The sequence below is a fragment of the Rhinopithecus roxellana genome, chromosome 6, assembly GCF_007565055.1.
Source record: "Rhinopithecus roxellana isolate Shanxi Qingling chromosome 6, ASM756505v1, whole genome shotgun sequence".
NCBI lineage: Eukaryota > Metazoa > Chordata > Mammalia > Primates > Cercopithecidae > Rhinopithecus > Rhinopithecus roxellana.
Genome location: NC_044554.1, coordinates 46,241,668 through 46,313,756, shown reverse-complemented (window position 1 = coordinate 46,313,756; position 72,089 = coordinate 46,241,668). Strand labels below are relative to the sequence as shown.

The 72,089-nt window shown below is 41.7% G+C and overlaps 1 protein-coding gene and 1 pseudogene across 1 annotated transcript; one reads left to right on the top strand and one right to left on the bottom strand.

Annotated features, from left to right (window-relative positions):
* Positions 1-20,660: 20,660 nt before the first annotated feature.
* LOC104673585 (cytochrome P450 3A8) lies at positions 20,661-50,283 on the bottom strand. Its single transcript, XM_010377670.2, is given in 14 exon segments — positions 20,661-20,904; positions 23,118-23,280; positions 24,331-24,557; positions 26,636-26,796; positions 29,417-29,483; positions 30,167-30,294; positions 31,397-31,545; positions 32,815-32,903; positions 33,168-33,281; positions 35,654-35,753; positions 43,774-43,826; positions 45,740-45,817; positions 45,819-45,834; positions 50,116-50,283. Coding segments are annotated over 14 exon segments (1,512 nt in total). The 5' UTR covers positions 50,187-50,283; the 3' UTR covers positions 20,661-20,808.
* Positions 50,284-66,037: 15,754 nt separating this feature from the next.
* LOC104673638 lies at positions 66,038-66,994 on the top strand (annotated as a pseudogene).
* The last annotated feature ends 5,095 nt before the right edge of the window (positions 66,995-72,089 follow it).

Genomic DNA, 72,089 nt, shown 5'->3' with positions numbered 1-72,089 from the left:
GATTGTAAACTAGTTCAACCATTATGGAAAACAGTATGGCGATTCCTCAAGGATCTAGAACTAGATGTACCATATGACCCAGCCATCCCACTACTGGGTATATTCCCAAAGGATTATAAATCATGCTGCTATAAAGACACATGCACACGTATGTTTATTGCGGCACTATTCACAATAGCAAAGACTTGGAATCAACCCAAATGTCCATCTGTGACAGACTGGATTAAGAAAATGTGGCACATATACACCATGGAATATTATGCAGCCATAAAAAAGGATGAGTTTGCATCCTTTGTAGGGACATGGATGCAGCTGGAAACCATCATTCTTAGCAAACTATCACAAGAACAGAAAACCAAACACCGCATGTTCTCACTCATAGGTGGGAACTGAACAATGAGATCACTTGGACTTGGGAAGGGGAACATCACACATCGGGGCCTATCATGGTGGGGGAGGGGGGAGGGATTGCATTGGGAGTTATACCTGATATAAATGACGAATTGATGGGTGCTGACGAGTTGATGGGTGCAGCACACCAACAGGGCACAAGTATACATATGTAACAAACCTGCACGTTATGCACATGTACCCTAGAACTTAAAGTATAATAAAAAATAAATAAAAGAAAAAAAAAAAAAAAGAAAAACATCCCATGCTCATGGATTGGAAGAATCAATATTGTCAAAATGGCCATACAGGCCAAAGCAATCAATAGATTCAGTGCTCTTTCTCTCAAAATACCAATGTCATTTTTCACATAATTAGAAAAAATAACTACTCTAAAATTCGTATAGAATCAAAAAAAGAGCTGAAATAGTAAAAGCAATTTTAGGCAAAATAACAAAGCCAGAGACATCACATTACCTGACTTCAAACCATAATACCAAGCTAAAGTAACCAAAACAGCATAGTAGTTGTACAAAAGCAGACACATAGACTAATGGAACAGAACAGAGAACCCAGAAATAAAGCTGCATGCCTGCAGACATCTGATCTTTCACAAAGTCAACAAAAATAAGCAATGGGGAGAGGACACCCTGTTCAATAAATGGTGCTGGGACACTGGCTACCCATAGGCAGAAGAATGCAACTGGACCCCTACCTTTTACCACATACAAAAATTAACCAAAACAGATGAAATATTTAAAGATAAGATCTCAAACAATAAGACTCTTAGAGGAAAACTGAAGAAACACCATTCTGGACACCAGACTTGGGAAATAACTTATGACCAGGAAAAATAAAAATTGACAAGTGAGGCCAAATTAAACTAAAGAGCTTTTAAAGGTAAGTGGGAGTTGTTTCTGGCTCCCCTAACCCTGAAACCACTGCCAGTATCCAAACGATGGGAAACCATCATTTGCAAATGCAACTCTGATATGAGCAGTGAGTATGGAATTTCTTGAGGTCATTACACCAGACTGTCAGCTTGGGCTGAGTCACTTGCTCTCCCTTCAGACCTGAGCTATGGCAGCAAGCATCATACTAGTAGTACACCTCTGTTAAGCTTCAGCGTCCTGCCCGAGAAACTTCACCTCTTGTGTCTCCACATCACCATAGACCCTGCAGACATTCCTTGACACCTGCTTAGTTTGCTGCCACACACAAAATCCCCTGAAATTTATCTGCTAGACCCAGGGGATTTTGCAGTGATCCCAGTAGTCTAGCCTTCAGTAAGTGCTGCTTGTAAGGGAAAGGAGAGTGCAGCACCCCAAGGGCTATCCCATTCAGATAAAGGAGACCAGAGCATGTGCTTTTCTGTGTTCAAGAACTCCCCACTTGTGGGCTGAGAGTGACTTCCAGTACATAAGGGGTCACTGTGCTTTGCTCTGCAAGAGAGCAAAATGGCCCCACTCCAGTGGCCAGGTGGCCTTTGAAGGGGGCCAGCCCCTCCACAACCTGTGGGTGTTTCTCATCAGGTGGGACGAGAGACTGAGAAAAGAAATAAGACACAGAGACAAAGTATAGAGAAAGAAAAGTGGGCCCAGGGGACCGGTGCTCAGCATACAGAGGACCTGCGCTGGCGCTGGTCTCTGAGTTCCCTCAGTATTTATTGATTACTATTTCTACCATCTCGGAGATGGGAATGTGGCAGGACAATAGTGTAGTAGTGGGGAGAGGGTCAGTAGGAAAACGTGAGCAAAGATCTCTGTGTCATAAATAAGTTTAAGGAAAGGTGCTGTGCCTGGATGTGCACATACACAAACATCTCAGTGCATTAAAGAGCAGTATTGCCACCAGCAAGTCTCACCTCCAGCCATAAGGCGGTTTTCTCCTATCTCAGTAAATAGAACGTATGATTGTATGATCAGGTTTTACACAGAGACATTCCATTCCCAGGGATGAGCAGGAGACAGATGCCTTCCTCTTATCTCAACTGCAAAGAGGCCTTCCTCTTTCACTAATCCTCCTCAGTGCAGATCCTTTATGGGTGTCAGGCTGGGGGATGGTCAGGTCTTTCCCTTCCCACAAGGTCATATCTCAGGCTATATCATATGGGGAGAAACCTTGGACATTACCTGACTTTCCTAGGCAGAGGTCCCTGCGGCCTTTCGCAGTGTATTCTGTACCTGGGTACTTGAGATTACAGAATGGTAATGACTTTTACCAATCATACTGCCTTCGAGCACTTTTTTAACAAAGCACATCCTCCACAGGCCTAAATCCATTAAACCTTGAATCAACACAGCACATGTCTCTGCAAGCACAGGGTTGGGGCTAAGGTTACAGATTAACAGCATCGCAAGGCAGAAGAATTTCTCTTAGTACAGAACAAAATGGAGTCTCTTACGTCTACTTCTTTCTACATAGACACAGTAACAGTCTGATCTCTCTTTCTTTTTCCCACAGCCTTGGTGCTTGGGCATGGACGTGGAGATTAGGACTTCTCTTTCCTCTCAGCTACTGTATCAGGCACAGCCACGGTGGCTCACAAAGATGCACAGTCACACACAGGATAGCCATTTTAGGGCTGTTAAGGGTAGCTGCATATCCCACTGGCAGTGCATCCCCACTGGCATCTGCATCCCCACTTGCAGTGATACCTCAGGGCCCAGGCTTACATGAAAGGCATGGCCCCTCTTCCTCCACATGGGGCAGCAGCATTTCTGCAACACACAGCAGGAGAACCAAAAAGCTGTGTCATTTGTGCTGAAGGAGAATGTCTTGCATAGAAGACATCTTGATGCTGACCTGCAGGACAGGCACCTGTCCCAGTGCTTGACTACATGCAGCCTGGAAATAGACAACGATGTCCAACTGATCTGAGTGTTGCAAGCACCAGGACAGAGGAATGACAGGAAGGTGAATCCTATTCCCGCATGCCCAGGCTGTGGAGCTGGGGAAGCCCCCTCCCCTCCTTTGAAGACTTCGGGGCATTTCACTAGGAGCTCCTCCCACAACCCCATCAGGGCCGGTATTTGTATCTGCCATTGGGATATCAAAGGGCAGACTTTACAGTTTAGCTCTACCCTGCCTTGTCCTCACCTCAGGGGCTGAGCAAGGAGTTGTCACTGTGTATTTTACAGCCCAGCTCAAGTCTGAAGCAATAGGAAGCTACTCCCAATAACCCAAGATAGAGTCTATCCATCTGTTTTTGCCACAGCAGGCTCTTTCCCATAAGTGCCACCTTCTGTCTTGCAGGTTGATCTGCACAACCCGATACAAAACCTGCTGACACAAGTGCGCTGCCCGGGAAACAAGATAATCTTCCTGAGTCCTTCACCATGCCAGCCCCGCAGGAGGCAGTGAGACTGCTCACACACACAGCACATCATTGCTATAAATAACATTTAAGAAAGCCTCTTCAAAAAGGGTAGCTATACCCAAGGAACTCATACATAGTCTTTGCCACTGAAAGAACCCAGACCCAAAACCAAATGAACCCACACAATATACATTATAGTTACATCATCACAGGGGAAAATCCCATCCACATGAAAGTAAATTCAGGCCCGGTGTGATGGCTAACACCTGTAATCCCAGCACTTTGGGAGGCCGGGGGGCGGGGAGTGGATCACGAGGTCAGGAGAGCGAGACCATCCTGGCCAACATAGTGAAACCCCATCTCTAGTAAAATGCAAAACATTAGCCTGGGCATGGTGGCATGCACCTGTAGTCCCAGCTACTCAGGAGGCTAAGGCAGGGGAATCGCTTGAACCTGGGAGGCAGAGGTTGCAGTGAGCTGAGATCGCACCACTGCACTCCAGCCTGGCAGCAGAGCAAGACTCCATCTCAAAATAAAATGAAATAAATAAATAAATAAATAAACTAAGTAAATTCAAAAATATTATGAAGAAATATTTTATGCAGATGAGACGGATCCAGAGAAACAGCTCTGGAGGTCTGAAAAAAAAGAGTATTGCAACACCCCTAGAAGAGCATGCTGACTTTCCAGCAGTGGAGCCTAACCAAAATGAAATATATGAAATATCAGATAAACAATACAAAATTTTGATTTTAAAGAAACTCAGAGAGATCCAAGAAAAAGCAGAAAGCCAACAAAGATGAATGAATATATGAATGAAAAATTTATTAAAGAGATAGATATTTTAAAAAAGACAAACAAGGAGTTGCGGGCAAGATGGCCAAATAGGAACAGCTCTAGTCTGCAGCTCCCAGCAAGATCAACTCAGAAGGTGGGTGATTTCTGCATTTCCAACTGAGGTACCCAGTTCATCTCATTGGGACTGGTTAGATGGGTGCAGCCCATGGAGGGTGATCCAAAGCAAGGAGGGTGCATCACCTCACCCAGGAAGTGCAAGGAGTCAGGGAACTCCCTCCCCTAGCCAGGGGAAGTCGTGAGGGACTATGCCATGAGGAATGGTGCATTCTGGCCCAGATACTCTACTTTTCCCATGGCCTTTGCAACCCACAGACCAGGAGATTCCCTTGGGTGCCTACACCACCAGGTCCCTGGGTTTCAAGTACAAAGCTAGGTGACTGTTTGGGCACACATTGAGCTAAGCTGCAGGAGTTTTTTTCATACCCCAGTGATGCCTGGAATGCCAGCGAGACAGAATCATTCAGTCCCCTGGAATGGGGGCTAACGCCAGGGAGCCGAGTGGTCTAGCTCAGCAGATCCCACCCCCACAGAGCCCAGCAAGCTAAGATCCACTGGCTTGAAATGCTCACTGCCAGCACAGTAGTCTGAAGTTGACTTGGGATGCTGGAGCTTGGTGGGGGGAGGGGCATCCGCCATTACTGAGGCTTGAATAGGCTGCTTGCCCCTGTAAACAAAGCTGCCAGGAAGTTCGAACTGAGCAGAGCCCACCACATCTCAGCAAAGCCACTGTAGCCAGACTGCCTCTCTAGATTCCTCCTCCCTGGGAAGGGCATCTCTGAAAGAAAGGCAGCAGCCCCAGTCAGGGGCTTATAGATAAAGCTCCCGTCTCCCTGAAACAGAGCACCTGGGGGAAGGGGTGACTGTGGGCGCAGCTTCAGCAAACTTAAACGTTCCTGCCTGCTGGCTCTAAGAGAGCAGCAGATCTCCCAGCACAGTGCTTGAGCTCTGCTATGGGACAGACTGTCTCCTCAAGTGGGTACCTGACCTCCATGTATCCTGACTGGGAGACACCTCCTAGTAGGGGCCAACAGACACCTCATACAGGAGAGCTCTGCCTGACATCTGGTGGGTGCCTCTCTGGGATGAAGCTTCCAGAGGAAGGAACAGGTAGCAATCTTTGCTGTTTTGCAGCCTCCACTGGTGATACCCAAGCAAACAGTGTCTGGAGTGGACCTCCAGCACACTCCAACAGACCTGCAGCAGAGGGGCCTGACAGTTAGAAGGGAAACTAATGAACAGAAAGGAATAGCATCAACATCAACAAAAAGAACGTCCACACAGAAACCCCTCCGAAGGTCGCTAACATCAAAGAGCAAAGGTAAATAAATCCATGAAGATGAGGAAAAACTCATGTGAAAAGGCTGAAAATTCCAAACACCAGAATGCCTCTTCTCCTGCAAGGGATCACAACTTCTCACCAGCAAGGGAGAAAAACTGGACAGAGAATGAGTAGGATGAATTGACAGAAGTAGGCTTCAGAAGCTAAAGGAGCATGTTCTAACCCAATGCAAGGAAGCAAAAAACCTTGAAAAAAGGTTAAATGAATTGCTAACTAGAATAACCAGTTTAGAGAAGAATATAAATGACCCGATGGAGCTGAAAACAACAGCACAAGAACTTCGTGAAGCATACACAAGTATCAATAGCTAAATCAATCAAATGGAAGAAAGGATATCAGACACTGAGGATTAACTAAATGAAATAAAGCGAGAAGACACGATTAGAGAAAGAAGAGTCAAAAGGAATGAATAAGGGCTCCAAGAAATATGGGACTATGTAAAAATCCAAACCTATGTTTGATTGGTGTACCTGAAAATGATGGGGAGAATGGAACCAAGTTGGAAAACACTCTGCAGGATATTATCCAGGAGAACTTCCCTAACCTAGCAAGCCAGGCCAACATTCCAATTCAGGAAATATGGAGAACACAACAAAGATATTCCTCAAGAAGAGCAACCCCAAGACACATAATGATCAGATTCACCAAGGTTGAAATGAAGGAAAAAATGTTAAGGGCAGCCAGAGAGAAAGGTCGGGTTACCTACAAAGGGAAGCCCATCAGACTAACAGCAGAACTCTCTGCAGAAACCCTACAAGCCAGAAGAGAGTGGGAGCCAATATTCAACGTTCTTAAAGAAAAGAATTTTCGGCCGGGTGCGGTGGCTCAAGCCTGTAATCCCAGCACTTTGGGAGGCCGAGACGGGCGGATCACGAGGTCAGGAGATCAAGACCATCCTGGCTAACATGGTGAAACCCCGTCTCTACTAAAAATACAAAAAAGTAGCCGGGCGACCTGGCGGGCGCCTGTAGTCCCAGCTACTCGGGAGGCTGAGGCAGGAGAATGGCGTGCCCGGGAGGCGGAGCTTGCAGTGAGCTGAGATCCGGCCACTGCACTCCAGCCTGGGCGACAGAGCGAGACTCCGTCTCAAAAAAAAAAAAAAAAAAAAAAAAAAAAAAAAAAAAAAAATGGCCGGGCATGGTGGCTCAAGCCTGTAATCCCAGCACTTTGGGAGGCCGAGATGGGCGGATCACGAGGTCAGGAGATCGAGACCATCCTGGCTAACACGGTGAAACCCCGTCTCTACTAAAAATGCAAAAACTAGCCGGGCGAGGTGGCGGGCGCCTGTAGTCCCAGCTACTCGGGAGGCTGAGGCAGGAGAATGGCGTAAACCCGGGAGGCGGAGCTTGCAGTGAGCTGAGATCTGGCCACTGCACTCCAGTCCGGGCGACAGAGCGAGAATCCGCCTCAAAAAAAAAAAAAAAAAAGAATTTTCAACCCAGAATTTCATATCCAGCCAAACTAACCTTCATTAGTGTAAAACCCTTTACAGACAAGCAAATGTTGAGAGATTTTGTGACTACCAGGCCAGCCTTACAAGGGCTCCTGAAGAAAGAACTAAATATGGAAAGGAACAACCAGTACTAAACACTTCAAAAACACACCAAATTTTAAAGACCATTGGCACTATGAAGAAACTGCATCATCTAATGGGGAAAATAACCTGCTAACATCATGATGACAGAATCAAATTCACAAATAACAATATTAACCTTAAATGTAAAGGGGCTAAATGTCCCAGTTAGAAGACACAGACTGGGCCAGGCCTGGTGGCTCATGCTTGTAATCCCAGCACTTTGGGAGGCCGAGGAGGGCAGATCACTTGGTCAAGAGATTAAGACCATGCTGGCCAACATGGTGAAACCCTGTCTCTTCTGAAAATACAAAAATTAGCTGGGAGTGGTAGTGCATGCCTGTAATTCCAGCTACTCGAGAGGCTGAGGCAGTAGAATCCCTAGAACCAGGGAGTTGGAGATTGCAGTAAGTCAAGATTGTGCCACTGCACTCCAGCCTGGTGACAGACTAAGACTCCCTCCAAAAAAAAAAAAAAAAAAAAAAAAAAAAAGCAAAAAAAAAACCCCACACAAACATACACACACACACTTGCAAATTAGATAAAGACTCAAGACCCATCGGTGTGCTGTATTCAGGAGACCCATCACACATGCAAAGACACACATAGGCTCTAAATAAAGGAATGTAGGAATATTTACCCAGCAAATGGAAAGAAAGAAAAAAAAAAAAAAAAAAAAAAGCAGAGGTTGCTATATCCTAGTCTCTGATAAAACAGACTTTAAACAAAGATTTTAAAAAAAGACAAATACAGGCATTACATAAAGGTAAAGGTATCAATGCAACAAGAAGAGCTAACTATACTAAATACATATGCACCCAATACAGGAGCACCCAGATTCATAAAGCAAGTTCTTAGAGACCTACAAAGAGACTTAGAGTCCCACCCCCACCCAATAATAGTGGTCGTCTGTAGCACCCCACTGTCAATATTATACAGATCAACAAGAGAGAAAATTAACAAGGTTATTCAGGACTTGAATTCAGCTCTGGACCAAGCAGACGTAATAGACATCTACAGAGCTCTCCACCCAAAGTCAACAGAATATACATTCTTCTCAGCACCACATCACACTTATTCTAAAATTGACCACGTAATTGGAAGTAAAACACTCATCAACAAATGCAAAAGAATGCAAATTATAACAAACAGTCTCTCAGACCACAGGGCAATCAAATAAGAACTCAGGATTAAGAAACTCACTCAAAACCACACAACTACATGGAAACTGAACAACTTGCTCCTGCATGATTACTGGGTAAATAACGAAATGAAGGCAGAAATAAAGATTTTCTTTGAAACCAATGAGAACAAAGACACAACATACCAGATTCTCTGGGACACAGCTAAAGCAGTGTTTAGAGGGAAATTTATAGCACTAAATGCCCATAGGAGAAAATGGGAAAGATCTGAAATTGACACCCTAACATCACAATTAAAAGAACTAGGGAAGCAAGAGCAAACAAATTTGAAAGCTAGCAGAAGACAAAAAATAACTAAAATCAGAACAGAAGTGAATGAGATAGAGAGACAAAAAAAATCCTTCAAAAAATCAGTGAATCCAGGAGCTGGTTTTTTGAAAAGATTAACAAAATAGATAGACCACTAGCCAGACTAATAAGGAAGAAAAAAGCAAAGAATCAAATAGACACAATAAAAAAAAGATAAAGGAGAGATCACCACTGATTCCACAGAAATGCAAACTACCATCAAGAATACTATAAACAACTCTATGCAAATAAGCTAGAAACCCTAGAAGAAATGGATAAATTCCTGGACACATACACCCTCCCAAGACTAAACAAGAAAGAAGTTGAATCCCTGAATAGACCAATAACAAGTTCTGAAACTGAAGAAGTAATTAATAGCCTACCAACAACAAAAAAAGCCCAGGACCAGATGGATTCACAGCAAATTCTACCAGAGGTACAAAGAGGAGCTGGTACCATTCTTTCTGAAACGATTCCAAACAATAGAAAATGAGGGACTCCTCACTAACTCATTTTATGAGGCCAGTATCATCCTGATACCAAAACCTGGCAGAGACACAACAAAAAAAGAAAATTTCAGGCGAATATCCTGGATGAACGCTGATGCAAAAATCCTCAATAAAATACTGGCAAACCAAATCCAGCACCACATAAAAAGCTTCTCCACCATGATCAAGTTGGTTTCATACCTAGGATGCAAGGCTGGTTCAACACACATAAATCAATAAATGTAATCCATCACATAAACAGAACCAGTGACAAAAAGCACATGATTAACTCAATAGAGGCAGAAAAGGCCTTTGATAAAGTTCAATGCTCCTTCATGCCAAAAACTCTCAATAGACTTGGTATTGATGAAATGTATCTCAAAATAATAAGAGATATTTATGACAAACCCAGAGCTGATACAATACTGAATGGGCAAAAGCTGGAAGTGTTCTCTTTGAAAACTAGCAAAAGACAAGAATGGCCTTTCTCACCACTCCTATTCAACATCGTATTGGAAGTTGTGGTCAGGACAATCAGGCAAGTGAAAGAAATAAAGCGTATTCAAGTAGGAAGAGGAAGTCAAATTGTCTCTGTATGCAGATGACATAATTGTATATTCAGAAAATCTCATCATCTCAGCCCCAAATCTCCTTAAGCTGATAAGCTACTTCAGCAAAGTCTCAGGATGCAAAATCAATGTGCAAAAATCAAAAGCATTCCTATACACCAACAATAGACAAACAGAGAGCCAAATCATGAGCAAACTCCCATTCACAATTGCTACTAAGAGAATGAAATATCTAGGAATCCAACTTACAAGGGATGTGAAGGACCTCTTCAAGAAGAACTACAAACCACTGCTCAAGGAAGTAAGAGAGGACACAAACAAATGGAAACACATTCCATGCTCATGGATAGGAAGGATCAATATTGTGAAAATGGCCATACTGTCCAAAGTAATTTATAAACTCTATGCTATCCCATCAAACTACCATAGACTTTCTTTACAAAATTACAAAAAACTACCTTAAATTTCATATGCAACTAAAAAAGAGCTCGTATAGCCAAGATAATCCTAAGCAAAAAGAACAAAGCTGGAGGCATCATGCTACCTGACTTCAAACTATACTACAAGGCTACAGTAACCAAAACAACATGGTACTGGTACCAAAACAGATGTATAGACCAATGGAACAGAAGCTGTTCCTATTCAGCCAACCTGGAAGTGCTCCGCTTGATTATTATTTTAAATGTACTTAACTCTGCCTCTAATTGGGACTGAAAACAGTTGAATACAAAGAAATCAGACTTGCTGGCAGTTAGAGGAAGCTTGTTTAGAGACGTCAAAAGGGAAAAGTGAGAAAACAGGAGGCATTTGAAATCAGAAATTTGAAATCACTCTTGAATTTTCTCCAAGTGTCGTAGATACTGAATGACTTGTTCTTGTGTATAAATACTAAGTACCTCCTTGTCTCTCTGATGTCCTTTTGCTTTTTCATGTGTTGTCTCTAAAATCTCATAAATCCCTGAATGATCACCTCCAGGAGCATGTGGGGAAACTGAGGCTGAGGGAAAGTTAGTGAGTGTCAGAAGGGAATGCACAGTCTTTTATCTCTTTGTTCATCATCCTTTTCATTTATTTCATGAGCTCACTCTAGAATTCTAGCAAAATTAGAAAGTTACAGACACTGCGAACCTCTTTAGTCTAGCAGATTTAGATAAGTCTGAAGTATATTGTTGAGTGAGAAAATGAGCAAGTGTCAGAATGACAAAATGAACTCACTTTCCAGTTTTCCAGCTTAACATGGAAGTTCTGAGAAAATGTCCCCACTGCATATCAGACACAGCAAATTGTGACACTTGCTCGGGGTTTTCATTGAAACTTAAAAACAAACTTTCCTGTTTCTGCATTTCAGGGGTGACATTTTCACTATGCAAACAAAGGTCCCAGGAATGTTTATCTTGGGGGTACACCTACTAAAGTGTTGACCTGGAAAAGGTAGTGGGGAAATTATTGCTGTTGCAGAGGGAAAAAATATGAAATTCCTAGGTAGTAGTTAGACAACAAAGCCCTCACTTGGGAGAACTAAAATCTGAGAAGCAAGCCTCAGGTATGATGGAAAGATTTTCTAAGCCGGAGAACTGACCACTGCTGCTGGAACTGTGGACATGAGGTCATAATTTTCCATCCAGGGGCCAGGCCCTGGGGAGAGCATCAGACTAGGTTAGACACAAAGGTTTGGCCAAAGTTCACAGTCCACATGGCACGTGTGACATTCTATTCAGCAACATTAAATATTTAATAATTTCATCAAATTATCCCCTTTCTAGTGATTTTGAATGTGATTCCACCTTTGGGGAAAAAAAGACACAAATTCATTTTTTGCTTAAAGATCTGAGTTTGATAAACAACCACTATCTCATGTCAGTTACATCCACTCTCTCCTCAAACTCACTAATAAAGTGCCGCCTTTGAATAAAAAGAAGTAAAGCAGAACCCCTTTGTTGTGTGTCTCAAAACGGCAAAAGATATCATGGGGAGTAAGAGCTAAGGTAGAGCCATGGAAAAACCCTCGGGGAATTTAGCATTTGTAGGAGATGATTGAAGCTGGTGCAAATGACCCAATGGTAAATACTTGATCTCCCTAATAAACTGAGTTTCAAAGCTGTCCAGGAGGAAGGGACAAAAGGCTACTCATGAGCTCTTGCTACAGAGAAGAAAGTTTGACTCTCATGTACACAGATAACAAGCCACAATCAAGGGATCCTGTTCCAACTTTTAATACTAACTAAGTATGACTGTACTTTCCTGGGAACATACACGGAACCAAAAGAAATCTTCTTTATGGTGCTCACAAAGTCTGCATATCGAGTTTTGAACATCAGGTTGCTGATCTACCTTGGGATTTGGGCTGTTCAACTGAGGCAAACCTGAGGTTCCTGAGCGTTAGCAAGAGAGCCCCTGCGTGAACCTTGCCATGCTCTGGGTGATGCCTACACACTGTTTCCAAAAGGGTGAAACCTCAGACCTTCCTCTTGCAGAGAAGCATTTTTACTCATGGAACTAGGCTGCTCTTTGCAATCATAAGAAGCAAAAGAACAAGCTCAAAGACATTCGTCTGATGGTAGCACAAAGCAGTTCCCAAAAAAGGCAGAGGTGTGGGTCCTGGAATTCTAAGCTTTTTTAAAAGTCCATTGAATGGGCTTCATATCTACAAAGTGAAACAGAAATCAGGTCACAGGGATTGTGATTTTATAGATAAAGGGGCTGGCAAGTCACTGACGGAGGAACTAGAATGCTCAAGAGAAGGAGGTAACACTAAGGCAATAAATAATAACAGTAACTCCAATGGCAATGACTATGTTTGTTCATCAGGTCCTTTCCTGCCTGCACCGAGACCCCAAAAGTCACATGATTAGCTAAAAGCAGCTGAAGTCTTCATGGTCCCAATCCTGGAGTGAATACTTGATAAATGTCCTCAAACGTGAGTGCTCCTGAGAGGTTTAGGCAGGAATTCTTCCAGGGCACTTCATTCCTTTATGTCTAGTTAGTAAGTGGACTACACTGATTTGGGGATTCTCATCCTAGGTAGAAAGGGTGACTTTTCTTTTGTCTTCAGCCGTGATGATGAGATTTTGCATCACTGCTTCCACTCGGTCACAGAGGGTCACTGAGAGCCTATGGTGACCCTGTCTTTAGAATTTGCTCAGAGGCTTTTATGCTTTCCCTTCTCTCTAAGCTCTGACCCTGTTTTAGGATCTGGCCCTTCTTAAACCATCATTCACAGAGAGGTCTTGGAGGAGTCACAGAGTCCTTATTTCTACAGATTGACAACTGTGCTCCAGGCTTCTATTGGCCTTGTAGAAATACGAGAAACTTTCAGCTACACCTCAGTCTCTGTGGTCAGATGATCTGGTTGATTTGAGCCACTGGGGAGGATGAGTGACTCATAGTTCCCTGAATGACAGTGTGTGTAGAAAAATCACAACTTAAGGAAACAATTTCCAGGACATTCCTCCTCTTGTGGAATCTAGTCTTCCAACTGGTGATATTCGTCTGATAAGCACAGTGTCAGTGATATGGTCTGAATCTGCCTCTACCCAAATCTCATGCTGAAATGTAATCCCCAGTGCTGGTGGTGGGGCCTGATGGGAGGTGACTGGATCCTAGGAGCAGTTTCTCATGGTTTCACACCATCCCCATTGGGTGCTGTCCTCGTGACAATGTGTTTTTATGAGATCTGGTAGTTTATAAGTGTGTGGCACCCCCTCCCCACTCTCTCTTGCTTCTGTTCCAGCCATGTAAGATCTGTCTGCTTCTCTTTCACCTTCTGGCATGATTGTAAATTTCCTGAGGCCTCCCTAGAGGCAGAAGTTGCTATGCTTCCTGTACAGCCTGCAGAACCATGAGACAATTAAATAAATCTCTTTTCTTTATAAATTATCCAGCCTCAGGTATTTATTTATAGCAATGCAAGAAAGGACTAATATATCCAGACATGCTCATTTTTTTCAAGATGATCAATCACAAATCAGTCAGTTTATTGCCTCTGTACGTCGACTATCTCTGTAGGAAAACCCATTAAGGCTGCTGCTCCCTATGGCAGGCCTACTTGCAACTCATCTTTGATGGGTCATGTATGGACTCCCCCAACTGGGGGTTCTGGATGTCTGAAGACCTTCCCAGTCTGATGTTACTGAGGGGTGGAGGATGGGAGGAAGAAGAAAAGCTGAAGGAAGAGGTCGCCAGCCGCCAGTTCAAGTGTGAATCTGCTAGTCCCACAAGGTTGGCTGTAGAGAGGCAAATTAGGAAAATGCAGCTGAAAATTATGGTGTATATAAATGGATCCATATGCCTCATATGTGCTTTCAGCTGAAAGACAGGGGCCTTCTAATGTCCACGTACCTTCCTGTTGATAGCAAAAGATGCAGTATTTTACATAAGTAACCACAAAGTTTTCCAGAGAGTTGAATTAAGACCTTGTTTTCTCTTCTAGAATGGGTAGCACTTAAGGCAGTATAGGTTCCAAACATTCTGTACAAATCCAGTGACTCTGACAATATGTGGTAAAATACAACTGAGAAATGGCATGGAGGGTCATGTTTGGAGGACCCAGCAGAGGCAGCATATAGTGCATTTGGATCCTTGCCCCAGAACAGTTAGTGGAAGTGTGTGCACCATCTACTGAAACCAGAGTGGCCTTCGGTTTTCCCACTCCAGTTTCTTCTTTTGTTGTTGCAGCCATGGCAAATCAATGACACTAATGTCTGCTTCTAAACTTTCTACAAGTTATATGGTCTCTCAGGCCAGGATAAACTATTGAGTTAATGTGTCAGCAGCACTGGCCCCCGAGGAAAAATCTAGGTGAGTGTCTAGACTCACATGGTTCCATGTCAAGGCAGAGGCTGTGCTGGGTAAGCTGTTTAGTTTCTTTCCAGCTCCTCTCTGTTTGGTAGAGTAATGCTGTTTCGTTTTCAATGAAGAGGCTAACAGAAAAGCCAGTCATCTATTGCATGTAATCGTGTTGGCCTAAAGAGGGCATGGTCTACACTATAGCTTCTGACTCCTGGGCTGCACCAGCATCGTCTAAGGCAAAGGTATTGTCTGCCTGGCTGCCCAAATCTGTAGTAACAGCCCGACAACATGGCAGACCACACACAGAGTGACACAGATGGTGCCCCTGTGTCCAGGCTTGAAGCAGATGAGATGCCAACGGGTTTGCCCTTTGAGTGACCTCCACTGTGGGGCCAGGACCCATGAATATCTCTTTGTAGTTCTACCCTGACAGTTGAGGAATATTTTCTCAGTTCATACTGATCCTACCTGGATGCCTTTGCTATTGTCACTGGCTCACAATCTTGCCTACTTCCTTGCCCTGGGAGTTTAAGACAGCCTGCTAAGCAGGTATATTCAGAAAGGAGGTATTAAAATAAACTGTCAGGCATGTATATTTAAAAAGACACATGCAATCTTGTCTTAGAGATATACATTCGTGCGTTAGACTCGTATTCCTGACATTATTCTAGAAAGGTGGTGTTATTTTATACACATTTATTGTCACAAATACTGAACTAACAGCCCTCTTTTATTATCCAGAAGGAACATGCTGGAAATAGTCTTTCTCCAAAAAATTCTGGTTTACAAATGAATAAATTTAAACCAAATCAATTCATTTTAAAGTGTTAGAAAATGGAAACCATGTTGCCACAACTCACTGAATTCCTAAGCTTTCTGTGAAAGACTTAAAATGAGGTTTATATTTTCTATTTTCATGTCGTTATGGTTCCCTACTCTTAATAAAAATCAAATTGAGGTAGAAGTCAAATGTGACAGGTTGAGCTTCCACTACCCACAGTGGAAAGTAACTCTTCTCTCCACCTGCTCTAGGATGCCAGGAATCCCACCAGTGAGAGGGTTTGTCCTCCTGTACTGTAACATAAAGGAGAAAATATGTGTAAAATCCAAATTGGCTTTCATGGCTCCTGCCTTTTCAGGCTGCTGGCAGATTCCCATTAGGAGAGAAACAAAGCTGTATATTAATCCTAGCCTCCCGGAGACCAGAGGAAAAAGATTAAAGCAAAGAATAAATCTTCAGAACTTCCTCCAAGTCTCCTTTGCTCTAGAGATTATTCCAGAATGCTTGAAATCCATCCCCACTAAGCCACACCTATAGATCTTTACCCATGCAATTCCCTCTGCCTGGAGTGTACCTGTGTCCCTTAGATGACTCCTACACATCCTTCCAAGCCCAGCCAGACAGACCCCTTCTGTTAAAGTCTTTCCTTACCAACCTCCTCACACAGATGTAACCATTTCCTCCTCTGGGTGCCTCCTATCCCCCTCACACAGTCCCATTGTCCTATTTCCTCTCTACCACCATTGTGGGTTTCTGTGCCTGTTTCCCTTAGCAGAGGTGAGCTCCTCAAGGGCACAGTCTGGTATTATTTACTCTCATGACCCTGGTCCCTAGCAGGGTACTGTACACACGGTGGGTGACCAGAAAGGTTGGTGGAGTTGACTTGGGTGAGATTGCTGGGCCCCTGCGTGTCATCCCCTCTGACTCTGTAGAAATAGACTAATTACTCTCGACAATAGGCTAATCGTTGCTTGGGACTCAAATGCAGCCAGCACTGTGTCCCAACTAATGTAATTGGTCTTGTTCCATAAAGGAAAATAATAGAAGGCATGTTCTGCCACCTAATTCCTCAGAAGGTAGCATAACATGAAGAGACTTAACCTGTTGGGAGTTGTACTGAATGTGTCAAGGAAGATACTGTGTATCAGAAGAACACCCAGAGGCACCCTGTGCCTCTCCTCTATTCATTCCTGTATGAAAGCATTCATCATGTATCTTTAAAGCTGTGCTCCCAGTACTTAGGGTGCAAAATTGACTAAGACCCAGACATTAGTTCAGTTGTTTTTATTTGTAGATCCTGCAAATAAGTGAGAACATGCAATGCCTGTATTTCTGTGCCTGGCTTATTTCACTTAACATAATGACCTCCAGTTCCATCCATGTTATTACAGATAACAGGATCTCATGCTTCTTTTCATGGCTGAATTGTACTCCATGGTGTATAATTGGAGTACTTTCTTTATCCATTAATCTGTTGATGGACACTTAGGTTGCTTCCAAATCTTGGCATTTGTGAATAGTGGCTATTGTGTACATGAGAGTGACGATATCTCTTCAGTATATGGATTTCCTTTCTTTCAGGTATATACCCAAGCCCTGCGATTTCTGGATCTTATGGTAGCTCTATTTTAATTTTTTGAGGAACCTCCAAACTGTTCTCTATAGTGGTTGTACTAATTCACACCAACAGTGTACAAGGGTTTCCTTTTCTCCACATTCTCGCTGGCATTTGTTGTTGCCTGTCTTTTGGATAAAAGCCATTTTAGCTGGGGTGAGATGCTATCTCACTGTAGTTTTTTTTTTTTTTTTTTTTTTTTTTTTTTTTGTGAGACAGAGTCTCGCTCTGTCGCCCAGGCTGGAGTGCAGTGGCCAGATCTCAGCTCACTGCAAGCTCCGCCTCCCGGGTTTAAGCCATTCTCCTGCCTCAGCCTCCCGAGTAGCTGGGACTACAGGCGCCCGCCACCTCGCCCGGCTAGTTTTTTGTATTTTTTTAGTAGAGATGGGGTTTCACCATGTTAGCCAGGATGGTCTTGATCTCCTGACCTCGTGATCCACCCGCCTCGGCCTCCCAAAGTGCTGGGATTACAGGCTTGAGCCACCGCGCCCGGCCTCACTGTAGTTTTTGATTTCATTTCTCTAATGATCAATGATGTTGAGTACCTGTTTTTATGTCTATGTGGTATTTGTATGTCTTCTTTTGAGAAATATCTATTCAGGACGGGTGCAGTGGTTCACGCCTGTAATCCCAGCACTTTGGGAGGCCCAGGCGGGTGGATCACAAGGTCAGGAGATCAAGACTATCCTGGCTAACACAGTGAAACCCTGTCTCTACTAAAAATACAAAAAATTAGCTGGGCGTGGAGGCAGGCGCCTGTAGTCCCAGCCACTTGGGAGGCTGAAGCAGGAGATTGGCATGAACCCAGGAGGGGGAGCTTGCAGTGAACCGAGACTGTGCCACTGCACTCCAGCCTGGGCGACAGAGACTCCATCTCAAAATAAATAAATAAATAAATAAATAAATAAATAAATAAATAAATAAATGAGAGAGAGAGAGAGAGAGAGAGAGAGAGAGAGAAACGTCTATTCAAATCTTTTGCCCATTTTTTGATTGGATTATTAGATTATTTACTACAGATTGTTTGAGCTCTTTATATATTCTGGCTATTAATCTGTTGTCAGAGTGTTAGTTTGAAACTATTTTCTCTCATTCTGTGGTTTGTGTCTTCACGTTGTTGATTACTTCTTTTGCAGCACAGAAACTTTTTAACTTGATGTGATTCCATTTGTCCATTTTTGGTTTGGTTGCCTGTGCTTGTGGGGTATTACTTCAGAAATTTTTGCCCAGACCAATGTCCTGAAGAGTTTCCACAATGTTTTCTTGTAACAGTTTCATAGCTTGAGGTCTTAGATTTCAGTCTGTCTCACTCTGTTGTCCAGGCTGGAGTGCATTGGCATGATCTCAGCTCACTGCAGCTTCCACCTCCCAGGTCCAAATGATACTCCCACGTTAGCTTACTGAGTAGCTGGGACTATAGGCATGCACCACCATGCCCAGCTAACTTTTGTATTTTTTGGTAGAGATGGGGTTTCACCATGTTGGCAGGCTGGTCTCTAACTCCTGACCTCAAGTGATCCACCCGCCTTGGCCTCTCAAAGTTCTGCAAAGTACTGAGATTACAGGCATGAGTCACCCCACTCAGCCAGATTTCAGTCTTTAATCCACCTTGATTTGATTTTTGTGTCTGGTGAGATATAGGGGTCTAGTTTCATTCTTCTGCATATGGATATCCAGTTTTCCCAGTACCATTTATTGAAGAGACTGTCTTTTTCCCAGTGTATGTTCTTGGTAGCATTGTCAAAAATGAGTTCACTGTAAGTGTTTGCATTTGTTTCTGGGTTCTCTATTGTATTTCATTGGTCTATGTGTCTGTGTTCATGTAAGAACCATGCTGTTTTGGTTACTATACCTCTGTAGTATAATTTGAAGTCAAGTAATATGATTCCTCCCTTTTTGTTCTTTTTGCTGAAGATAGCTTTGGCTATTCTGGGTCTTTTGTGGTTCCATACAAATTATAGGATTTTTTTTCTATTTATTTGAAGAATGTCATTGGTATTTTAAGGGATTGCATTGAATCTGTACATTGCTTTGGGTAGTGTGGACATTTTTAACAATATTGATTCTTACAATATATAAACATGAAATATCCCTTTTTGTGTCTTCAATTCCTTTCATCAGTGTTTTACAATATTCACTGTAGAGATCTTTCTCTTCTTTGATTAAGTTAATTTCTAGGCATTTAGTTTTATTTGTGACTATTGTAAAAGGGATTACTTTTTAATTTTTGCCAGGTTGTTCACTATGCCATATAGAAATGCTACTAATTTTTGTATGTTGATTTTGTATCCAGCAACATTACTGAATTTGTTTATCAGTTCCAATAGTTCTTTGGGGTCTTTAAGTTTTTCCAAATATCAGTCTCCTGTGTAGCTAAGTTTACAGGCATGTACCACCATGCCTAGCTAATTTTTGTATTTTTAGTAGAGATGGGGTTTCACCATGTTGACCAGGCTGGTCTTGAACTCCTGACCTCAGGCGATCCACCTGGCTCAGCCTCCCAAAGTGCTGGGATTACAGGAATGAGCCACTATGCCTGATCAAAAATGGCATAATTAAACTATGAATATTCTTTCTAAACAATCGGTAAAGTCACAGCGGATTAGCTTTCACCTATGTTAATAATCAAATTCTAGTTTTGACAAAGGCCCCACACCAACAGTGATTACAATGATCAAAAATATTTACTTTTCCATCTCAAAAAAATATATATATATATATATACATATATATATATATATATATATATAAAGGCCGGGCGCGGTGGCTCAAGCCTGTAATCCCAGCACTTTGGGAGGCCGAGGCGGGTGGATCATGAGGTCAGGAGATCGAGACCCTCCTGGCTAACACGGTGAAACCCCGTCTCTACTAAAAATACAAAAAACTAGCCGGGCGAGGTGGCGGGCGCGTGTAGTCCCAGCTACTCGGAGGCTGAGGCGGGAGAATGGCGGGAACCCGGGAGGCGGAGCTTGCAGTGAGCCGAGTTCGCGCCACTGCACTCCAGCCTGGGCGACACAGCGAAACTCTGTCTCCAAAAAAAAAAAAAAAAAAAAAAAAAAATATTTACTTGTTGGTTCTCATTCAGTTCTATAGATTTCTCCTTAATATGCAGGAAAGCATCTGATAATACTTTTGTAAAGTGATCTTTATTGATTTAATATAAAACTTATTATAGAATACTCCAGGTAAAACATGAGATATAAATGTCACTGTTAGGGCCATCAAAATAATTCTTATTTTCATTAAGAATTGTGGATGAAATTATTGAGAAATGTTGATTCTCTTATCAGAGCTCAGGAGGAGTTAATGGTGCTAACTAGGGGTGCTTGAACCAGGCTGGAGATAGTCCTATGAGAAGCAGAGGAGCCAAATCTACCTCCCCTGCACTGATTCGGTCATCTCCTTTATATTCCCAAGTATAACACTATACACAGACAGGGAGAAAGCTCAATGCATGTACAGAATCCCTGGTTATTTATTCAGTACATTGGATGAAGCCCATCTTCATTTCAGAGTTCTATTCACAAAGTAATTTGAGGTCTCTCATGTTCTGGGGCACAGCTTTCTTGAAGAGCAAAGTGGAAGTCCTTAGTAAAATTCAGGCTCCACTTACGGTCCCATCCCTTGACTCAATCTTTAGAACAATGGGTTTTTCTGTTTGAAGAAGTCCTCCTATGCGTAATTTCAGCGGGATCTGCAACAGTTAAAAAAGCATATTGAGTAGCATTAAATAAAGCAAAAGTAGAAAGTATAGCATCAAAGTAAAAAAATGCAGTAATGACAATAATGCTTGTAAACATATAAAAACTACTTTCAGCACTATAAATCTTGGATTCTTTGTACTTATTCTATAAGATGTGTGAAGATTGGATAGTGAGAGCATTCATCATCTATCATTTAACAAAATATTTATGGAGTACTCTTCTGTGCCAGGCCTGAGACAAATTCATGGGAACCTGTGTTCTTTATTGATTTAAATTTTAAGTAAAATGGATGAGTTTTAAAAATTTAAACCAGATTATTAGGCATGATGGCAAACTATTTTTGAAGAGTCATATAAAGTTAATTTTGTATATGTTGAAACTTGCAAGGTAATCCTGAGTAGTTATTGTACATTTTAATTATATGGACAGTCTTCAACTTCCAGAGTCCAGTAATTCCTCCCAGTTGAACCCGTCCAGTGTAAAGATGGGAAGACACCTTCAGGAAGCATCATCGTTTTATTTTTTATCATCTCCTCTTGGCTCCTAAGGGTAGTGCAAGTGGGGAACCTCTCAATTCCTACAGTGTTTTGACTCAACTTTTAGCCCCATTCTTATTGAGACACTGCTTCAGTATTGAGGGGACACAACAGAGTGATATTCTGATCACCATGGAGGAACGGGCATGAAAATGGCCATGGAGATCAAGAAGTGCCGGCTTGGGAGCTTACCAAGGAGTACCTTCCCCATCCCCGGTGTGCCAGAGGACCACTTTTATTCAGGGCTGAGTCCCCTGTCTGAGCACTTATAGGATAGCTACACAGCTGGCCTAAAGCCACCAATAATACAGAATACAAAAATAATATGGAAACTATTTTTATCTTCTTCCTCTCCTATATAGAAAGCCTACTTAAGGGGTGGAGTTGAATAATAAATATGTGAGACTTAGAAATAAGATTTATAGGGTCTTGTTTAATATGAATCAGTGACATCTGTTCTTTAACTTCTTCAGAGAAAATATTTCAAATCTTTCTATAAATATAACACCTTATTATTTAAAAATTTTCAAAACCCATGAATGTTTTCACTGCAGACAGACATGCATGCGCACATGTGCGCGCACACACACACACACATGCATATGCACGAATAGCATTTGTTAAAGGTTCACATTAAGTAGCTTAATATATGTATGCAAGCCATCAACTGCACATCACTCCTTAAACATTGACCAAATGCTTGCGTTAGATACAGTCCCTTGCAAGGCACCACTGGGATATTTTAAAAGGAATAAAATAGAGGATATTGTTAATGGAGGTGGGAAGACATTCTTAGATACAGAGAAAATATAGAGAATAAAACTCAATGATTCAATGGCAAATTGTGAAATTATATAATAGCCTCCAGTATCCAATAACAGAGCAGAGAAGTAAATGGGCCCTGGACTAGGAGGAGAAGACACTTTGGAGGGGCTTGGGAATTGAACTAGGACTTGAAAGATAAGAACAAAATGAGGAGAAAGGGAACAACATTAATAGAGTTATAACTGGGTTGAAATGGAGCCCAACTGAATGGAGCTAGGCACCTGGAAGGTGAGGTCAGTCAGGATGACCTTGGACTGTGGTAGTCCTTCATGTCCACCAGAAATGCCTTAAATTAGTCATTCTCAACCTTGTCTTCAGATGAGAAGCAATGGGGGAGCTTTTAAAGCTACACTCTGGTAAAATTAGTTTAGAATTTCTGTGATATCCCAGGCATCATGAATTTTTAAAGCTCCCTGGTGATTCCAAGGTACAGTAAGTGGTTGGGAGCCACTGTCATAAGAGAGTTTCTACAAGTTCTGGTAGGGGAGAGCAGCATTCGAAAGTCACAACAAGGTAATCATTGCACTTTATGATTGTGCAAAATACTTCCCCATCTTTCCAATCGACTTGAAACTGAACTTAAACTTTGCTCAAGTTCAAGGAGACTGCAGATAATCATGCCATGCTAATCTACATGGACTTCACATGATGTTTTTAATGCTACGGCTTTTGACCTCCAGAACTGGAGCGCCCTCAAAGATCACAGATGGGTCCAAATTGATTCCTGGGCCCATAGAACAAATTAGTAAAAGATTAAACAAGCATATTCTTTTTAAAAAATATAGACCTTTAGGTTAAAAGAATTCTTAATAAAACATTATTTTTATAGAAAATTGACTAACCTGTGTTTCTTTACAAGGTTTGAAGGAGAAGTTCTGAAGGACTCTGATTAGAGCAAGTTTCATGTTCATGAGAGCAAACCTCATGCCAATGCAGTTTCTGGGTCCATTTCCAAATGGTGTGTATATGTAAGGATCTATGTTGTCCTTGTTCTTCTTGCTGAACCTGGTTCCATATTGGTAGATTTTTTAAAAGTTAATGACATAATGCCCCTAAGAGTTACATGTAAGGTTTCTCACTTGGGGCCCACCCCTCCACTAGTAGTACACAGGATACTTTTGTGGGCTGGTCACTGAAATCCTGCTATGCTTATTTTGCTATGAGAATTGTAAGCTACAGATCCTTTCTACTCTCGTTACACTATAGGAGGTTTCAGTCTTGTTGAGATGTGATAAATAGTGTTGCAAAGAATATTTATTTCTAAATACTGAAATTATATTCAGGGTGGTGATGTGTTCACACTATAAAAGGCACGTAAGTGATGAGACTGAGTGATGGAAAAGTAGGTTCCTGCTTCAACTCACGCTTATGTTGATCATGAAGAAGAAGGGGAAATTGTCTTGCACTGTTTCAAAATTGTTATTTTGCACTTTCCTTCTCGTCTCCTCTCTTGTTTTTCTAATTCTCCTCCTTCTCCTCCCTACCTTGTCTTATCTCTCCTTCTCCTCCTTGTTCTCTCCATCTCTCCCTCTTTCTCCCCCACGCCTCCATAGAATAGTTTAAGTCAGATAATGTACACGGGCGTATGATGCTACTGTACCAGTGCAAAGCAGTATCATCACTGCTTTCTTTGTCTGTCTGTTCCACTAAGCTATAAATTCTTTGAAGATTAGACCCATGTTTTTTATTCAAACTTGATTCCTAAATATTTGATTATATTTATGAAAAAATATTCATTTGGGGGACATAATAATAGCATTGTGATCATGTGTTTCTAAAAGAGTCCTTATATTTTAGACACTTATGACCCATAAGGACATAATTGATGACCTTCATCTTAAGTTTTTGGGACTGTGGATGGCTGTAGTTTTCTTTTTTCTAGTCTGTGGTTTGTAAAGTGTGACAATAATCAATTTGATGATTTAAAAAACTTCTAAATATAAAAAGACAAGCAAATAATTACATAAACCCATGACCGTCCTGTAGATTAAGAGAGACAGAATATGCTTGAACCAGGCTGGTTGAGGGAGGGCTCCCTTCCCAGGGGCCTTGTACCTTTCAGGGAGGAACTTCTCAGGCTCTGGCCAGTACTTTGGGTCATGGTGAAGAGCATAGCTTGGAATCATCACCACCACCCCTTTAGGTATGAATATCCCATTGATTTCAACATCTTTTTTGCAGACCCTCTCAAGTCTCATAGCAATTGGGAATAATCTGAGCGTTTCATTCACCACCATGTCGAGATACTCCATCTGTAGCATAGTATCATAGGTGGGTGGTGCCTGAAAAGAAAGAAACAGATTTGGATAAATTGAGATTTTGAATTAACTTTTAACTCACTCCATGCAGTACTACTGAAGTATTAGGAGCTCCAGAGACTAACTCATACTGGTAAAGGGTCGAAGCATTTATAAAGTGTTTTAATAACTGTCGTGCCCGTTGATGTGCTCAGTGGCCCACTGAGATGCGTGGAGGTGTTATGAAGAGGGGGAGACATTTGGGACAGCTCTCACCCCAGGGACTGAAATCCTTAGCATAACCGTGTAGTGGTTTTGGTTTCTCATGGAAACAAATGTGACTAATAGCCTATGACCACTAAGATCAAAAAAATATGAGAAAGTGATTGTCACCTTTCAAAAGTAGATCAAACGTCAGTAATCAAAAAAGTAAAAACAGATAAAAAGAGCAAATTCCTGTGTTGATGTGTGGACACAGGGAGGGGAACATCACACACCGGGGCCTGTTGGAGGTGTGGGGAGGGGGGGCTGGAGGAGGTATAGCATTAGGAGAAATACCTAATGTAGATGACGAGTTGATGGGTGCAGCAAACCACCATGGCACATGTATACCTATGTAACAAACCTGCACTTTCAGCACATGTGCCCCGGAACTTAAAGTAAAATAATAATAATACTAAAAAAGAAAGATTTACAGTCAATTCATGGAATATTTTTAGTGTTTCCCTTGTGTGTGTGTTTATACAAATATGCTCCCTTTGTAAATTTGTTATACAAATATACAAAAAACAAAAACAAAAACAAAAACAAATTATCTGTGCTACACAAGGATTATTGGTTGCAAAGTCCTGCTTATACATATAAAACAAAAGAGTTACAAAGCAGGATTTGTATTTTATATGTACACACTTATAAAAGGAGGACTTTTGTTATATACATAAAGTGTGGAGAGAAACACTATATTATATAAAATCACTATAAAATAATTTGAGGACAAACTAGTCCCTTTCTATCCCAAAAATGACAAAGAAGGTTCTGGTTGGATGTAACCAAAGCACACGATTTCAGTGCTAGTGGAAGTTATAAGGAGGATAGAACCCCATGCAGCCCTGTCATCACTTGCTGAAACAGTCTCCTAGTTGTTGCTTCAGGGATGGACTGTAATCTCTAAAGAACATTCCTTTGTGTTCACCTCACTGCCAGCCCCAAAGCCGTGTCTCTTCATGCCACAAAGAATCCCAGTTTTGGCAGAGGTCTGAAAACAGTGGAGGTGATATGCACCTAATGTTTGGTGTTATATTTGGAAAGCAATATTATTGAGTTTTAAGACTAGCTCAGGAGACAGATACCCTGGTTCCTAGCCTGGCTTCTTCACCAGTTACTACCTGACTGGAACATAAGATAGGTGTGGGAAGAGCTGGGTCAGCCTGCGCAGCACACCCAGGGCCAGGCTCCGTCAGACCCCAGCCAGACCAGAGCAGGTCCTGCCAATATCAGCAGAGCTCACTATCCAACCATGATGTGTGGAAGAGTCATGAAGTGGGGAGATACTCGGGATGGCTCTCACCCCAGGAACTGAAATCCTTAGCATAACCATGTAGTGGTTTGACTAATAGTCTATGACCACTAGCATCAAATAAAATATGAGAAAGTGATTGTCACCTTTCCAAAAAAAAAGGTCACACGTCTGTAATCAAGAAAGTAAAAACAGATAAAAAGAGCAAATTCCTGTGTCCATGTGTGGACACAGGGAGGGGAACATCACATACCACTACGGTGCCTGCTCCAACCACATAATTCACAACCAAAACCAATGTGAAATGAGTGTGAGCAATAAATGCTTATTGTTAGATGCCACTGAGGTTTTTTGAGGTTTTTTCCTTAGCATTATTGTGGTAACAGAAAGCAGATGAACCAGGTACAGCACTGTTTTACAAAGATCTTATGCTTCTGCCAATAGCAACAATTCCCTATGTTTCTTTTCTTTTCAGAGTCTTCCTACAGAGTGTCAGTGAAAGAATCAGTGATTATGCTTTTTATTAAAATTTTCCTGGGGAGTGGTGAGGAGACATTTTTGCTAAGGCTTCACCTCATCTCTCCTTCTCCATGTATCATTCACTCACCTTATTGGGTAAAACTGCATCAATTTCCTCCTGCAGTTTCTGTTGGACATCAGGGTGAGTGGCCAGTTCATACATAATGAAGGAAAGAACACTGCTGGTGGTTTCATAGCCAGCAAAAATGAAGATAATTGATTGGGCCACGAGCTCCAGATCAGACAGAGCTGAAAGGAGAGGAAAGACATTTTAGGTAAATCAGGTCAATGTAGGACATCACAGTTTAGATGAAGAGAAATCTAAGTGAAGCCCTCAAATCCCTAAGGGAAAAAATAGAAAAGCAATTCAGAGGTACACTTGGGGTGGTTTCACTCTGATGTGTGTCTTACAGAACCAGAATAAGGCAAATCATTTTAATCCAGTTTTCCCCAAGGTCTTCGAGAATGTGGGCCATCCACTCCTCCTCACGCCATCCCCGCCACCTGCACAGCTGGGTAATTTCCAGAGAGAGCATTTCTTCATAACATACTCAGTGTTATGGGTGTGCTCCTTGAATGATCCTTAAAATACTTTATTGTAAGTTAATATGAGGTAGTCTTCTCCCCCAAGAAAAATGTAATTTATTTTAGCTACAATATACCTTGACAAACTTTGAGAGAATTTGCAATATTAGTGGTTAAATGTAGGGAAAATTAAAGGACATTTCCCGTAGATATGTTTGAGGGAACTTAAGGGACCAATATTGAACTACAGACCACCTCTTGGTACCCAAAGTGTGGTCCATGGGTCAGAAGCATCTGGGAGCTCATTAGAAATGCAAAATCTCAAACCCCACCCTTGAACTACTGATTCAAAATCTGAACTTTCACAAGATGCGGTGATTTGTGTGCATAGCCCAGCTTGAGAAGCATGGATTATATCTTTGAGAGGCATCAGGTGATAGATCTAGGCTACAGTTCTCAGAATTGACTATCTCAGGATGTACAAGAATGAGAGATGGAGCCGGGCACGGTGGCTCACGTCTATAATCCCAGCACTTTGGGAGGCCGAAGCGGGCCGATCACGAGGTCAGGAGACTGAGACCATCCTGGCTAACATGGTGAAACTCCGTCTCTACTAAAAAATACAAAAAATTATCCAGGCGTGGTGGCGGGGGCCTGTAGTCCCAGCTACTGAGGAGGCTGAGGCAGGAGAATGGCATGAACCCTGGAGGCGGAGCTTGCAGTGAGCCGAGATCATGCCACAGCACTCCAGCCTGGGCGACACAGTGAGACTCCATCTCAGAAAAAAAAAAAAAAACAAGATGAGAGATGGACAAAAAGCTAGATGAGTGGTGTTGATTGCAATCTGATGAATGGCATTAAGATAGCATAAGCTCCTATGATGACAAGTTGGCCCCCCTTCTGGTTTTCTCCTGAGGGAAGGTCAGGGTGGTCCATCACTGGTCTGTTTGATCAGGACTGGATTAGGACTTTTAAAGACCTAGAACACAGAAATAAATATGGTGCCTGCTCCAACAATGTAATTCACAACTAAAACCAATATGAAAGGAGTGTGAGAAAGGTTGACAGAGCTGTGATTTACCAGTGAAGACTTCTGTGATGCAGTTGTGGGTAAATTCAACTACCTAATCATTGCATTCAGATATCATGAACCTGATGATACTGATGTGAAATTGAACTATAATCTCAAAGTTTAGAGCTCTGCTGTCCAATATGGTAGCCACTATCTACTAGTGGCTATTGAAAATCAAATTGTATTCAATTAAACTGAAATACCATTTAAAATTGATCTTCAGTGGCAGTAGCCATATATGCAGTGCTAAAAAGCCATATGTGTCTTTGATTTCTATATGAAACAGTAAAACAGTAGACTATTTCCTTTATCACAGCAAGTTGTATTGGGATAGACAGATGAATAGATAGATGATAGATAGATAATAGATAAGTAGATAGATGATAGACAGATAAATGATAGATGATAGATATATAGATAGATAGATGCATAGATACATAGATAGACATACAGACAAAAGTAGATGTAGACACAGACATATTTAAAGCGATATGCTGCAGTCAGTCCAGTCCTGCTCTCTAGAACCAAGAGTTAAATATTCAGGAATTTTATGAGATGGTTGCCAAGTCTTGGTGGCTTGAAATTGACCATGGTCATCATTTCACCACAGTCATAGTCATAGTGACTTCGGTAAAAACCATACATGGCTTGTAAAATTAGTAGGTGAAACATTGAAGACAAAGAGGATATTTACACAGTCTCAGAGGTTTTCCCCACAAGTTACTAAGCCATTCCAAAGGAGAAAATAACTTTGCAGTAGATTAACCTGATTGAACATACTTTCAGCTAAAATCACCCTTATTGGAACAGTGTGGCTCCTGATTAGATGTTAGATGTATTAGGTTGCTGCAAAAGTTATTGCAGGATTTTGCCATTACTTTTCATTGCTTTTTTCTGCAATGAAAAGTAATGGCAAAATGCACAATTACTTTTGCAGCAACCTAATAAATTTACAGGTAGAAGTTTTGATTCATTGGATCTGGAGGAGGCCGAGAACTGGCATTTGATCTGATGTAGGTGATCCACAGACCGCTGACTGACTTTCTAGCATGCCAGGTTTGCTTAGGTTGCCCTTTAATCTTAGAACGTGGCTATCTATGCCTGTATGCCTCTAGAAAGTGCCTCCAGCTACCATTTATAACATCCCAAACTGTGTCATTCTGCTATGTGGCAGAAATTCTCATCTTCCTGGAATACTTCCTGTACATTTTCAGAACAAGGACCTCCCTCCGAGTGCCCCCCCAGTAGCCCCCAGAAGCACTCTTTGGATACCTTTGTGGGACTCAGTGTCTTTCGAATTCTGAGAGTCAATCATCAGCTGAAGGAAATCCACTCGGCGCTAGAAGCAAAAAGAGAAATTTCATTGACAGAAAGTGGCTCCTGAAGTCAGAAGTAAATCAGAAGAGCAGTCCTTGATCTCCCTTCAGAGTATGGGTCCTTGAAGACCAGAAATCTGATGGGTGTTGCCTGAGTTACCAGTGAAAAAAATATCCTTCTAAATCCTTGGAAAGCAGGATGTTTTCCTGAAACAAATCTGGCTATCATGTGAGATGGCTCAAATTTAACCCACACTACACTTCAGCAGGTGGCCTGATAGGGCCTTTCATTGGAGAATGGGTAAAATAACAGGTTTGTACTTGAAATGAGTCCACCAATCTATGATCTGGGGAAAGCATAATACCAGTAAGATATATTTCCAAACAGTAATGCTTATCCTCTATCAATTTACTGAAGGGAAATAAAGTGGTAAAGTTTTATCTCAATAAAATTTATGCCATGGCATGCTAACTGTTGTGTCTGATATCAAATTTTATGTGCTGTCTCTGACTCATTCTCATATCTCCTTCTCCAAACTCCACTTTCTGCATTCCTACCAAATGAATTCTCTTGCTCTAAACATGAGTAGTCTTTACGTTAAAATCATTCTTTAAAAACATACAGGGAAGTGCACCAATCATATGTATATTATCTAAAAAATTATGAAAAACTAAACACACTCCTATAACTGCCACCAGAGTTTACCTTTTGTGTATCTTTGAGGCGACTTTCTTTTATCCTTTTTACAGATTTTCTTAAAAAACTTGTAACTTCTCTTGGAAAAACAGAGATATTTAATACTTCAAGAATTGGGGTGAGAAATGGGAAGATAGCTGTAGGAAAACCAAAACAAAAACAGAAAAAGAAATCCACTGTGAAAATGCAAAATTTACCTGGAGCAATTCTAATTTTCTCTACCCATCAGAAGAGTAAAAGACATCAAAGTTCTCAACTGGAAGCCATTCCTTCTATGACTTCTATGACTTTTGCCCTTTCACAGGCTAGTGGCTGAGCAAGGGCAGGTCTATGCATAGGGACCACCACTACAGCAGTGAGATCAGCAGCCCCTTGTGCATCTTTTGAATGATAAAAGGAAGAAAATTCAATGCCTTAATCTCTTTGCCTTTATCTATTGGACTAGAGTCTCCTAGAATAACCCAAATCATAATCTGAAGCTCAAAATTAATCTTGCTGTTCAAGAAATAGTAGGTAGTCAAGACAGAAATAACACAGCGTATCTCTGTCACCTATCATGGAATAAAGCTAAAATCAATAAGGGAAAGAAAATTGGGAAACTCACACATATGTGGAAGTTAAAGAATAAACGTTTAAGTAACCAATGAGTCAAAGTAGAAACCAAAAGGGCACATAGAAACTGTTTTGAGGTGAACAAAAATTAAGCTGTGATAGGCCACAATCTCATGGGATTTAGCAAAGAAATTGCTCAGAGGGAAATTTATAGCTGTAATGTCTAAATTTAGAGAACAAAAAATCACAAATCAATCATCTACATTCATGCCACAACACAGTAAATGAAGAAGGGCAAACTAAGCCTGAAGCCAGCAGAAGAAAGAAAATAATACAGACTAAAGTACAAATTCGTGAACTAGAGAATACAAAAAAACCCTGACAAATTAATATCATTTCTATGAAGTGTCCAGAATAGGCAAATCTATAAAAGCAGAGAGCTGATCAGTGGTTGCATATGATGACAGGGTTTGTGGCAGGGGGTTGATAGCTAAAAATGTATGAGGTCTCTAGATTGACAAAAAACGTTTTAAAGTTTAAAATGATGATGGTCACACATATCTTCAAATGTACTACAAATCATTGAACTGTACGTTTTAAGTGGATGAATTACATGGTGATTTACATCTCAATAAAGCAGTTATTTTTCAGAGAGGAGGAGAGAAAAGGAAATAGTAGTCCACATACTTATTGAGAGAAAGAATGGGTCTAAGAAATCAAATCTTAAAAGCTTCTTGGTGTTTTCCACAAAGGGGTCTTGTGGATTGTTGAGAGAGTCGATGTTCACTCCAAATGATGTGCTAGTGATCACGTCCATGCTGTAGGCCCCAAAGACACTGAGTGGAGAAAGATGTGGAAAATAAAAATCAGCACCTCTTTACAATCCTTTCACTATACGTGCAACAGGAAATCCACATGTCCAGTCAAGACAGATAAATAGCCACAGACTTTCAGAACTATCTACTGGATCATGTCCCATCACACTCCATCAGAAGGTGGTTATCGGGTGCCAGTGATGCAGCTGGCCCTACACTGGGGGTGATGGAGATACTTGACTGAATTAGACTTACCTCTGAGGTCAAGGAGCCCAGTCATAGGAAGACAGAAACCCATTATCAGAAAACTGTAGTAGCAGGTGTTGAGTGTGGATGATATAAGATACGTAAGCACTGTGCTTCAGCAGGACAAGAGTAGAATAATTAACTCTTCCTAAGGGGCTCAAGAAAGGTGGCATTGCCTGACTACAGACTCTATGCCCAGAGCTGATTCCTCTTCAGCACTTTACAAAGCAACAATACGCTGTTCTGAGTTCCTAGGAATATCATCCTTATTCTCTATACTCCCTGCTCAAGCTTTGGAAATTTCCACTATCCCCAGCTGTGGTGAGCTGAAGTTGCCCTGAAGGCAGAATTATTTTTGTAAAATATAATGACCAAGAATGTTCTGTTTAAAAAAAAGAATCTCTCAAAATTTGATTTGGAAATTTCTATAGTGAGTGACCACATATCCCAGTCTGCCTAGGACAGGCTCAGATTACACCTGTTGCTCCTGCATAAGTGTAGACAGCAAATAATAGGCTTGCTCTACCTATAGCGTTTTTACCACCTTCTCTCCTTGAGACCAGAGGAAGCAGAAGTGGTGGGAATGTTTAATATTTAGTATTCTACTGATATCCTCAGAAAAAAACATGAAAGGATCAAAGTTATTCTAAGTTCTCCATTATAACTTTCCCACCCTACTCACTGCCAACCAACAGATACCAAGTGCCTTCCCCTTCCACCATCCCATACACTCCATGCTTAAAAATTTGGCACAATCACACTTTTTCCCCCTAAGGATGTATTTAGTTTTCCAGAATATCCAAGGTGACGATTTAATGGATATGTAAACCCTGGTCCCTGTGCACAGGGGAGAAGATCCTTTTCCTCCAGCTGCCCCATCTCATTGGAGCTTCCCCATCTTGGGAGACCCATTGAAGTTGCATTACCACAGCCCTCCTTTTGTCTGGTCACTGGAATAACCCAACAGTGGGAATATCAGCTCCATGGCAGGCAGCTGGAGGGGATCATGACAGCTCAGAACCGCAAGGCTGTGCTCCTACTTACTCTTTCAAGGTGACAGGCTTGCCTGTCTCTGTTTCACGCCTCAGATTTCTCACCAACACATCTCCATACTTGGCAATGATAGGGACCATCTAAGCACAAAACACAACACCACCCATAGTTAAATTGCAGACTCTAGTCCCAGAAGGACATGGCTTTCCCCAGCATGGAGCAGTAAGTGACATTTTATAATGAATTTTGTAATGTCTTTTCTGCACATAATGATAAAATACCATTTTTAGGAAGCTCAAATTCAGTGGACTACCCCTTGGAAAGGGACTGTGATCTTACTTTATACCTGTCCCCACCAGGTTCATTCTTTAAGTTTCTTATTAAAACTCATGTTGTTTTCATACCTCTTTGAGTTTTCCACTGGTGAAGGTTGGAGACAGCAACGATCGCATTCTCTTCCATTGTTCATCCTCAGCTACAGAGATGGCATTTTTCATAAATCCCACTGGACCAAAAGGCTAGAGTTCAAACAGAAATATTCTGTCCTACATCAGTTGTGGACATCTCCATGGTTGTAGAAAATGTGTTAAACAGGCATCACGTATTCAACAATTATTTAGTGACCGTCTACTAGGTGACAGGCCCTATGCTAGATGCTCAATAGAGATTTATCCCAGATGCCCAGTGTCCTGGGATGTATTTGTGTGGGGGGACAGCATTCGGGAGACCCAGCCACCTGATGTGGTCTCCAGCCTGTATAACCCAGTCACCTTTTACATGCAGAGTATCCACATGGTAGGGAACGTGTTCTTCCAGTAGAACAGACAGAATCAAGACCTATCACTTCTGCAGTGTAGAGAAGGAGGGGAGACAGACAAGCAGGTGACTTTGGTGGACTGTATGTTGCCTCAGACGAGCTGTCAGTATGTTCTCCTACAGCATGGGCAATGTGAAAAAGAGGTGCCTCGATGTGGTGGTTTTGAAAAAAATAGTAGGTAATACCTTTAAAACTAGGAACATATTTTGAATAAATAACATGATTTCATAGACATTCTTTTCTCTTAATTTTTTATTCCATTGATAGAAAGAAAAAAAAGAGATAATTATTTTTGCCAACTTGGAACTGGCCTATCAAGCCAACACGCTTGAAACTTTCTTTCGTCTTCCTAACCATATTTTTTTATAATGAGTACTTCCAGCATTCATTTATGATAAAAACTCAGGAAACTAGGGAGAGAAAATTCCTCAATTTGATAAAGAGAATCTACAAAAAAAGAAAAAGAAAACAGCCCACTTCATCAAAATCATGCTTAATGATCAAAGACCAAAGGCTTCCCTCCTAAGATTAGGAACAATTCAAAAATTCACCACATTTACTCAACATTATACTGGGAAGTCCTAGTGCAATAGACAAGAGAAAAGAAATAAAAGGCATACAGATTGGAAAGGATATCAGAGAATTGTCTCTATTTTCAAGTGACATAATTGACAATATGTAAAATCTCAAGGAATATACAAAATGACTTCTAGAACTACTATGCCAGTTCTGCAAGGTTCTAGGATACCAGATCAACACACAAAAACAAAGCACATTTCTGTGTAACAACAATCAATATCTGAAAATACAAGAAAAACGTAATATCATTTATAGTCATTCCAACAAAAATGAAATAATTTAGCTGTAAATCTAACAAAACATGTACAGGATCTCTATGCTGAAAACTACAAAATGTTATAAGCAATCAAAGAAAACCTAAGGCAATGGAAAGGCATACTATGTTCATGAATTGAAAGACCAAACAGTAAAGATACAAATTTTCCATAAATTGGTCTACATATTTAATTCAGTTTTCATCAAAATAACAGCACGTTTATTTGTAGACACTGATAAACTCATTCTAAATTTTTATGGAAAAGCAGAGGACCAGGAAGAGTTGAAACAAATCTGAGAAAAATAAGTCAATTAAAGTGGGAAGAATCACTCTACATGATGTTAAGAGTTACTGTACAGCTATTAGAGTCACCACAGTGTGGTATTGGTGGAATAATAAACACAGTGATCAATGAGACAGAGTAGTACATGAGAGATGCAAAGAAGTATGCCCAGGTGATTTTTAACAATATGCCCACCTTTCCAAAAATGTCATTGGAAGAATTGGACAGCCATAAGCAACAACAACAACAACAAAAAAAAATGACGCTTGATCTAAATCTCATACCTTATGCAAAAAAAAAAAACACACAAAATGGATAATAGAGTTACATTTAGTAAAGCATTAAATTTTATGACTTTTAGAAAAAAACAGCAATATAGGAAGGAGGGCTGGCAAAGAACTTTCAAACTTGGCACCAAAAGCACAGTCCAGAAAAGGAAATATTAATACATTGGCCACCTCAAAATTTTAAAAAGTTTGCTCTGATATGGACCCTGCCAAAGAAAAAGACTTGTCACTGTAGGAAAGCAGGAGGGAGCCACATGGAGACAGAGTGGATCTGCAGCTTGATCATGCTGGTCGTTGCACGAATCTACTAATGTGATAAATTTGCATAGAATGCAAATGGGTTCTGCATCTTGATCATGCTGGTCATTGCACAAATCTATGATTGTGATAAATTTGCATAGAACACAAATGAGGGCACATAAAGTTGGTGAAATCTGAATAAGCTCTGTGAACTGTATCAATGTCGATTTCCTGTACTATAGAATGTGAATATACTGTATTTATAGTTATGCAAGACTGCAAGGTGTTACCATTGGTGGGGACAGGATGAAGTGGACATGGAACCTTCTTGTACATTTTTTAGGCAACTGTCTATGAATAGATAAGAATTTCAAAATATAATCTTAATCAATCAATCAGCATTTTAATTTCAACACATGAATGCTTACCCTCCGGTTTGTGAAGACAGAATAACATTCTTTCACTAGCACTGTTTTGATCATGTTGGGATCTGTGATAGCCAGCACAGGCAGTCGACCATCATAAAAGCTGTGTGGAAAACACAGAGTTGATCAACCTTATTCTACAGCTGGAGCCCAACCCAGGAAGCCAGACTTTGATCTTGACATTACATAATACCCTAGTTGTACAATACACAGCAATCTTAGGTTCTAGTTCATTAGGTATGACACACAGCAAGAGACTGACACAGGAGCCAACCAAGTCTTCATATGATAAAGGATAATGTGGGCCAAACAAGGAAGAGACATTGAAAGACAAAAGAGCTCTTCAAAGAGACCATGGTTAGAAACAACAGTAGAGCATTTGTTAAGCTGGGTGGTGCATACATGGGTATTTCCCATGCCATTCTCCATAATGTTTCATATGTTTAAAATATTTTATTTTTAAAAAGAATATTAGGTCTGTGACAAATTGAAGGCAAGTAAATCATCAAATGCTCACAAGGATTAAATGTTTCAATGGCAGTTGGTGTAAGGCCTATGGACATCTAGAGCTGTGTGTTCTTTCTATTAGTCACATTGCCTGTGTGGGCCATGCCAGCTCCACAGCACCCTGCAGCCAGCACTGCAGTTTCTGAGGAATCGATGAGAGAAGATGAAGTACAAAGAGGCAAAAACTTCTCCCACTTGCTTCTAGTGAATAAACACAGCACTGCACCTCTTCCACTCCTCTCACTGAACCTCTAGCCCCTCTGACAGGGAACAGCTGCTGTAATTGGCTGAGGCCACCTTATAAAATTACAGTCCAGGTCACTTCCAACATGGTCAGATAGGAACATCTCCAATCTACAATTCCCATTGAGATCTATGCAGAAGATGGGTGACTTCTGCATTTCCAACTGAGGTACCTTGTTGATCTCATTGGGACTGGTTGGATAGTGGGGGCAACCCATGGAGGGTGAGCCAAAGCAGGGCAGGACATCACTTTACTCGGGAAGTGCAAGGGGTCAGGGGATATCCCTTTCCTAGCCAAGGGAAGCAGTGAATGACTGTGCCTGGAGGAGTGGTACACTCCTGCCCAAATATTGCACCTTTCTCATGGTCTTCTCAACCAGCAGACCAGGAGATTACCTCACATACCTGGCTTGGTGGGTCTGATGCCCACGGAGCCTTACTCGCTGCTAGTGTAGCAGTCTGAGCTTGACTTGGGATGCTAGAGTTTGGCGGGGGGAGGGGCGTCCACCATTGCTGAGGCTTGAGTAGCCAGTTCCATGCTCACAGTGTAAACAAAGTGGCAGGGAAGCTCAAACTGGGAAGAGCCTACCACAGCTCAGCAAGGCCTACCACCTCTCTAGGTTCCACCTCTGGGGGCAGGGCGTATCTGAACAAAAGGCAACAGACAACTCCCGCAGACATAAACATCCCTGCCTGATAGCACTGAAGAGAGCAGTGGTTCTCCCAGCATGGCATTCAAGCTCTGATAATGGACAGACTGCCTCCTCAAATGAGTCCCTGACCCCCAGGCAGCCTGACTGGGAGACACCTCACAGTAGAGGCCAACAGATACCTCATACAGGTGGGTGCCCCTCTGGGACAAAGCTTCCAGAGGAAGGATCTGGCAGCAATATTTGCTGTTTTGCAGCCTCTGCTCATGATACCCAAGAAAACAGGGTCTGGAGTGGGCCTCCAGCAAACTCCAACAGACCTGCAGCTGAGAGGCCTGTCTGTTAGAAGGAAAACTAACAAACAGAAAGGAATAGCATCGACAACAACAAAAAGGACATCCACACAAAACCCCATCTGAAGGTCACCAACATCAAAGACCAAAGGTAGATAAAACCACAAAGATGGGGTGAAGCCAGAGAAGAAAGGCTGAAAATTCCAAAAACCAGAGCACCTCTTCTCCTCCAAAGGAACACAACTCCTTGGCAGCAATGGAACAAAACTGGATGGAGAATGAGTTTGACAAGTTGACAGAAGTAGGCTTCAGAAGGATGGTAATAACAATCTTCTCCGAGCTAAAGGATCATGTTCTAACCAGTTGCAAGGAAGCTAAAGACCTTGGAGAAAGGTTAGACGAATAACTAACTAGAATAACCAGTGTAGAGAAGAGCTTAAATGACCTGGTGGAGCTGAAAACCACAGTTAGAGAACTTCGTGAAGCATACATGAGCTTCAGTAGCCAATTTGATCAAGCGGAAGAAAGGATATCAGTGACTGAAGATCAAATTAATGAAATAAAGTGAGAAGACAGATAAGAGAAAAAAGACTGAAGAGAAATGAACAAAGCCTCCAAGAAATATGGGACTATGTGAAAAGACCAAATCTATGTTTGATTGGTGTACCTGAAAGTGATGGGGAGAATGGAACCAAGTTAAAAAACACTCTTCAAGATATTATCCAGGAGAACTTCCCCGACCTAGCAAGGCAGGCCAACACAAAGATACTCCTTGAGAAGAGCAACCCCAAGACACATAATCATCAGATTCACCAAGGTTGAAATGAAGGAAAAAATGTTAAGGGCAGCCAGAGAGAAAGGTCGGGTTACCCACAAAGGGAAGCCCATCAGACTAACAACAAATCTCTTGGCAGAAACCCTATGAGCCAGAAGACACTGGAGGCCAATATTCAACATTCTTAAAGAAAAAATTTCCAACCTAGAATTTCATACCCAGCCAAATTAAGCTTCATAAAAGAAGGAGAAATAAAATCCTTTACAGACAAGCAAATGCTGAGAGATTTTTGTCACCACGAGGCCTGCCTTACAAGAGTTCCTGAAGGAAGCACTAAACATGGAAAGGAACAACCCATACCAGCTACTGCAAACACATGCCAAGTTGTAAAGACCATCGATGCTATGAAGAAACTGCATCAATTAATAAGGAAAATAACCAGCTAATATCATAATGACAGGATCAAACTCAAACATAACACTATTAACCTTAAATGTAAATGGGATAAATGCCCCAATTAAAAGACAGACTGGCAAATTGGATAAAGAGTCAAGACCCGTTGGTTGCTGTATTCAGACAACCGACCTCATGTGCAAAGACATATATAGGCTCAAAATAAAGGGATGGAGGAAGATCTACCAAGCAAATGGAAATCAAAAAAAAAAAAAAAAAAAAAAAAAAAAAAGCAGGGGTTGCAATCTTGGTCTCTGATAAAACAGACTTTAAACTGACAAAGATCAAAAGACACAAAGAAGGGCATTATAATGGTGACGGGATCAATTCAACAAGAAGAGCTAAATATCCTAAATACAGTATACACCCAAATACAGGAGCACCCAGATTCATAAAGCAAGTTCTTAGAGACCTACAAAGAGACTTAGACTCCCCACACAATAATAATGGGAGATTTTAACACCCCACTGTCGATATTAACAGATCAACAAAACAGAACATTAACAAGGACATTCAGGACTTGAACTCAGCTCTGGACCAAGAGGACCTAATAAACATCTACAGAACTCTCCACCCCAAATTAATAGAATATACTTCTCAGCACCACATCACACTTATTCTAAAATTGACCACATAATTGGAAGTAATACGCTCCTCAGCAATGTAAAAGAACAGAAACACAACAAACTGTCTCTCAGACCACAGTGAAATCAAATTACAATTCACGATTAAGAAAGTGACTCAATCACACAACTATATGGAAACTGAACAACCTGCTCCTGAATGACCACTGGGTAAATAAGGAAGTGAAGGCAGAAATAAAGATGTTCTCTGAAATCGATGAGAACAAAGATACAACATACCAGAATCTCTGGGACACATTTAAAGCAGTGTGTAGAGGGAAATTTATAGCACTAAATGCCCACTAGAGAAGGCAGGAGAGATCTAAAATCGACACAGTAACATCACAATTAACAGAACTAGAGAAGCAAGAGTAAACAAATTCAAAAGCTAGCAGGAGACAAGAAATAACTAAGGTCAGAGCAGAACGGAAGGCGATAGAGACACAACAAACCCTTCAAAAAATCAATGAATCCAGGAGCTGTTTTTTTTGAAAAGATCAACAAAATACATAGACCGCTAGCAAGACTAATAAAGAAAAAAGAGAGAAGAATCAAATAGATGTGATAAATAACGATGAAAAGGATATCACCACTGGTCCTGCAGAAATGCGGATTACCGTCAGAGAATACTATAAACACCTCTACGCAAATAAACTAGAAAATCCAGAAGAAATGGATAAATTCCTGGACCCATACCCCCTCACAAGACTAAACAGGCAAGAAGTTGAATAGACCAATAACAGGTTCTGAAATTGAGGCAATAATTAATAGGCTACCAACCAAAAAAAGTCCAGGACCAGATGAATTCACAGCCGAATTCTACCAGAGGTACAAAGAGGAGCTGTTATCATTCCTTCTGAAACTATTCTGAATAATAGAAAAAGAGGGAATCCTCCCTAACTCATTTTATGAGGCCAGTATCTCCTGATACCAAAGCCTGGCAGAGACATAATAAAAAAGGGAATTTTAGTCCAATATCCCTGATGAACATCGATGCAAAAATCCTCAATAAAATGCTGGCAAATCAAATCCAGCAAAACATCAAAAAGCTTATCCACCAGGATCAACTCAGCATCATCCCTGGGATGCAAGACTGGTTCAACATACCAAATCAATAAAGGTAATCCATCACATAAACAGAACCAATGACAAAAACCACATAATTTTCTCAATAGATGCAGAAAAGGCCTTTGACAAAATTCAACAGCCTTTCATTCTAAAAACTCTCAATAAATTAGGTATTGATGAAACATATCTCAAAATAGTAAGAGCTATTTATGACAAACCCACAGCCAATATCATACTGAATGGGCAAAAACTGGAAGCATTCCCTTTGAAAACTGGCACAAGACAAGGATGCCCTCTCTCACCACTCCTATTCAACACAGTGTTGGAAGTTCTGAAGACAGCAATCAGGCAAGAGAAAGAAATAAAGGATATTCAATTAGGAAATTGAATTCAATTCAATTAGGAAAAGTAGATGACATGATTGTATATTTAGAAAACCCCATCGTCTCAGCCCAAAAACTCCTTAAGCTGATAAGCAACTTCAGGAAAGTCTCAAGATACAAAATCAATGTGCAAAAATCACAAACATTCCTATACACAAACAAGAGACAAACAGAGAGCCAAATTATGAGTGAACTCCCATTCACAATTACTACAGAGAGAAGAAAATATCTAGGAATCCAACTTACAAGGGAAGTGAAGGACCTCTTCAAGGAGAACTACAAACCACTGCTCAACAAAATAAAGGGGACACAAACAAATGGAAGAACATTCCATGCTCATGGATAGGAAGACACCATATCATTAAAATGGCCATACTGCCTAAGGTAATTTATAGTTTCAATGCTATGCCAATTAAGCTACCACTGACTTTCCTGACAGAATTGGAAAAAAATTCATTAAAGTTCACATTAAACCAAAAAAGAGCCCACATAGCCAAGACAATCCTACAATCCTAAGCAAAAATAACAAAACTGGAGGCATCACGCTACCTGACTTCAAACTATACTTCAAGGATACAGTAACCAAAACAGCATGGTACAGGTACCAAAACAGATATATATACCTATAGAACATAGCAGAGGCCTCAGAAATAACACCACACATCTACCACCATCTGATGTTTGACAAACCTGACACACACAAGCAATGGGGAAAAGATTTCCTATTTAATAAATGGTGTTGGTGAAACTGCCTAGCCATATGCAGAAAATTGAAACTGGACCCCTTCCTTACACCTTATACAAAAATTAACTCAAGATGGATTAAAGACTTAAATGTAACACCTAGGACCATAAAAATCCTAGAAGAAAACCCAGGCAATACCATTCAGGACATAGGCATGGGCAAAGACTTCATGAATATAACACCAAAAGCAATCACAACAAAAACTAAAATTGACTAATGGGATCTAATTAAACTAAAGAGCTTCTACACAGCAAAAGAAACTATCATCAGAGGGAACAGGCAACCTACAGAATGGGAGAAAATTTTTGCAATCTATTCATCTGACAAAGGGAATTTATAAAGAACTTAAACAAATTGACAAGAAAAAAAGCAAACAACCCCATGAAAAAATGGGCGAAGGATATGAACAGACACTTCTCAAAAGCAGACTTTTATGCAGCCAGAAGACATGTGAAAAAATGCTCATGATCACTGGTCATTAGAGAAATGCAAATCAAAACCACAATAAGAAAGCATCTCATACCAGTTAGTATGGTGATCATTAAAAAGTCAGGAAACAACAGATGCTGGATAGGTTGTGGAAAAATAGGAACACTTTTACACTGTTGGTGGGAGTGTCAATTAGTTCAGCCATTGTGGAAAACAGTGTGGCGATTCCTCAAGTATCTAGAACTAGAAATGCCATTTGACCCAGCAATCCCATTACCAGGCATATACCCAAAGCATTATAAATTATTCTACGGTAAAGACACATGCACACATATGTTTATTGTGGAACTATTCACAATAGCAAAGACTTGGAACCAACCCAAATGTCCATCAATGACAGACTGGATAAAGAAAATGTGGCACGTATACACCATGGAATACTATACAGCCATAAAAAAGGATGAGTTCATGTCCTTTACGGGGACGTGGATTAAGCTGGAAACCATCATTCTCAGCAAACTATCACAAGATCAGAAAACCAAACACCGCGTGTTCTCACTCATAAGTGGGAGTTGAACAATGAGAACACAAGGACACAGGGGAACATCACACACTGGGGCCTGTTGTTCGGTGGGGGGCTAGGGGAGGGATAACATTAGGAGAAATACCTAATGTTGGTGAAGGGTTGATAGGTGCAGCAAATCACCATGGCACGTATATACCTATGTAACAAAACTACACATTCTATGCATGTAACCCAGAACTTAAAGTATAATTTAAAAAATAAAAATAAAAAAATAAAATAAAATCACAGTCCATCAGCCTGCCAGGGAACACAGTGATTAAGAATATTCAGCATTTCTTCAAATTCAGCAGAAAGGTATAGACAAAGAAATGCTTATATACCCTTCTATTAAAAAGTCTTGACTTAAATTTAATAACAAAGCAGAATGAAAAGTTCCACACTTGCAGAGAAAATTACAAAAACAACAACAGCAGAGCATAAGTGGTTTGCCAATCTGTTTCCCTACTATCTCTCACCCTTCGTTCAAAAGCACTTTAAATCCAAAGTGTAAATGAAAGAGTTGGTTTTTAATTGAAAGTGAATCAATGTGGGAAGGAGATGATGCCATGCATTTATGAGCACATATTAGAAGTATTTGAGACAATGCATGTAGTAAAAGGACACCTAAGGAAGAAAAAAGAAGAGGGAAATAGGCAGACACTGGACAGAGTGTGATATTGTGAGTCCCTGGGCCACCAAAGTCTGGAGAAAAGTGGTAACCACAATGCTCCCAGCCTAGTTCAGACTGTAGAACTCGACACCTGGTGACACATGGGATCCTTGGTAGGACAAGCTTTGAAAGGTTTTACAATAGCGAGTGTGAATGTTGTCAGAAGCAAAATGATGTGTGTGTGTGTGTCTGTGTGTGTGCATGTGTGTGTGTTTAAAAACCCTGACAAATAAATCAAAGAAGGCTATGAAGAGAGTATTCTCATGCTTGTATGCCTGATACCAAAACTATCACAAAAGACTTTGCAAAGCTACAAGCTTGCACAAAGGCCGTCCCAACATTAAACAAAAATATTTCTACAAGGGCACCTAATCAGCAACTGCCTGTCCAACCTTGGTATGGTGTCACCCTTGCTATTGATCTTTGTAGCTAAGGATAATTATTTCAAAACTGATATGAAATCCTCCTCACATTTTCCTTGGAGCCTCTTTGTCTTGCTTTACTTCTGTGAGTTTGCACATAGTTTATAATGGCATGCAGATTCCCATTGCAATACTCTACTCTCAAGTAAATATACTCTTCTTTCAGAGAACTCTCTTTGTAGTTAGGTTGACAAGAGCTTCATCCCAAGAGGCTTTGAGCTGAGACTGTCCTCTGTGCAGTGGGGTAACCTCATCATATGAGCAAGTCTATCCAATGGAAGTTTCCGGAATACTCACCCCCACACTTTTCCATACTTTTTATAACATTCCATATCAAACTTCCAAAAGCCCTGGGAGGAGAAACAAAATGATATTTAATTATTATTTTAAATGTACTTAACCCTGCCTCTAATTGGGATGAAAACAGTTGAACCCAATGAAATCAGACTTGCTGGCAGTTACAGGAAGCTTATTTAGAGATGTCAAAAAGGAAATAAGGGAAAACAGAGGAGGTATGTGAAATGGGAAATTTAAAATCACTCTTGAATTTTCTCCAAGTGTTGTGGATACTGAATGACTTATCCTTGTGTATAAATAGTAAGTACCTCCTCGTCTTTCTGATGTCTTTTTGCTTTTGCATGTGTTGTCTCTAAAATCTCATGAATCCGTGAATGATCACCTCCAGGGGCATGTGGGGAAACTGAGACTGAGGGAAAGTGAATGAGCATCAGAAGAGAATGCACAGTCTTTTATCTCTTTGTTCGTCATCCTTTTCATTTATTTCATGAGCTCGCTCTAGAGTTCTAGCAGAATTAGAAAGTTACAGACACCAGGGACCTCTTTTAGTCTAGCAGATTTAGATAAGTGTGAGGCATGTTGTTGAGTGAGAAAATGAGTGGGTGACAGAATGACAAAGTGGACTCACTTTCCAGTTTTCCAGCTTAACATGGAAGTTCTGAGAAACTGTCCCCTCTATACATTGTACACAGCAAATTACAACACTTGCTCGGAGTTTTCACTGAAACTTAAAAACAAACCTTCCTGTATCTACATTTCAGGGGTGACATTTTCACTAGGCAAACAAAGGTCCCAGGAATGTGTATCTTGGGGGTACATCTACCAAAGAGTTGACCTGGAAAAGGCGGTGGGGAAATTATTGCTTTTGCACAGGGAAAAATATGAAATTCCTGGGTAGTAATTAGACAACAAAGCCCTGAACTGAGAGAATTAGAATCTGAGAAACAAGTCTCAGGTATGCAGGAAAGATGATGTAAGCCAGAGAGCTGACTGCTGCTGCTGGCCATGTGGACATGGGCTCCTAATTTTCCATCCAGGGCCCAGGCCCTGGGCAGGGCATCAGACCAGGTTAGGCACAAAGGCTCAGCCAAAGTTCACAGTCCACATGGCACATATGATATTCTATTCAGCAAAATTAAATATTTAATAATTTCATCAAATCATCCCCTTTCTAGTGATTTTGAATGTGATTCTATCTTCGTGTAAAACAAAACCCCACACATTCATTTTGTGCTTAAATATCTGAGTTTCATAGACAATCACTATCTCATCTCAGTTATATCCACTCCCTGATCAGACTTACCCATAGGGTGCAGCCTTTGAAGGAAAAGAAGTAAAGGAGAACCCCTTTGTTCTGTCTCTCAAAGCTGCAAAAGATGTCATGGGGAGTAAGAGCTGGGGTAGAGCCATGGAGATACCCTCAGGGAATTTAGAATTTTTTGGAGAGGATTCAAGCAGGTGCAAATGACCCAATGGTAAATACTTAGGCTCCCTAACAAACTGAGTTTCAAACGTGTCCAGAAGGAAGGGAAAAAAGGTTACTCAAGAGCTCTTGCTACAGAGAGGAAAGTTTGACTCTCAGGTACACAGATTACAAGCCACAACCAGGAGGTCCTTTTCCTACTTTTAACACTAACTAAGTATGACTGTACCTTCCTGGGAATCTGCATGGAGCAAAAAGAAAATCTTCTTTATGGTGCTCACAAAGTCTGCATATTAAGTTCTGAACATCAGGTTGCTGATCTACCTGAGATTTGGGCTGCTCAGCTGAGGCAAACCTGAGGTTCCTGAGAGTTAGCAAGAGAGTCCCAGTGTAAATCTTGCCATGCTCTGGATGATGCCTACACACTGTTTCTGAAAGTGTAAAATCTCAGACTTTCCTCCTGAGGAGAAGCATTTTCACTGATGGAACTAAGCTGCTCTTTGCAATCATAAGAAGCAAAAGAGGGAGCTCAAAAACACTCACCTTACGGTAGGACAAAATAGTTCCCAAAAAAGGCAGAGGTGTGGGCCCTGGAATTCCAAGCTTCTTAAAAAGTCCATGCTGAATGGGTTCCATATCTACAAAGTGAAACAGAAATCAGGTCACAGGGATTGTGACTTCATAGATATAAGGGTTGATGAGTCACTGACGGAGGAACTGGAATGCTCAAGAGAAGGAGGTAACATTAAGGCAATAAATCATAACAGTAACTCTGATGGCAATGATTATATTTCTTCATCAGGTCCTTTCCCACCTCCACTGTGAGACCCCAAAAAGTCACAATGATTAGCTAAAAGCAGCTGAAGACTTCATGGTCCCAATCCTGAAGTGAATACTTGAAAAATGTCCTCAAACGTGAGTGTTCCTGAAAGGTTCAGGCAGGAATTCTTCCAGGTCTCTTTATTCCCTTACATCTATTTAGTAAGTGGCCTCTTCCCAAATTTGGGGATTCTCATCCTAGGTAGAAAGGGTGACTTTTTTTTTTTTTTTTTTTTTTTTTTTGTCTTCTGCAGCAATGATGAGATTTTGCATCACTGCATCCACTCAGTCACAGAGGGTCACTGAGAGCCTATGGTGACCCTGTCTTTAGAATTTGCTCAGAGGCTTTTATGCTTTCCCTTCCCTCTAAGTTCTGACCCTGTTTTAGGATCTGGCCCTTCTTAAACTGTAATTCACAGAGAGGTCTTGGAGGAGTCACAGAGTCCTTATTTCTACAGACTGACAACTGTGCTCAAGGCTTCCATTGGCCTCATAGAAATGTGAGCAGCTTTCAGCTACAACTCAGTCTCTGTGGTCAGATGATCTGGTTGATTTGACCTATTGGTAAGGATGATTGACTCATAGTTCCCTGAATGACAGCGTGCAGAAGAATCACAACTAAAGAACCAATATCCAGGTCATTCCTCCTCTTGTGGAATCTAGCCTTCCAACTGGTGATATTCATCTGATAAGCACAGTGTTAGTGACATGGTCTGAATCTGTACCCCTACCCAAATCTCATGGTGAAATGTAGTCCCCAATGCTGGAGGTTGGGCCTGGTAGAAGGTGATTGGATCCTAGGGGCAGTTTCTCATGATTTCACACCATCCTGCCTTGGGAGTTGTCCTCATGACAATGAGTTTTTATGAGATCTGGTGGTTTAAATGTGTGTGGCACCTCCTCCCCACTCTCTCTTGCTTCTGCTCCAGCTGTGTAAAGATCTGCCTGCTTCCCCTTCACCTTATGTCATGATTGTAAATTTCCTGAGGCCTCCCTAGAGGCAGAAGTCACATATGCTTCCTGTACAGCCTGCAGAACCATGAGACAATTAAATCTCTTTTCTTTATAAATACCCAGCCTCAGGTATTTCTTTATAGCAATGCAAGAAAGGACTAATACAGCCAGACATGCTCATTTTTCTCAAGGTGATCAATCACAAAGCAGTCAGTTTATTGTCTTTGCACATCAACTGTCTCTGTAGGAAAACCCATTAATGCTGCTGCTCCCTATGGCAGGCCTGCTTGCAACTTATCTTTGATGGGTCATGTATGGACTCTCCAGAGTCCATGTATGAACTGGGGGTTCTGGATGTCTGAAGACCTTCCCCATCTGACGTAAATGAGGAGTGGAAACTGGAGGAGGAAGAAAAGCTGATGGAGGCTGGGCGCCGTGGCTCACGCCTGTAATCCCAGCACTTTGGGAGGCCAAGGCGGGCAGATCACGAGGTCTGGAGATTGAGACCATCCTGGCTAACACGGTGAAACCCCGTTTCTACTAAAAATACAAAAAATCAGCCGGGCGTGGTGGCGGGCACCTGTAATCCCAGCTTCTTGGGAGGCTGAGACAGGAGAATGGCGTGAACCCGGGAGATGGAGCTTGCAGTGAGCCCAGATCGTGCCACTGCACTCCAGCATAGGTGGCAGAGCAAGACTCTGTCTCAAAAAAGAAAAAGAAAAGCTGATGGAAGAGGTCACCATCCATCAATTCAACCATGATTCTGCTAGTCCCACAACGTTGACCCCAGAGAGGCAAATTAGGAAAATGTGGCTGAACAGCATAGTGTGTATAAATGGATCCATATGCTTCATATGTGCTTTCAGCTGAAAGGCAGGGGCCTTCTAATGTCCACATACTCTCCTGCTGATAGCAAAAGATGTAGTATTCCACATAAGTAAACATAAAATGTTCCAGATAGTTGAATTAAGACCTTGCTTTCTCTTATTTAAAGGGTACACCTTAAGACAGTATAGGTTCCAAACATTCTGTGCAAACCCAGTGACTCTGATAATATACAGTAAAATGCAACTGAGAAATGGCATGGAGGCTTATGTTTGGAGGACCCAGAAGAGGCAGCATAGCCAGGACCAATAGTGCATTTGGATCCTTGCCCCCAGAACAGTTAGTGGAAGTGTGTGCACGATCTGCCAAAACCAGGGTGGCCTTTGGTTTTCCCACTCCAGTTCCTTCCTTTGTTGTCACAGCCATGGCAAATCGGTGACACTAATCTCTGCTTCTAAACTTTCTACAAGTTACATGGTCTCTCAGGCCAGGACAAGCTATTGAGTTAATGTGTCAGCAGCACTGGCCCCCGAGGAAAGATCTAGGTGAGTGTCTAGACTCACATGGCTCCATGTCAAGGCAGAGGCTAGGCTGGGCAAACTGTTTAGTTTCTTTCCAGCTCCCCTCTGTTTGGTAGAGTAATGCTGCTTTTGGTTCCAATGAAGAGGCTAACGGAAAAGCCAGTCATCTATGGCACTTAATTGTGCTGGCCTAAGGAGGGCATGGTCTACACTATAACTTCTGACTCCTGGGCTGTACCAGCATCATCTAAGGCTAAGGTATTGTCTGCCTGGCTGCCCGAATCTGTAGTGACAGCCCCACAACATGGCAGACCACACATAGATTGACACAGGTGGTGCCCCTGTGTCCAGGCTTGAAGCAGATGAGATGCGATCATGTTTGTCCTTTGAGTGACCTCCACTAGGGGGCCAGGACCCATGAATATCTCTTTGGAGTTCTACCCTGAAGGATGACGAATATTTTCTCACTTCACCTTGATCCTACCTGGATACTTTTGCTGTCATCACTGGTTCACAGTCTTGCTTACTCTCCTGCCCTGACAGTTTAAGATAACCTGCTAAGCAGGTTTATCTGAAATAGGGGTATTAAAATAAACTGTTGGGAAGATATATTTTAAAAGACATATGCAATCTTGTCATAGAGTTACACATTTGTGCATTAGATTCATATTCCTGACATTATTCTGGAAAGGTGGGGTTATTTTACACACACTTATTATAACAAATACTGAACTAACAGCCCTCATTTATCACCTAGGAGGAACATGCTGGACATACGCTATCACCAAAAAAATCTGATTTTAAATAGAATGAATTTAAGCCATATCAATTCGTGTTAAAATGTCAGAAGATGGAAAATACGTTGCTACAACTCGCTGAATTTCTAACGTTTCTGTGAAAGAATTAAAAGGACGTCTATATTTTCTATTTTCCTGTCATCATGATTCCCAAATCTTAGTAAGTGTGAAATTGAGGTAGAAGTGAAATGTGACAGGCAAGAAGCCTCACTACCCACAGTGGGGAACGACTCTTCTCTCCACCTGCTCTAGGATGCCAGGATCCCACCGGTGAGAAGATTCATCCTCTTCTACTGCAGTGTAAAGGGGAAAATGTAAAATCCAAATTCTGGTTTAGTAAGGAGAAGTCAGGTTTCCACGGCCAAGTTTGGGATGAGATCCATCGCTCTTTCCTTCCTTATCCTTCCTTGGGTCCGAACTATTGTCAAGTAGATCATCCTTAATCAATGCTGTCCCTAAACCCTTCTTGCCACTAAAGATGGACAGGGGAGATGCTTATTTATTCCTTTATACATCTGCATAAGATCTATAATAACCTCTATGTGTTTGTAGCATCCAACACTTAAGCTACTTCTTCTTGAACATCTTTTTTTTTTCTTTTTTTTTTTTTTTTTTGAGACAGAGTCTCACTCTGTCTCCCAGGCTGAAGTGCAGTGACATGATCTCAGCTCACTGCAACCTCCGCCTCCTGGGTTCAAGCAATTCTCCTGCCTCAGCTTCCCAAGTACCTGGGAATTTGGCATGCACCATCATGCCCCAGTTAATTTTTGTATTTTTAGTAGAGACAGGGTTTCACCATGTTAGACAGGCTGGTCTCGAACTCCTGACCTCAGGCATTCCACCTGCCTCAGCCTCCCAAAGTGCTGGGATTACAGTTGTGAGCCACTGCGCCCGGCCTGACCGTCTTTTTTGATCTTCAAAACAGATAAGGGAAATAGAGGCCTGATTAGCAGCCCAATTCCAAGAAAACAGAGGTGAAGAAAGAGCCTGGACAGTTACTCACAGATAGAGGAGCACCAGGGTGACAGCCAAGAGAAGCCAGGTTTCCACAGCCAAGTCTGGGATGAGATCCATCACTACTTTCCTTCCTTATCTCTCTCCTCTGAGTCTTCCTTTCAGCTGTGTGCTGCTGTTTGCTGAGCTGTGTGCGTGGAGCTTTCCTTCCCTGCACAGCAGTGAATCACTGAGGCTGCTGGATTGTTTATATGCTGGAGAAGGAGGCAGGGCTGGAGCTGCAGCCAGTATCAGGGTCACCTGTGCTCCACCTGCAGTTGGAAGAGGCTTCTCCACCTTGGCAGTTGGCAAAGAATTACACACACACACACCCCTCACTGACCTCCTTTGAGTTCATATTCTATGAGGAATCATAAACAACTCAATCAATGTTACTGGGGGAGTCCAAGAGTTCTGGGTCCTTATCAGAAACTCAGGTGGAGCCATTGGCGTGAAATCTATTAAATCTCCTCTCTCCTGCCTTTGTCTCCATGGCTGTCCTCATTCCAGAATACTTGAAATCCATCCCAACAAGCCATGCCTACAGACCTTTACGTATGCCTAGAGTGTGCCTGCACCCCCTAGAAGGCTCCTACGCATCCTTCCAAACCCAGCCAGACAAAGCCTTCTCTTAGAGTCTTTCCTCACCAACCTCCTCACACATATGTAACCATTTCCTCCCCTGGGCACTTTCCATCCCCTTCATGCAGTCCTATGGTCCTCTTTCCTCTTTACCACCATTGTGTGTTTCCACACCTGTTTCCCTGAGCAGAGGTGAGCTCCTCAAGGGCATAGTCTGGTCTTATTCACTGTCATGGCTCCAGTCCCTATCAGGGTGCTGTACACACAGTGGGCAACCAGAAAGACTGGTGGAGATGACTTGGCTGAGATTGCTGGGTCCCTGCGTGTCATCCCCTCTGACTTCCAGTGACCACTCCATCTTCTTAGGTCATTAATACAGCCAGATCTCTTAGCTGTGACCCAGCTGCTATCTCTGCACTTTCAGGCTTGCCCTCTGTGATTCTGTTGGCAAGAGGACCCCTAAACAAGAGACAGGGCGTGGATGAGATGGAGCTGATGGCTTCATGGGACAGTATCAATTTGTGCTGCTTCCTGTGAACCTTTCAAAAGTCCTGCCGTAGACAGCAAGTCAGACAGGTTCTTTACCAAAGAGTGGTCCCTACTCTCTGGAAATACTGCAAGTCTGGAAACAGTAGGAGAGAAAGGAGAGAAGAGAACAGCTGCCCAGATGGCCAAGTGGACCCCAACCACCTCAGCCAGCAACGATGGGGCAGCGGTCACTGCAGGCTCACAAAGCATCAAGGACTCCAGTAAGATGGTCCCAGCCTCTTGCGGGTGGAATTGGAATTCAAAGCAAATGGCTTCGTTTTTAACAAGTGAAGGATTTTCTAAAGGGGGGAGAGCAGGTCCCAGGAGCTGGTAGAGATGAGGCCTGTAATAGCAGTTGCTGCCACCTGTGAGCCTCCTGACCCATTCCTGATGGGAGAGATCTCAGTGATGAGGGTGTGAAAATCATATCAGCCCATTATCATCACTCAGACCCAAGTTCTGTGCCTGCTTGGCCTGATGAATGGATTACATAACAAACAAAATCTCAGAGTTCTTATAACTCAACGGAAATAGATGATGTTTAAGCTGTGCTTGTGCACTTTCTCCTCTCTTTATTCTTTCTCACATTCAGCCCTCCTGCAGAAACTGATACTCATCCCAGAAAGGCACCTTTTCCCATCCCTGTGGCCCCTAAGCCTCCAGGGCTGCTCAGCACCTGGCCTGAGTGGGTGACATTCATGCCACATTCCATGTCAGACTCAAGGCAAAGTGGGCGAATGTCATGTGCAGTGTTGCGCCACGTGTATGCTGGGAGCCACATCTTCCTTGGGCACAGCCTAGTGAAGCAGGAGACACATAAACATGTTTGGATGGAGGTATGCATGTGCCGTAACTCTGGAATCCCTGGAATAATGGAGCCCTACAGAGATTTATCTAAGAAAAGAAGTGACAGAAAGTGTCAAGCCAACAAAGGACAGACACGGGAAGGTGGGTGACAATCCCTAGGAGAAGTAGGATAAAAGTCCAGGGAATTCTGATACATATCTGTCTCTTTTCAGTGGCTTCGCTGAGCACATGACATAGGGCCATGCTACTATCCTCAGTTTACAGATGTAGAAACTGAGGCTCAGTGACTGCAAGTAGCTTCCCAGTTGCTACTGATCACAATAAAACATTATAAAAAGCTAACAGGAAGGGAGATAGAAGATCCTCTGCTGCTCTGGTGCATCTGCCATTCCCTGCTAAGTGTCACCATGGGAAATAGTGAGACTCAAGGCTGCAAACACAAATTGGTTGAGATTCGTGTTCCTGTCTCAAGGGTTACTCCTGGCGGCACCCCCATGGGTCTTCTAGAACAAAGGACTCCATCTCTTCTCAGCAGGGAGGAGGAAAGATGCAGTTTCTGACCATATCAGTGGCATTGCTGGAGGATCTCTCTATGTTCCGACACTGAGAGGTGCACAGAACACACTCAGAGAAGTAAAGATTCCAGTGTCATCTGATGATTATCAACAACTTCATTAGCTCACCTAAACCCAGAGCCTTTCTTATTTGATTTTTTAGAAATAAAACTCTTATGGAAACAAATATGTTTTCTTCTTTCCTCTAAAACACATACTTGGCTAAGATGATTTTTATTCTAAGATGAAGATTTACCTGCCTTACACACTTCAGGAGGTGGTCTGACTGGTTGGAATCTACACCAATGGTGATAGACTAATCATTGCTTGGAACTCAAATGCATCCGGCACCGTGTCCTAACTAATGCAATTGGTGTTGTTCTGCAAAGGAAGATAATCGAAGGCATGTTCTGCCACTTCATTCCACAGAAGGTAACATCTTCTAACATGTAGGGACTTGCCTACTGAGAGCTGCACTGAATGTGTCAAGGAAGATACACCCAACCACCACGTGCCTCACCCCTACTCTTTTCCTGTATTAAAGCATTCATCATGTTTTTTAAAGCTCTCAGTACTGTGCTCCCAACCAAAGTTGGTCTTGGTCAACTTTGTACCCTAAGCCCATAGAGCAGAGACAAACAAGCAGATAATTATAGTACAGCTAAGGAAAAATAATCATACAATTATAAGAAATACAATGTCCTTATCAACAATGAAAGACTTATCTTCTTTCTCAGTCTAGTTTCATTGGAGCAAAGCTTAATCCCAACATTCAGAGAAGCATTAGTCTCAGATATCAGCATCAGTGGACAGGCTGTCCAGGGACTCAATGATGCAAGGAACACCATCACTCCGATATTTTCATCCTTTTATATTGGTAGCCCAAGTGGTACCTCTCTTCCGGGAAGCTTGTCCTGACCTCCAGTGGCCAAGTGAATTGCTGGTGGTAAGGGGAGGCAACATTGCTCTGGAATTATATGTGTATTATATTCAAATTTCACAGGTCATGGTCTTGAGGATGTAAACAAAAAAAAAAAAAAAAAAAAAAAAAAGGAAGAATTCTCTCTCTGTAACTCAGCTCTCAAGTCCCCATTCTTCTCAGTAGGGGAAAACTTGATTTTGCAGGTCAGGGTTACCAGAGTGATTTTTTTTTTGTTTTTATTTATTTATGTTTAAAATTGTTTTGAGGCAGAGTCTCACTCTGTTGCTCAGGCTGGAGTTCAGTGCTGTGATTATAGCTCACTGTAGCTTCCATGTCCTGGACACAAGTGATCCTCCCACTTCAGCCTCCTTAGTAGTTGGGAATACAGACATGCAACCATGGCCAGCTAATTTGTAGTACAGATGGGGTCTAGCTATGTTGCCCAGGCTGGTCTCAAACTCCTGGTCTCAAGTGACCTCCTGCCGCTGTCTCCTAAAGTTCTGGGATTTCAGATGGGAGCCACCACACCTGGCCTTTACATTTTGGTGGCTGGAAGAGGGGCATAGCTAATGCTTTTGGGCCTCATGCTTGGGGGTGGTGTTGAGGAGAGTGACAGGTGCATGGACGTGCTCTCTTGGCACTGGAGGAGGTAGGTGTCTCACTTTGATGCCGCTGTATGTTGGTTAGCCTGTATGCCTACTGTATTCAGAGCATGTGGCAAGCACTAAATATTAAAGAATCGGAATCTTTGCCCTTGTGAAGCTAGCACTCATATAGGAGAAAGAGACACCAAACAGCCACACAAATAATACTGAATTACAAATTAGGATAAATGCTATGAAGTAAAAGAATCCTTTACTTAAGCTCCCAGCGGTATCAGACACAGTTGATCCTTCTTTCTTTCCCTAAACTCCATCTCTCTTTGAAAGACATGAATGCAACAGAATCAACAAGACTTGACGGATGGGAAGTGTGAGACCTTGGATATTCCTGGGCCTGTTTCCTCAACTGTCCATGGGGGAAACTGACCAGAATTGGCCTATGAAGACCAATGTTCTCCTTGTCCAAATTAGAAGATCCTTGCAGGACTGCCTGCCTCTCAGCCTCTGTGTCCCTCTAGGATTTTTGAAGGCATTCCCTGTCCTCTATTCTCCTTCTCTTATCGATCACTTAGGGTCCACCTATGGGCAGGAGGAAGAGCAAAGGTGGGGTAGAATGGAACTGGGAGAACTTAGGCCCTGAACTTTAAATTCTGGGTTGGTTTCTTAACTGAGATTGCAGAGAAAGGGTTTCACACATGCTCACACCCACTCACACACAGCTCTTACTCCCGGAAACGATAGTGAATACGTGTCATGCTAAGTACTTGCCCTGCATTAACTGATTCAACCTGTCCAACAACCTCATGGTATTGATATTGTTATGATCCCTATTTTACAGATGAGCAAACTAAGCCACAGGAAGGTTAATTGACCCATCCAAAGTTACATCACTAATTGCTCTAGCAGAGCCAGGATTCATATTTAGATCCTCTAGCCTGAGAGCCCAGGGTCATAATCTTTTGACACAGGCCCAGCCTTGCCCAAGGTCACACAGAGTTAGTGGGGAACTAGCAATGCAGTCCCGGCCTTCTGAACAGGTAGTGGCCAGAGCTCTGCCCATATGCTGAGACAAAGTGAGGTGCCTTAGCAAACTCGTCAGTGAGGGCTGCGGTGAAGCAATGCCCTTCCTTCTCTCTGCCTGCCCTTCCCTGAAGCATAAGCATGTCTGTAGACTTTACGACAAAAAAGAAGAGGGGCTCTCTCTCCTGCCACCTTGTGAAGAAGGTGCCTTCTTTCCCTTTGCCTCCTTCCATGATTGAGGGTTTCCTGAGGCCTCCCCAACCATATGGAACTGTGAGTCAATTAAACCTCTTTTCTTTAAAAATTAATAAAAAGAAGAAGAGGAGGAGGACTTAATCATAACTATTTGCTTTCTACTCCATTCTAGAGTATCTATTTCTTGATAAAGTAACAACTAACATGTCCATGGCACTTTACAATTTACACAGTTCTTTCCCAACTCTTTTAATGATCAGCAAGAAAACTTTGTAAGATAAGTAGTGTTAGGATGATTTAACTCATACTTTACAGATGTGGAAACAGACAGTTGGAAAGAGACTTATAGAAGTGACTAAGCCATGAAGCCAGGGCATGGAGCAGGACGCTGTGATTACAAATCGTGCTGGTGGCATTCTTGCTGGGATTCCAAGGAGGCTCCTAAAACAATATGGCAGGTTGTGTCAGTCACACATGAGATAAATATTTCCCTCTACACCTCCCAGCACACTGCCAATGTAGCTATTATAAAATGCTACAGAGCTGGTTGTGACCATGAAAACGACATGTCCATCCTACACTTTACTAAATTGTGTATTCAGTGAATACACAAACTCATGGTTTCAGCAGAAAGGGTAATGTTGCAAATAATTCTGACATGTCACGATCAGAATCATTTGTGTTTCCAGGAAAGCAAAAAGTAAAAGGTGATGAAACCAACATGTAAAAGAGAAATCAGAGAATGTGAAGCAAATTTCAGAAGAGCACGTGGAAAGGAATTAATGAAACAGGAAATTGGTGAAGGAAATGAAGATCATCACGAGATGTGTTACAAAACATCAGCAAAACCTACACCGTTTCTCATATTCCTTATTTCAGTAACCTCCTAACTTGTTTTGCCTAACCCTGGGCAGGCCTTATCTAGGGAATTCCCTACTCAGTCACCAGAAAACATCTCAAAAAACATGGATCTTGAACCATGTTTCCTTGACTTCAGTCCCTCCAACTGCTCCTATCACCCACAGGATAACATCTAAGTATCTCTAGGAAGTAACACAAGACCCTTTCTCATCTGGCCACTGTTAGCTTATTCAGCCTGTCTCGGTCCACTTCTCCATATGTACATGATGTTTTAAGCAAATGGTGTGATTGGCCACTCCTCAGGCTCTGCAGAAATGACATGTTTGTGTCTCCTTGTGTCCACACAAGCTGTTCTTTAGCATGGAGTGGGTCCAACCCAGCTTCCATCTGATGCATTCCTAACCATTCTTCAGGAGTCACCCAGGGCATCATCTCCCCAACAAGCCTCTTCCATGACCTCAGCAGGCAAGTGCTGGAGAGGGTCCCACTGGTGTTTTCTCACAGTTTTAACAGCCGAACACACAGTGGCTGTCATCCTGGGATGCTCACAGCATTCACATGCCTGGGGAGCTTCTAAAAACCACAGGTCACTGGGTGTGGTGGCTTATGCCTGTAATCTCAGCACTTTGGGAGGCCAAGGCGGGCAGATCATGAGGTCAGGAGTTCGAGACCAGCCTGGCCAAGAGACCAGCCTGGCCAATATTGTCAAACCCTGTCTCTACTAAAAATACAAAAATTAGCCAGACATGTTGGTGGGTGCCTGTAATCCCAGCTGCTCAGGAGGCTGAGGCAGGATAGTTGCTTGAACCCAGGAGGTGGAGGCTGCAGTGAGCTGAAATCGGGCCATTGCACTCCAACTCCAGCCTGGGTGACAGAGCGAGACTCCGACTCAGAAAACAAACAAACAAACAAAACCCCCACAGGTTCCTGGGCCTGACAGAAATCAGAAGAGGTTGCCCAGGAGCTTAACAATGAGGAGGCAGGGACCATTGAGGGCCATCTGGAGAGAATCCAAAGTGTCCCATCAATCCAGAGACATGAAAAAGAAGGCATCATGCCCAACTCATTCCATGAGGGCAACATGATCCAAATCAGAAAAAAAATCAGGACCGCAATGGAAGATGGCACGCCCGTCTCATTCATAAGCATCAGCGCAAAAATCCTGAACAAAATAGTAGCAAGTCAGAGACAGCAGTGATCAAAGATGACACACCATGACCAAGTTGTTTCAACGACTCAAAATTCTTGAGTTAATGACTCAAGAATCATTAACAGAGAAAAAGTATAAATACCAATGATCTCGTCAACAGGTTAAAGGAGAGCGGTTATGAGATCATCTCAATGGTTTTAGGAAAAGCCTTTGATAGTTCAATAATAATATATTAATGATATATGATAATAATATTCAACTCTCATTTATGATATAAAAAACCTTCAACAACTAATAGCAGGAAATTTTCTTAATCTGATGAAAGCATCTACCGAAAAACTTAGATAAAATATTATTCTTAGGAGTGTAAAAGAATTATCCTGTTATACCTTCTTAATGTTTACCATGTGCATATATTACCTTTTCAAAACTAGTAACTTTTTTTAAACAAAAAAATCTTATCAATTAACTTATTTTTTTCTGTAATTGAAAAGAAGATGACAGCTTGTCCTTGTCAGAAGTCCAGCTTGTGATTCACCTGGGGTCAACACAGGGCAAGGTTTAATAATCACTGAAATAATTAAACATTGTAATGCCTCACGGGGCTGCTTAAACTGACATGATTTCAAGGGCACTGAGAGGCTGGGGGAAAGCAAAGGGTCAGCAAATTCATTCGGCTGAGATAATCTCAGTTTACAAACTGGAGTTTATGACCTTTAGTTGGGCCCTGAGTTTCTTTGATAATCAAATGAAAGGAATGAACCGTGTCCCCAGAATAAACCAGCATCCAGCATTTTTGCATGCAGTTCCGAGGGGACCCCAGAGAGACATGTTACTAGGAAGTTTACCAAACCCAGTGACTTTCCAAGGGGCCTGCCCACCCAAGTGCAGCCCATGCCTGACACCCAACCCACAATGCCCTATTCTGACCGGTTACATGGTTATCTCCAGAACCATGGGCCCTCTCTATCAGTGTGAATGGGTTCTCCACTCTGCCCAATGCTATGACAAAACACGGGTGAACAGAACCGTAAGGGAAGGTGTGAACAAGACCTTTGCAGACAGAGCCATACCGAAGCCCTAGGTGAGGGTACTTCACCACACGGAGGGAACTGGGGAGATGCCAGGAGTTTTGGGAAGGCAGAGATAAGGGGACCTGGAACAACTTGGGGTGAAGCCTTCCTAAAGGAGTGACCGTTTGCATTATCATAGACAGAGAAGTGTTTGGACAGAAGAAGGGAAGGTGAGAAGCATTTCAGGCTGTGAGAATGGTCCAGCTTCTTTTTAGTAATAAAAAAATAGAAAAAGTAGAAATTGCTTCTAACTTTGTGTATTGAATAAGCAAGAAATGGCATCCCAACCCTTTTCTTTATTATTATGATTATTGTTTAGACAGAGTCTTGCTGCATTGCCCAGGCTGGAGTGCAATGGCGCAATCTTGGCTCACTGCCACCTTAACCTCCCAGGCTCAAGCAATCCTCCTGCGTCAGCCTCCTGCAACGGGCATGTATCACCATGTGTGGCTAATTTTTTGATGTTTTGTAGACATGAAGTCTGATCTTGAACTGACTTGGTAGGATGTTCTTGAATTTCTGTCCTCAAATGATCCTCCTGTCTCAGCCTTGTAAAGCACGGGGATTATAGGCATGAACTGCTGAGCTCAGTCACTTTATTATTAACAAGGTTGAATATTTCTGTATTTTTGATAGCTGTGTTTCTTCTTTGATAAAATGTTCATGTCCTTTGCCCTTGTGATACCTGTTGGAGTTGCTTTGTTTTTCATGTCAAGCTATAATAAATATAATTTAACTGGCAAAGACAGAATGGCCCAGCTTAATCCTTATTATCATCGTTGTCATTTCTTGGTTGCAAGGTACAGTGTCTGTATTGAGGCAATTTTAATTACTGCTAATAAAGAAGCCATCTGGCCAGGAATCATGCCAGCGTGTGGATCTTATACTTTTAGGGCAAAAGTTCTGCCCTCCACCAGTCAGCAAGAGGCTTGAGGCTGAGCGGAGACCCCAGATAACATCACTGGGCTTGGCAGGCACCATAGTGACCTGTCCCATGCCTGTTAGTGTATATTTCTGAGATTTAAAACATGTATTGAGGTGAAATTCACATAACATAAAATTAACCATTTTTTTATGTTTGTTCAATCTGAGGACTGAAAATTAACCATTTTAAGGTGAACAAATCAGTGGAATTCAGTACATTCTGTGTTCTGCAACCACTACTTCTATCTAGTTGCAAAACATTCCCATCATTCCAAAATAAAGCCTGTACCAGTTGAGCAGTTTCTCCCCACTCTCCCCTCCCCACAGACCCTGGCATCCACTGTTGCATGTTCTGTCTCTCTAGGTTTCTCTCTTCTGGATATTTTATATGATGTAATATATGGACTTTTGTTTCTGGCCTTCACTTCATAGAATATTTTTGAGGTTCATCCGTTCTGTAGCATGTGTCAGTATTTCATTCCGTTTATGGCTGAATAATATTCCACTAAATGGATAGACCACAATTTATTTATCCATCCATCGATGGACATGTGGGCTATCTGCATCTTTTGGCTATTGTGAATTGGACTGTTAGGAATATGTGAGTCCACGTATTTAAGTAACTGTTTTTAATCCTCTTAGATGTATAACCTGGAGAGGAATTGCTGGGTCACATAGAAATTCTGTTTAACTTTTTGAGGAACCTCCGAGATGTTTTCCATAGCGGCAGCACCGTATTACGTTCTCATCCGCAGTGGGTGAGAATTCCAGTTTCTCCACGTTCTTGCCAACACTTCCTATCTTCCTTTTTAAAAAAATAGCCATCTAAGTGGATGTGAAGTGGTAACTTTTCTGGGATTTTGACTTTGTGCAACCACAAAGAATTAAGAACCTGCGAGAAGATGCCAGAGACAGAGGAGGACGAGAAAAAGGTGTGGCTGGGAAGCTGATGCAGGTGGCCCCTGAGTTTTCTATTTTTGTTTGTTTGTGTTTGTTTCTGTTTTTGAGACGGAGTCTTGCTCTGTTGCCCAGGCTGGAGTGCACTGGCACAATCTTGGCTCACTGTAACCTCTGCCTCTTGGGCTCAAGCAGTTCTTGTGCCTCAGCCTCCCAGGTAGCTGGGATTAGAGGCATGTACCACCATGCCTAGCTAATTTTTTGTATTTTCAGAAGCGATGGGATTTTGCCATGTTGCCCAGACTGGTCTTGAACTCCTGAGCTCAGGTGATCTGCCTGCCTCAGCCTCCCAAAGTGCTGGGATTACAGGCATGGACCACCATGCCCAGCCAGGCTCCTGGGCTTTCTATGGACTCCAGAGACATCTCGTTCTGTAGAGAGAAGACAACGAGTAGGGATCCTTGGAATATAACTGACTTACAGGCCCTGTATTAGTTATTTAAACTTCCTCAGCCTCAGTTGCCTAATCTATAAAATGGGTGTTAATGATTCTGTCTTTCCCTCCCAAAGGAGCCCAGAGGAGACCAGACCCTGGCCTGTGATCTGCAGTGGGCTTGGGACCTAGATCTGCAAGTCTGGCTGGTGCTGGCTTTGACTAGAGAGAATGGAGGATATTACCAAGCCTAGTATCTGACTCTTGGCAGTCCTTCCATAAACGTTTGCTCAATACGAAAACAGTTAGTTCAGTAGTTGCCGAGAGAGAGGACAAAAGTTATAGAGTAACCCTACATTACATAATGTACTTTCTTTTTATCAGAAGGGGAGACATGAGTTCAAGTTTTACTGAACAAATAATTAAAAGGTTGGGCATTTGCTAAGCAGGGTCTCTGAGCCACAGAGTGACCTATGGAAGGGAGCATTGGAGAAGGCAGGAATTGGAAGGTGGGAAACAGCCAGGTCAGACCAGACATGGGATTAGGAGGAAATGAAGGGACAGCCAAAACAGTATTGTCAGAATGAAGTCATCACAGGAGTCCAGACACCTCCAAATCTGTTGTTTACTCACTTGACCACGGGCAAAATCCTTTTACTCTCATTCCCTGTCTAGCCATTAGAACCACATGTTCCTGATGTCCAGGATTCTGTGAGCTAAGTTCAAAGCTTCCAAGGTTGCAGATCACGAGACAGAAATAAAATGCAATCATGGTGGCTGAAATCAGCAGCCAACTAAAATATGTTGCAATTTAAGTAATACCACCAGTGATGACACATATCTGATATTTTCCTACAGCACCGTCTTACTGGCATAATCTTTGTTGAATATTAAACAATGAACTCAACTTTGCACATGAACCTTAGGAAGTTCAGATTATAATGACTACTGCAGACAGGTCAAGAATATGAAGTAGGCTTACCCCAAAACACATTATTAGGGTCAATTCCAGTGCCTGCCATTGAAAGTCAAGGTTTCTTTGACAGGTTTAATTCTCTCAGAATATGTACATCGAAGTAGAACCTGAAAGACAGCTACTTCCATGCTCAGAAATTATTATTATTATTAATCATACTTTAAGTTCTGGGGTACATGTGCAGAACGTGCAGTTTTATTACGTAGGTATACACGTGCCATGGTGGTTTGCTGCACCCATCAACCCTTCACCTCTATTAGGTATTTCTCCTAATGCTATCTCTCCCCTAGGCCCCCACTCCCCAACACGCCCCAGTGTGTGACGTTCCCCTCCCTGTGTCCATGTGTTCTCATTGTTCAACTCCCACTTATGAGTGACAACACGCAGTGTTTGGTTTTCTGCTATTGTGTTAGTTTGCTGAGAATGGTGGTTTCCAGCTTCATCCATGTCCCTGCAAAGGACATGAACTCATCCTTTTTTATGGCTGCATAGTATTCCACGGTGTATATGTGCCACATTTTCTTTATCCAGTCTATCATTGATGGGTTTTTGGGTTGGTTCCAGGTCTTTGCTATTGTAAATAGTGCTACAATAAACATACATGTGCATGTGTCTTTATAGTAGAATGATTTATAATCCTATGGGTATACCCAGTAATGGAATGGCTGGGTCAAATGATATTTTTAGTTCTAAATCCGTGAGGAATTGCCACACTGCACAATGGTGGAAGCCACCTCTTCCCTGAGGGGCTCTGTCACAGGGAGACGGGGGTTTTATCTATAAGTCCCTGACTGGAGCTGCTGCCTTTTTTCAGAGATGTCCTGCCCAGAGAGGAGAAATCTAGAGAGGCAGTCCGGCTACAGTGGCCTTACTGAGCTGTGGTGAGCTCCACACAGTACAAAGTTCCCAGCCGCTTTGTTTGCACTGTGAGGGTAAAATTGCCTACTCAAGCCTCAGCAATGGAAGATGCCGCTCCTCCCACCAAGCTCCAGTGTCCCAGGTCAATCTCAGACTGCTGCTGTGCTGGCAGCCAGTGGATCTTTGTTTGCTGGGCTCCAAGGGAGTGGGGCCCACTGAGCCAGACCACTTGGCTCCCTGGCTTCAGCCCCCTTTCCAGGAGAGTGAATGGTTCTATCTCACTGGCATTCCAGGTGCCAATGGGGTGTGGAAAAAAAAACACTCCTGCAGCTAATTCAGTGTCTGCCCAAATGGCTGCCCAGTTTTGTGCTTGAAACCCAGGGCCCTGGTGGCATGGGCACCAGAGGGAATCTCCTGGTCTGTGGGTTGCGAAGACCATGGGAAAAGCGCAGTATCTGGAGCAGAGAGCACAGTTCCTCAGGCTTAGTCCCTTATGCTTCCTGGGTGAGGTGACACCTCACCCTGCTTTGGCTCACGCTCCGTAAGCTGCACCCTCTGTCCAACCAGTCCCAATGAGATGAACCAGGTACCTCAGTTGGAACCAGGTACCTCAGGTGCAGAAATCACCTGCCTTCTGTGTCAGTCTCACTGGGAGTTGCAGACTGGAGCTGTTTCTATTTGTCCATCTTGCCAGCAGTCCAGAAATTATGTTTTCCAAAGAAAAGGCCCCATGCAAACTGGCTGAAACAAAGTGGGTTTATACCCATGAAATAATCCGGGGGACTTTAGTCAATAAAACTCAATGCTGGTAAAGTTACTTTAAATAATTTTGGTAAAGTTATAACAACAAAAGCCAAAATTTTAAAAATATTTTTAGGAAAGAGGCAGGGACTGTGTGGTATTCTTTTAGTACTGTGACAGCCTGGTAGAGATGGATTCTCCTTTTTTTATTTTTTATTTTTTTTGCTAGAAAGTGACTTGAAACCATATGAAAAAAGTGAAAATTGGCCGGGCGCGGTGGCTCAAGCCTGTAATCCCAGCACTTTGGGAGGCCGAGACGGGCGGATCACGAGGTCAGGAGATCAAGACCATCCTGGCTAACCCGGTGAAACCCCGTCTCTACTAAAAAAAACTACAAAAAACTAGCCGGGCGAGGTGGCGGCGCCTGTAGTCCCAGCTACCCGGGAGGCTGAGGCAGGAGAATGGCGTGAACCTGGGAGGCGGAGCTTGCAGTGAGCTGAGATCCGGCCACAGCACTCCAGCCTGGGCGACAGAGCGAGACTCCATCTCAAAAAAAAAAAAAAAAAAAAAAAAGAAAAAAGTGAAAATATAAAGTTCTTTGGTAAAAGTAAATATATGTACAAATGTAAAACCTGGATTATTGAAAATTGGGCTTGCAGTTCCTCTTTTAATACTTTTATAGGATATAAAAGACCAAAACATAACAAATAACTATGTCTATGTAAATGGGTACATGATATATAAAGATGTAATTTGTGACATAAATAACATAAAGGAGGAAGTGCAGAGCTGTAAAGGAGTAGTGGTTTTTAATGAAATTGAAGTTAAATTGTTATCAATTTAAAATACATTGCTATAACCTTAAGAAGTTTTATGTCATCACCATGGTAACCACAAAGAAAGTATCTACAGAATATACACAATAGAAAATGAGAAGGTAATCAAAACATGTCACTGTAAAATATCAACCAAACACAAAGAAAGGCAATAAGAAAATGCGGGACAAAAAAGCTGTAAGATATGCAGAAGACAAATAACAAAATCACAATAGTAAGTCCTTCCCCATCAGTATGTTTTAAATGTAAATATATTAGACCCCTCTAAAGACACAGATTGCCAGAGTGAATAAAACAAATGGGATCCAACTATATTCTGTCTACAAGTGACTCACTTTAGATCTAAAGACATGCATAGGTTGAAAGTGAAAGAATAGAAAAAGATATTCCCTGCAAATAATAATCAAAAGATAGAAGGAGTGGCTGTACTAACACTAATATCATACAAGATTGACTTTAGTTCAAAAGCTGTTGCAAGAAACAAAGAACATTGCATAATGACAAAAGGGTGAATTAACCTAAAAGATATGATCATTATAAACATATATGTAGTGAACATCAGAGCTCCTAAGTACATGACACAAACATTGATAGAATTGAATGAGAAAATACATAGCTCTACAATAATAGTAAGAGACTTCAATAGTCAACTTTCAATATTAAACAGAACAACTAGACAGAGGATAATAAGGAAATAGGGGACAAGAACAACACTATAGGCCAATTAGACCCAACAGACATATACAGAACATTCCACTCAACAACAGTAGAAGACACATTTTTCTCAAGTGCATATAAAACATTGTTCAGGATATACCATGCATTAGGCCACAAATCAAGCCTTAATAAATTTAAAAAGATTGAAATCATGTAATGTATCTTTTCCAATCACAATTAAATAAAACTAGACATCAACAGCAGAAGGAAAACAGGAAAATTCACAAATATATGAAAATTAAACAACATACTCTTAAACAACCAATGGGTCAAAGAATAAATCACAGGAGAAATTAGAAAATATCTCGAGACAAATTATTATGAAAACAAAAAAACACCAACTGATGAGATGCAGCAAAACAATGCTAAAAGGGAAACTTGTAGTTATAAACATTTCCATTAAAAAAGAAGTTCCCCAATGAATGTATGTGTGCGTGTGTCTTCATGGTAGAATATTTATATTCCTTTGGGTAAATACCCAATAATGTGATTGCTGAGTCAAATAGCAATTCTGTTTTAAGTTATTTCAGAAATTGCCAAACTCCTTTCCACAGTGGCTTTACTTACAATAGCAAAGACATGGAATCAACCTAAATGCCCATCAATGACAGACTGGGTGTAAAAAAAAAAATGTGGCACACATACACCATGGAATACTATGCAACCATTAAAAAAGAATGTGACCATGCCCTTTGCAGGAACATGGGTGGAGCTGGACGCCATTATTCTAAGTTGATTAATACAGGAACGGAAAACTAAATACCACATGTTCTCACTTATGAGTGATAGTTAAACATCAAGTATACATAGACACAAGGAAGAAAACAACAGACACTGGGGCCTACTTGGGGGTAGAGGGTAGGAGAAGGGTAAGGGTTAAAAAAAACTACCTATCCTATGCTATGCTTATTGTCCCAGGTGACAAAATTGTCTGCACAAGAAACCCCTGGGACATGTAATTTACCTATATAACAAACCTGTTATATAATTTACCTATATAACAAACCTTAGGCTCATGTACCCCTGAACCTAAGCTAAAACTTAAGAAAATAGTGTTCCCAGATGGCCATATGTAGCTGTGCTGCAGAGAGGCATAGAGGAGCACCCCCAACCTCACCCACTGCCCCAGATCCTTGTAATCACCCACTTCTCTGTGCCTGGGGCAAGACCCAGCCAGCTCCAGGCACCATGCTGCCCTAGGACCAGCCCTTCTGACAACTCCTGGCATCCAAGATCCCCTCCCCTGCTGTAAGTTGATGCACACAGTTCTTCCAGTCCTTTTTTTAATGGATTATGATCCAACCATTGAAGATACCAACACAAAGCAGTGTGTCCCAGATGGTAGAGCAGCCTGGCTAGGTGTTTTGTAGACAACAGGGCAAGAAGAGTTTGGAGCCATGAAGGAACAGTGTATGAGGACTGGTGAGGATTTCCTATTGGTCTTTCCAGGCACAGATAGAGGCGGTTTTGAAGAAACCTATAAATTCCAAAGACAGATTCTCCTCAGGGTGAAGGAGCATGGTGAGATTCCAATGATTTTTATGGGTAATAAAGCAGCTCTGGATCATTAAAGACAAGAAACACAGGAAAAACAGCATTTAGCACAGCAACGTAAGGTAATATACATGGAGGTATCAGCAAAGATTAGGATGAATGCAGAGGGTGCCTTTTTTGTTTTTGTTTTTGTTTTTTTCTGTTTGTTTGTTTTGTTTTTTGAGATAAGATCTTGCTCTGACACCCAGGCTGGAGTGCAGTGCAATGGTGTGATCACAGCTCACTGCAGCTTTGAATTGCTGGGCTTAAGTGATCCTCTCGCCTCAGCTTCTGGTGTAGCTGGAACCACAGTCTTGCCCCACCAGGCCCAACTTATTTTTCTTTCTAAGGGATGGAGTCTTTCTATGTTGCCCTGGCTGGTCTTGAACTCCTGGGCACAAGTGATCCTACTGTCTTGGTCTCCCAAGGTGCTGAGATTACAGGCATGAGCCACCATGACTGGTCTCAAGCCAGTTCTATGAACATGTCTGGGTTATAAAGAAATTTCAAGAGCAAAATGTCTTCTTTCACTGCAACCAACATGGGAAGAAAAAGGCAAGAAGGGCTGACATTGTGTAATTTTTCTAGAATCCCTTGAGCTTTTATCTACCAAATGCCAGGGAAAGGCCTCATCTCCTCCTTCTCTCCTTACAGTTTACATCTTGTGGGTACCTTTCTAGCCTTAGACAAATGATGACCTTGTTAGCTTTACAACAAGAAGCTGGCTAGTTCTTTCCATGAAACTAATGCAATGGTCATTTTCAAGCAAATTTAAAGGAAGCACTAAGGTGGCTTCATAGATTACCCGATTTCTTTTTTTTTTTTTAATTGTTGTTATTTATTTATTTATTTATTTATTATTATACTTTAAGTTCTAGGGTACATGTGCATAACGTGCAGGTTTGTTACATATGTATACTTGTGCCATGTTGGTGTGCTGCACCCATCAACTCATCAGCACCCATCAGCTCGTCATTTACATCAGGTATAACTCCCAGTGCAATTTCTCCCCCTCCTCCCTCTCCATGATAGGCCCCGGTGTGTGATGTTCCCCTTCCCGAGTCCAAGTGATCTCATTGTTCAGTTCCCACCTATGAGTGAGAACATGCGGTGTTTGCTTTTCTGTTCTTGCGATAGTTTGCTGAGAATGATGGTTTCCAGCTGCATCCATGTCCCTACAAAGGACACAAACTCATCCTTTTTCATGGCTGCATAGTATTCCATGGTGTATATGTGCCACATTTTCTTAGTCTGTCACTGATGGACATTTGGGTTGATTCCAAGTCTTTGCTATTGTGAATAGTGCCACAATAAATATACGTGTGCATGTCTCTTTATAGCAGCATGATTTATAATCCTTTGGGTATATACCCAGTAGTGGGATGGCTGGGTCATATGGTACCTTCTAGTTCTAGATCCTTGAGGAATCGTCATACTGTTTTCCATAATGGTTGAACAAGTTTACAGTCCCACCAACAGTGTAAAAGTGTTCCTATTTCTCCACATCCTCTCCAGCACCTGTTGTTTCCTGACTTTAATGATTGCCATTCTAACTGGTATGAGATGGTATCTCATTGTGGTTTTGATTTGCATTTCTCTGATGGTGAGTGATGATGAGCATTTTTTCATGTCTCTGTTGGCTGTGTGAATGTCTTCTTTTGAGAAATGTCTGTTCATATCCTTTGCCCACTTTTTGATGGGGTTGTTTGTTTTTATCTTCTAAATTTGTTTGAGTTCTTTGTAGGTTCTGGATATTAGCCCTTTGTCTGATGAGTAGATTGCAAAAATTTTCTCCCATTCTGTAGGTTGCCTGTTCACTCTGATAGTAGTTTCTTTTGCTGTGCAGAAGCTCTTTAGTTTAATTAGATCCCATTTGTCAATTTTGGCTTTTGTTGTCGTTGCTTTTGGTGTTTTAGACATGAAGTCCTTGCCCATGCCTATGTCCTAAATGGTATTCCCTAGGTTTTCTTCTAGGGTTTTTACGGTATTAGGTCTAACATTTAGGTCTCTAATCCATCTTGAATTAATTTTCGTATAAGGAGTAAGGAAAGGATCCAGTTTCAGCTTTCTACTTATGGCTAGTCAATTTTCCCAGCACCATTTATTAAATAGGGAATCCTTTCCCCATTTCTTGTTTCTCTCATGTTTATCAAAGATCAGATGGCTGTAGATGTGTGGTATTATTTCTGAGGACTCTGTTCTGTTCCATTGGTCTATATCTCTGTTTTGGTACCTGTACCATGCTGTTTTGGTTACTGTAGCCTTGTAGTATAGTTTGAAGTCAGGTATCGTGATGCCTCCAGCTTTGTTCTTTTGACTTAGGATTGTCTTGGCAATGCGGGCTCTTTTTTGGTTCCATGTGAACTTTAAAGCAGTTTTTTTCCAATTCTGTGAAGAAACCCATTGGTAGCTTGATGGGGATGGCATTGAATCTATAAATTACCTTGGGCAGTATGGCCATTTTCATGATATTGATTCTTCCTATCCATGAGCATGGTATGTTCTTCCATTTGTTTGTGTCCTCTTTTATTTCACTGAGCAGTGGTTTGTAGTTCTCCTTGAAGAGGTCCTTTACATCCCTTGTAAGTCGGATTCCCAGGTATTTTATTCTCTTTGAAGCAATCGTGAATGGAAGTTCATTCCTGATTTGGCTCTCTGTTTGTCTGTTACTGGTGTATAAGAATGCTTGTGATTTTTACACATTAATTTTGTATCCTGAGACTTTGCTGAAGTTGCTTATCAGCTTAAGGAGATTTTGGGCTGCGACAATGGAGTTTTCTAAATATACAATCATGTCATCTGCAAACAGGGACAATTTGACTTCTTCTTTTCCTAACTGAATACCCTTGATTTCTTTCTCTTGCCTGATTGCCCTAGCCAGAACTTCCAACAGTATGTGGAATAGGAGTGGTGAGAGAGGGCATCCCTGTCTTGTGCCAGTTTTCAAAGGGAATTTTTCCAGTTTTTGCCCATTCAGTATGATATTGGCTGTGGGTTTGTCATAAATAGCTCTTATTATTTTGAGGTACGTTCCATCAATACCGAATTTATTAAGCGTTTTTAGCATGAAGGGCTGTTGAATTTTGTCAAAGGCCTTTTCTGCATCTATTGAGATAATCATGTAGTTTTTGTCTTTGGTTGTGTTTATATGAGGGATTATGTTTATTGATTAACGTATGTTGAACCCGCCTTGCATCCCAGGGATGAAGCCCACTTGATCATGATGGATAAGCTTTTTGATGTGCTGCTGGATCCGGTTTGCCAGTATTTTATTGAGGATTTTTGCATCAATGTTCATCAGGGATATTGGTCTAAAATTCTCTTTTTTTGTTGTGTCTCTGCCAGGCTTTGGTATCAGGATGATGTTGGCCTCATAAAATGAGTTAGGGAGGTTCCCTCTTTTTCAATTGATTGGAATAGTTTCAGAAGGAATGGTACCATCTCCTCCTTGTACCTCTGGTAGAATTCAGCTGTGAATCCATCCGGGCCTGGACTTTTTTTGGTGGGTAGGCTATTAATTATTGCCTCAATTTCAGAGCCTGCTATTGGTCTATTCAGGGATTCAGCTTCTTCCTGGTTTAACCTTGGGAGAGTGTAAGTGTCCAGGAAATTACCCCTTTCTTCTAGATTTTCTAGTTTGTTTGCATAGAGGTGTTTATAGTATTCTCTGATGGTTGTTTGTATTTCTGTGGGGTCGGTAGTGATATTCCTTTTATCATTTTTTATTGTGTCTATTTGATTCTTCTCTCTTTTCTTCTTTATTAGTCTTGCTAGCGGTCTATCAATTTTGTTGTTCTTTTCAGTAAACCAACTCCTGGATTCATTGATTTTTTGGAAGGTTTTTTGTGTCTCTATCTCCTTCAGTTCTGCTCTGATCTTAGTTATTTCTTGCCTTCTGCTAGCTTTTGAATGTGTTTGCTCTTGCTTCTCTAGTTCTTTTAATTGTGATGTTAGAGTGTCCATTTTAGATCTTTCCAGCTTTCTCTTGTGGGCATTTAGTGCTATAAATTTCCCTCTACACACTGCTTTAAATGTGTCCCAGAGATTCTGGTATGTTGTATCTTTGTTCTCATTGGTTTCAAAGAACATCTTTATTTCTGCCTTCATTTCGTTATGTACCCAGTAGTCACTCAGGAGCAGGTTATTCAGTTTCCATGTAGTTGAGTGATTTTGATTGAGTTTCTTAGTGCTGAGTTCTAGTTTGATTGCACTGTGGTCTGAGAGACAGTTTGTTATAATTTCTGTTCTTGTACATTTGCTGAGGAGTGCTTTACTTCCAATTATGTGGTCAATTTTGGAATAAGTGTGATGTGGTGCTGAGAAGAATGTATATTCTGTTGATTTGGGGTGGAGAGTTCTGTAGATGTCTATTAGGTCTGCTTGCTGCAGAGATGGGTTCAATTCCTGGATATCCTTGTTAACTTTCTGTCTCGTTGATCTGTCTAATGTTGACAGTGGGGTGTTGAAGTCTCCCATTATTATTGTATGGGAGTCTAAGTCCCTTTGTAAGTCTCTAAGGACTTGCTTTATGAATCTGGGTGCTTCTGTATTGGGTGCATATATATTTAGGATAGTTAGCTCTTCCTGTTGAATTGATCCCTTTACCATTATGTAATGGCCTTCTTTGTCTCTTTTGATCTTTGATGGTTTAAAGTCTGTTTTATCAGAGACTAGGATTGCAACCCCTGCTTTTTTTTGTTCTCCATCTGCTTGGTAGATCTTCCTCCATCCCTTTATTTTGAGCCTACGTATGTCTCTGCATGTGAGATGGGTCTCCTGAATACAGCAGACTGATGGGTCTTGACTCTTTATCCAGTTTGCCAGTCCGTGTCTTTTAATTGGAGCATTTAGTCCATTTACATTTAAGGTTAACATTGTTATGTGTGAACTTGATCCTGCCATTATGATATTAACTGGTTATTTTGATTGTTAGTTGATGCAGTTTCTTCCTAGCCTCGATGGTCTTTCCATTTTGGCATGTTTTTGCAATGGCTGGTACCGGTTGTTCCTTTCCATGTTTAGTGCTTCCTTCAGGGTCTCTTGTAAGGCAGGCCTGGTGGTAACAAAATCTCTAAGCATTTGTTTATCTGTAAAGGATTTTATTTCTCCTTCACTTATGAAACTTAGTTTGGCTGGATATGAAATTCTGGGTTTAAAATTCTTTTCTTTAAGAATGTTGAATATTGGCCCCCACTCTCTTCTGACTTGTAGAGTTTCTGCCAAGAGATCTGCTGTTAATCTGATGGGCTTCCCTTTGTGGGTAACCCGACCTTTCTCTCTGGCTCCCCTTAAGATTTTTTCCTTCATTTCAACTTTGGTGAATCTGGCAATTATGTGTCTTGGAGTTGCTCTCCTCGAGGAGTATCTTTGTGGCATTCTCAGTATTTCCTGAATTTGAATGTTGGCCTGCCCTACTAGGTTGGGGAAGTTCTCCTGGATGATATCCTGAAGAGTGTTTTCCAACTTGGTTCCATTTTCCCCCTCACTTTCAGGCACCCCAATCAGACGTAGATTAGGTCTTTTTACATTGCAGGCTTTGTTCATTTCTTTTTCTTCTTTTTTCTTTAGACTTCTCATCTCGCTTCATTTCATTCATTTGATCCTCAATCGCTGATACTCTTTCTTCCAGTTGATCGAGTCGGTTACTGAAGCTTGTGCATTTGTCACGTATTTCTCGTGTCATGGTTTTCATCTCTGTCAGTTCGTTTATGGCCTTCTCTGCATTAATTATTCTGGTTATCAATTCTTCCACTCTTTTTTCAAGATTTTTAGTTT